At 33.1% G+C, this 71,547-nt stretch overlaps 4 protein-coding genes, 1 long non-coding RNA gene, 8 other non-coding genes and 1 pseudogene across 15 annotated transcripts; 10 read left to right on the top strand and 4 right to left on the bottom strand.

The window, feature by feature from the left end:
* The first annotated feature begins 21,687 nt into the window (after positions 1-21,687).
* LOC107903040 (uncharacterized) lies at positions 21,688-23,130 on the top strand. Its single transcript, XR_001685686.2, has 2 exons — positions 21,688-22,556; positions 22,856-23,130. It is a non-coding gene; the product is annotated as an uncharacterized lncRNA (long non-coding RNA).
* Positions 23,131-27,197: 4,067 nt separating this feature from the next.
* Positions 27,198-33,507, bottom strand: LOC107904362 (serine/threonine-protein kinase CTR1-like; annotated as a pseudogene).
* Positions 33,508-38,449: 4,942 nt separating this feature from the next.
* On the bottom strand, positions 38,450-49,812 carry LOC107904363 (nicastrin). 3 transcript variants are annotated; one of them, XM_016830707.2, is made up of 16 exons: positions 49,553-49,812; positions 49,145-49,258; positions 48,900-49,014; positions 46,942-47,024; positions 46,761-46,837; positions 46,550-46,627; positions 45,645-45,716; positions 45,459-45,532; positions 43,398-43,530; positions 43,238-43,309; positions 43,023-43,142; positions 42,725-42,793; positions 41,800-41,940; positions 40,109-40,193; positions 39,574-40,012; positions 38,450-38,882 (listed from the first exon to the last, which is right to left on the bottom strand). In XM_016830707.2, the coding sequence occupies exons 1-16, from the start codon at positions 49,620-49,622 to the stop codon at positions 38,618-38,620; spliced, it is 2,007 nt and encodes a 668-aa protein (XP_016686196.2). In that variant the 5' UTR covers positions 49,623-49,812; the 3' UTR covers positions 38,450-38,617. The 3 variants fall into 3 exon arrangements, with proteins under 3 accessions (XP_016686196.2, XP_016686195.2, XP_016686197.2); XM_016830706.2 differs by having other exon boundaries at positions 39,574-40,193; positions 49,553-49,809; XM_016830708.2 differs by lacking the exons at positions 46,942-47,024; positions 48,900-49,014; positions 49,145-49,258; positions 49,553-49,812 and having other exon boundaries at positions 39,574-40,193; positions 46,743-46,799.
* Positions 49,813-51,485: 1,673 nt separating this feature from the next.
* Positions 51,486-54,537, top strand: LOC107904364 (50S ribosomal protein L9). The gene is made up of 5 exons (XM_016830710.2): positions 51,486-51,887; positions 51,988-52,122; positions 53,098-53,202; positions 53,741-53,845; positions 54,167-54,537. The coding sequence occupies exons 1-5, from the start codon at positions 51,741-51,743 to the stop codon at positions 54,329-54,331; spliced, it is 657 nt and encodes a 218-aa protein (XP_016686199.2). The 5' UTR covers positions 51,486-51,740; the 3' UTR covers positions 54,332-54,537.
* A 1,116-nt stretch (positions 54,538-55,653) lies between these two features.
* Positions 55,654-60,859, bottom strand: LOC107904365 (ribonuclease H2 subunit A). The gene is made up of 8 exons (XM_016830711.2): positions 60,538-60,859; positions 60,348-60,419; positions 59,698-59,821; positions 59,520-59,607; positions 57,079-57,216; positions 56,908-56,995; positions 56,690-56,810; positions 55,654-56,002 (listed from the first exon to the last, which is right to left on the bottom strand). The coding sequence occupies exons 1-8, from the start codon at positions 60,620-60,622 to the stop codon at positions 55,825-55,827; spliced, it is 894 nt and encodes a 297-aa protein (XP_016686200.2). The 5' UTR covers positions 60,623-60,859; the 3' UTR covers positions 55,654-55,824.
* Positions 60,860-60,883: 24 nt separating this feature from the next.
* TRNAI-AAU (transfer RNA isoleucine (anticodon AAU)) lies at positions 60,884-60,957 on the top strand. The gene has a single exon. It is a non-coding gene; the product is annotated as a tRNA-Ile (tRNA).
* A 90-nt stretch (positions 60,958-61,047) lies between these two features.
* Positions 61,048-61,121, top strand: TRNAI-AAU (transfer RNA isoleucine (anticodon AAU)). The gene has a single exon. It is a non-coding gene; the product is annotated as a tRNA-Ile (tRNA).
* Positions 61,122-61,211: 90 nt separating this feature from the next.
* On the top strand, positions 61,212-61,285 carry TRNAI-AAU (transfer RNA isoleucine (anticodon AAU)). The gene has a single exon. It is a non-coding gene; the product is annotated as a tRNA-Ile (tRNA).
* Positions 61,286-61,375: 90 nt separating this feature from the next.
* TRNAI-AAU (transfer RNA isoleucine (anticodon AAU)) lies at positions 61,376-61,449 on the top strand. Its single transcript has one exon. It is a non-coding gene; the product is annotated as a tRNA-Ile (tRNA).
* A 90-nt stretch (positions 61,450-61,539) lies between these two features.
* Positions 61,540-61,613, top strand: TRNAI-AAU (transfer RNA isoleucine (anticodon AAU)). The gene has a single exon. It is a non-coding gene; the product is annotated as a tRNA-Ile (tRNA).
* Positions 61,614-61,703: 90 nt separating this feature from the next.
* TRNAI-AAU (transfer RNA isoleucine (anticodon AAU)) lies at positions 61,704-61,777 on the top strand. Its single transcript has one exon. It is a non-coding gene; the product is annotated as a tRNA-Ile (tRNA).
* Positions 61,778-61,867: 90 nt separating this feature from the next.
* TRNAI-AAU (transfer RNA isoleucine (anticodon AAU)) lies at positions 61,868-61,941 on the top strand. The gene has a single exon. It is a non-coding gene; the product is annotated as a tRNA-Ile (tRNA).
* A 76-nt stretch (positions 61,942-62,017) lies between these two features.
* On the top strand, positions 62,018-62,091 carry TRNAI-AAU (transfer RNA isoleucine (anticodon AAU)). Its single transcript has one exon. It is a non-coding gene; the product is annotated as a tRNA-Ile (tRNA).
* Positions 62,092-63,013: 922 nt separating this feature from the next.
* Positions 63,014-68,643, bottom strand: LOC107904366 (nifU-like protein 4, mitochondrial). Its single transcript, XM_016830712.2, has 6 exons — positions 68,283-68,643; positions 68,013-68,174; positions 66,137-66,312; positions 64,316-64,419; positions 64,089-64,200; positions 63,014-63,334 (listed from the first exon to the last, which is right to left on the bottom strand). The coding sequence occupies exons 1-6, from the start codon at positions 68,491-68,493 to the stop codon at positions 63,260-63,262; spliced, it is 840 nt and encodes a 279-aa protein (XP_016686201.2). The 5' UTR covers positions 68,494-68,643; the 3' UTR covers positions 63,014-63,259.
* Between the last annotated feature and the right edge of the window lie 2,904 nt (positions 68,644-71,547).

Below are 71,547 nucleotides of genomic sequence, written 5' to 3'. Positions count from 1 at the left end.
AAAAATAAATAAATAAATAATTATATATTTTAAATTAAAACAAAACAAACAAAACAAAATAAAAATATTCCTCCAAAAAGTACATACAAGGAGTCGAACCCAAAACCTAGAGACAAACTAATATACAACAAACCACCAAACCAGCAGGCCTAGTCTATTACTTAAACGCGCAAATAAACACAATAGTACACCTATCTCTCTGACCCTAACCACAAAACCCAAAACTTCTAACCCCAAAATTCAAGGTGTTACAATTTAAGTCGAATTTTAGTTCTAATTTTCTAATTATATAATTAATACTATTATTGTTTATGTGTTTCTTTTATTTATTTATAATCTGTTTATTACTATTTATGTTTGTTTATTTATATCTTATAAAAAAAGAAACATGTTACTTATACAATTAAATGAACACATTTAACCTAAAATAGTAATATCACAAGGAGATATGTAAGATATTATGCTTCAATTCAAATCACTAACATGGATTTATCTCAAAAAAATATTGTATTAAATTAAAACATGTAAGTAATACGAGGTACCTACAAGTACAATTAAGGACAGCTTAAAATGGAGTTGTTTGATTGAGCAATTCAAATGATCCTATCAAAAACTTCTTTTGTAGAGATCCAATTCACTGTTTCAATAAAAAACATAATAACTAAATGATAAGGTAAATTGACATTAATATATATATATATATTAATCATGTTATTTAAATTCATTGAATCACAAACAGTTAGATGCATATGCAAAATTGCAAATTGGTGAATGCATAGTGGAATTAAGTCTTTTATTTTACACCTATAATTTAGATTAAATTATATATTTTTAAAAAATAATAAAATCAATAATTGATCTAACACATTTTTATATATAATAAAAAGATTATTTTGATTTTCAACTAATTAATTTAATGAGTCAAATTATCTAAATTTTAAATAAGACTCATATTATAATGATTTAATTTAATTTAAAAATAAAATAAAAAATTGTTCTCTTTTAAAGAAAAGGTCCCACCAGTATAGTCAAAATTAATTAACATAATTATTTAATTTTGTACTATTTTATCAATAAAAGTTATTTTACTATAGGTCTATTAATTCATCTCACAATTTTATTTTATTTTTTTAAAATTTGAGTAATCATTTTTCAAATATATGGGCAAACATGTTTTTACCAAAAATCTATAATTTACTTGCATTTTTGTTATAAAATTTAATATATTTTAAAAATTTCTCAATTATTGTGTTAACTTAAATATGGGCATCTGAAATAGATTCAAGAGATAGTAAAAATTTAAAAATAGGTAAAATGTGTAAGAGAAATTCACTATTTAAAATGTATTGGAAATATTCAATATTCAGTAAATAAGTTTTTTTATTTTAATTTTATAAATATGATATAAATTTAGATGCTATATTTGAAGAGAAACACCTAACAATCTATTCAATATTGTTTCAATTGTTGACAAATGTGAAATTAAACCATAACTAATTGAAACTTAGATATCTATAAATCTCATTAAATAGATTCACATAACATGGAAAAAGCAACAATTAATTATATATTGTTAAAACTAGTCATTTATTTTAGTCAAAAATCTAATTAAAGAAGTATTACTTGTATTTTCTCTATTCATATTTTATTATTTGATACATTATCATTAAACAAAATATATAATTTGTATTATTTTTCACAACATACTTAAAAAATATAAAATGGAAAATATGAATGAAGGCAGATTTTGCTGTCAGGCTGTACGTTAAAAATGAAAGCAATCTGTTGATTAAAAATGAAGACAAACCCTATTTCAGAATGGTCAGCAATCAGAGAAGGCATCAAAATTCAACGGAAATAGTTACAGCATTAGAAGTAAGAAATGAAGATTGGGCAACATTCAAATAACTCCAGCAACCATTAGTCAGCACTTGTGCCAACTTTATGAAGCTCCAAATGTAATAATAATAATAATAATAAGACAAACTGAACAAAGAAAGACGGAAAGAAAAAGCTTCAATTTTCATTCTTCGAAAGGAACTGTGGTGCATGGAACACCAGCTGAAAAACAGAAGGGCACCAGAGAGCAAGAAAGGGAGATGTATAAAGAATGAAATATTGTCTACACCTGCTCAACTTCAACCTTTTTTTTCATTTTACACTAATTCATGTTGTATATGTATATATAATCTTTCTTTTTAAAGGGTTAACCTTTAATACTACATGTATGGCTCTAAACTTCAACACTTTTCTATCAAAAATATGTCTTAGATAACTAAAAAAACCCGGCATGATTATTAATCACAAAGAAGTACTTATTTTTTAGCTATTTTTTTATTATTACTATTTTAACCTTCAAGTTTTACCTACTATCCCAGATTCAGGCTCCAACACCTTTGCCATGTTGTATATGTATATCAGCTATAGAGATAATTTCAGCTTGAGAAAGTCTAGTTTTTATACAATTAAGACAGTATATCTTTCATTTTAACCATATGGAATAAAATATTGATGAAAACTCTTCCTTTTATTTGAAAACTAAAAACACTTGAATTATGACACAGAAGTTGGCACTTGGCAGAAAACAACCTATGATCTATTTTCTTGCATAGATTCTTGCAATCTTTCATAAATAATATTTATCTTGTATTCTTTAGTACTAATTTGCCAACTAAGAAAACCACAAGATAATTAAGAACAAATTTAGCTAACTTCCATTTCCAAGGCTTAAAATATTCATATATCATATCCAAAATACTGCAGCAAGAACTGTTTACTGTGTTTCAACAATCGATTTTCTTACAATTTCTTTCAATAGATAGTGCACCTAAAGATCAAAGAACATTGCATTCAACAATCACAATAAGAGTTTGAATAAGACCAACAATTCTTAAATGAATAAAACTGTAAAACAGTAGACCACTGCTCTCCCTTCCAAATATTCACTGCCCTTTGTCCTTCTTCTTCACTTTATAGTACTGCATTTTTTTTCTTTTTTCTTTTTTTATTATTAGCTACTACTAATTCCCATTCCAAAATTTCAATTTCATCCTTTATAAATTTGAACCAAAAGAATCCATCAAATGAAAAGCAAAGCTACATGTAAGCTAAAAAGTGTATAATATAAATTTACCATGCATAAATAGGCAATTGATATCTAACAATCATATGACAGTGCATAAAACAATATACTTTTCAATTAATTGTATAAAACAAACAGAAACTAAACTCTTCTTATGATAGTTTACTGCAAATTAATCCATATACCAACCCATGGAATTTGTTTCAAAGTAAAACCCAATATAAGTTGAAATAATTCATTTAGCATGCGGGTTATCAATAGGGTTCAATAATATCATCATTTAATATAACATTATCCGAAATTTAAAAAAAAGTAGATATAAAAAATTAATAGAATGAAATGAAAAATTACCAGATTACTGGGTTTGTCTCCCCTCTCTCTCTCTTTTCTGGGTTACTGTTGCTGTGGGTTAGGATTTGAAACATTAGAAAAAAATTAACAAACAAAAAAAAATACAAACTTACACGGCGATGCAATAGAGGACTATTGACGCCAATAAAGTAGAGGACAGTCGACGGTGATGTAGCAGACGTTGGGGAAAAAAGTTAGGGACTTCAAGGAGGGGAATTGATTTGGGAAAAAAAAAAGAAAGGGTGGGGAAAAAAACTTAGGGATTTCGGGGAGGGAAACTAATTTGGGGAAATAAAATTGGGAAAAAAAAGGGGGTTTGGAAAAAGAATTATGGATTTCGGGGAGGGGAACTATTTTGGGGAAAATCTAAGGGATTTCGGGGCTAACAAATGGTTCTGTTTCACTAAAATTTAATACACATTCACGGAATTTATCAAAAAACTTCGCTATTGCTTACTTTTTGCGGCGTTTATGAGAGAAATGCCACTATTGATTTACCTTTTGCGACATTTTTTTCTCATAAACGCCTCTATTGCTTTACTTATTATGGCATTTTTCGGTTAGCCCCGCTAAAAGCTTAATTTCCTATAGTGATAGCTAAATTTAACTGAAAAAGAATAAAAGTTAAACTAATAGAAAATATAAATATTGAACTAAATTTATCAATATGCCATTATTTAATTATAAAAAAATGCCACATCAACATTATTTGCACAAGGCACACCACGTGTCATTGTCACTAGCCGCGGATCAAAGCCTATGACTATTGCGCACAGAAAATTAAATGGGGCTCATTTGACCCACATGAACTGGCTTGATTCATGGAACCTATGAAGAAGCCCATCTACTTGAATCCTTGTTGAGTTGAAAACACTCCAGTAAATTGTATTTCAGTAGGATAATTATTCTAAAATCCTAAAAGATAAACATGTATAGAATTTAAATCCCTTAGGACGCTCTTATTGTAGATGGGAACTAATCTTAGTCGTTGATGTAAACTGATCTAAATGTTGGATTTGGGGGAGCTTAACTATAAATAGATGCCTCCCCATTCATTTGTAATCACATCACTTCATTCATAGTTTGAATATATTTTAGAACATTACTCAAACACTTGGCGTATTATTTTCCTTTGGCTTTTTTGTAACGCCCCAAATTTGATATTTCTATTTTTGTGAATTATGGACACAACTTTCTATTTGCTTCAGTGGTTAAGTGTTTTGGGTGTATGTGAGAGGTCCCAAGTTCAAGCCTTGCATTTAGCAAATTTTGGTATTTTTCTGACTTAAGCCTTATACTTGTTCAGCAGGCCTATGTTAAATTATCTGTAAATTCAAATTAGAATGAGCTTGCTAGTTCAAGTGGTAAGGGAGTCTGTATGTTAGAGGTCCTGTGATCAAATCCCTACGTGAGCATGGACGTTATATTTTTGCTCTATGAATTGATAAGAGTTTCTGTTGAGTTGGGAATCTGAGTAAGTAGTTGTTAATGGGATTAGTGGAGAGAAATTAGGGATATGTAGGAAATTCTATTTTCTCTCTGTTTTCCCCAAAATTTTCCTCTTCTGACATTTATTTTCCCTCTCTGCTATTCTACTCCCAACTTTCGTTTTTCTTTTTCTTTTTCTAACTTCTATGAAAATCTTTCCTTTTCAAATTGCGATTCGTTGGTGTGTCGATCCTTCGTACTGTTGAATAGGTAAGTGGTTCGTGGTGTCTTGGAATAATTATGTTTATGCATTAGATTTGTTGGTATAATCGTGGAATTTAATTTTTCTACCATTATTTTGGGTAGGAGAAGGCGGTGAACAGTGAACTTCGCACCAATTGCTAAAACGGTTTAGCAGTGATTTTTTGTCGTTGGTAAGTCTTGAGTGTTGTTTTCGGTTTTGAACCAATTCGTAATTTTGGCTGCTCAAACAGCTTTTGGGTGCTTCTTTCTTAGGTTGTAAGGCCTTAGGAATGATTTTGCATCGAAAATGAACCAGATGTGTACCTGAAAACGCAGAAAATAAGATTCGGTGAAAGCCAAAAAACCTCATTGTCAATGCCACACAGGCATGTACTCGCCCTTGTGGTTTGCCGTATGTGACAACATGGCCTTGTGATCAAATAATGCCAGCCGTGTGTAAGACACAGCCATGTGATGGCCGGGGTGTGGCTGTGTAGGGTACACGGGCTAAATCAAACTGGGCGTGTGGGCCCATACGGGTGTGTGAAATTTGGGCCAGTTGTGTGATCCATACGGGCCAAAGCCAATCGGGGTATGTGGGCCATAAAGGCATGTGGGCCAATACGGGCAAATCACATCGGCGTGTGGGCCCATTTAGCAGAACTATTTCCTAAGGTTGTACGGGTCGCCCAAGTCTTCTGTGAATCTACTATAGGGTCAGTAAGCGCTACTTAGACCCTAAATTGTGTGATCTGAACATACAATGTATGTATTGAGCATGTGAAATTTATGCATGTTTACTGATCTGTATGTATGACTGATAATCAAATAATAGCTTGTAAGCATGTATTTCTGTATATCTGCATTGAACATGTTTAGTTGCATCTACATTGGGGTGGGATAATTTATTATTAGAGGAAGTGTACTAAAAGGTTTTTATTCCTATTATTTGGTAGCTCAGCTGCAATACTACTGATATGTGCCGCATTCGGTACGACTTAGTATTCAAGGCTGGGTAGGTGTTTTAAACCCCGCATGGTGTGTAGGGATGGTCGGAGATGGTGTGTAGAAGCTGGTGGGTAGGATACTAATTTCTGTTACTGTATGCATACTGTATCTGAATAAGCTAATGCCCTAATTTGCATCTGAGACTGTATCTGAATGGGCTAAGGCCTAAACTATATCTGAATTGGTAATGGGCTTAGGCCCAGACTGCATTTGACTGTATGTATATTTTTTGCACAGGTAATCCCCGGACCTAGAGGATCGGTGCGGCAGAGGGCTCAACGGTGACCACATGATTATTGAACTATTTTAATTTAAGTTGCGGTATTTATTTCCTATTTATTTTCCGGGGTATTTTGATGTAATTTGGGACTTTTGGATTATTTGTCTTGGTTTTGGATTTTAACTACTTTCATGAACTTTAGAACTGCAACGAAAACTCGATTTTATTAAATACAACGTTGTTTATAAAACGCGAACGATTTTCTTTAAATATCATGGTTTTAAAAGCTTCCACTACAGAATAATTTTTTTTAAATGAATTAAATTAATGAGAAAATATTTTTGAAATTGACGAAAGATAAACAAAAGCTAACAAATGGAAACAGTTTTAACTTGATAAATTCGATTTCAAATTCCATTCTATGTGACATTGTCAGATTTGGCCATAATATCTAGACCGAGTTTGGGGTGTTACATTTAATGGTATCAAAGCCAGGTTACAAACTCGACTTTGGATTTTCAGTTTTTAAACTTAGTTTGTCAGGATTGATTTTCAAATGATTGAAATGATTTGACTGAGAATGTGGTACACAAAGTTTCCGACACTAATCCTGTAAGTATTCTGATAAATTGTTATGGTGTTATAGATAGTCTATTCTGAAAACACTCTAGTTAGTGTATACTGAAACTGTAGTGAAACTGAAATCAATATAGGCTGTACTATCGAAAAACAAACTTTAAATTATGATACTACTTTATATAAAACATCTGTTAATAAATACTGAAACAATAACTGATTCATAAAATTCGTAATATAGATAAATCCGAATAGACATGAGCACACGAGGTATTTGTAAACGTGGTACTAGAGGCTGAGGTAGAGGCCGTTGGGGATTCAAGCTGAATCCTCTTCTTTGGGTAGCATGCCGAACTTGGATATGAGTGAGACGCTGGTGTCACATGCTACTGAGACTAGTTTTCAAGGTCCTGTGGCTGGGGATAACGCATTGTCCCATGCTATGTTAAAAATACTAGAGAGGGTCGTTGGGCCCAACACTGGATCTGGGGGCCGAGGGTTAGTTACAGAATGACTCCGATCTAATGGAGCTGAACTTTTTAGGGGTGTCACTAGAGTCGCCCCTAATGTGGCTGAGCACTAGATGGAGGCTATTGAGAGGATAATGGATGATTTAGATTGTGCCTCTGAGTAGAAATTGAAGGGTGCAGTCCCGTTGCTTCGCGATGAGGCCTATCAGTGGTGGTTGGTTGTTGAGGAGGGCATTCAGCCCGATCGTCTATCTTAGGAATTCTTTAAGTCTACCTTCTGAGGGAAGTATGTTGGAGCAAGTTACATCGATGGTCGTAGGTATGAGTTTCTAAACCTTACTTAGGGAGACCAATTAGTGGCCGAGTATGAGGTCAAATTTTTTAGACTAAGCCGCTATGTGCGAGGTATGGCGGCGTCTGAGTATTAAAAATGTGTCCGTTTAGAGGACGACCTTAAGGATTATCTAAGGGTGCTAATAGCTCCGCAGAGGGAGCGTGAGTTCTCTGTTCTTGTAGGAAAGGCGAAGATCGCCGAAGAGGTTAAGCGTGCTGAGCGCCAAAATAGGGATCGTGAGAAGGGTAAGAACAAGAGAGATTCAGAGCCCTCGAGTTCGGTACTGAGACCTAAGAAAAAGGCTAGGACTGATGGGCCGGTTAGAGCTGGGCCCATTATTGCTCCTACTGGATTGCTACTGTATGGAGATTGTGGTTGACGCTATCAGGACGAGTGTTGGAGGAGGACTGGGGCGAGTTTAAGGTGTTGGTATTTAGAGCACCGTATTTGAGAGTGTTTGGTGAGGGCTGATCAGGTGCAAGCTCCGGGTTCTGGTACTACACAGCCACAAAGGGTAGTTCAGCAACCACATAGGGGCCGTGGTCAGGCTAGGGGTGGTAATGGTATGGGCCGTAGACAGAGAGCACCTGGCAGAGGTGCTGGACAAACTGAGATGAGACAGCCTGCTCTTGTTTATGCTACTGTCGCCGAGAGGATAAAGATGCTCCAGACGTCATTACCAGTACGTTCTTAATTTATGATGTACTTTACTTTGCTTTGATAGACATCGGTTCCACACATTCTTATGTAGCTAGCACTGTGTCGGGAAACTTGGGAATTTTGGTTGAAAATACTTCTACTGAGGTGACTGTACTAAGTCCACTAGGGCAATTGGTTCGGGTTAGCAAACTGTATAGAGATGTTCCGCTAGAGGTTCAAAGGTTGACCTGATTCTGGGTATGGACTGATTAATCAAGTACCATGTCAGTCTGAATTGTGCAACTAAGAGGGTCGTCTTGAGAACCGAGGAGGATAATGAGGTAGTCATGACTGGAGAACGCCAAAATTATTTGGCTAATGTGATCTTTGCACTGGTGGCTGAGAAACTAGTTCGTAAGGGATGTGAGGCGTTCTTGGTCTATATTAGTGTTTCCGTTTCTAGGGCTCTACTGTAAAGGATTTCATAACAGTAATGGATTTTTTAGACGTCTTTCTTGAGGATCTACTGAGTTTACCTCCAAATTGGAAAGTGGAGTTTGGGATTGAACTTCTTCCTGGTATAGCTTCGGTATCTATTGCCCCCTACTGTATAGCACTGAAGGAGCTTACAAAGTTTAAGGCTCAACTGTAGGAACTTTTAGACCGTGGTTTCATTTGTCCCAGTGTGTGTCCATGAAGAGCACCGGTTCTATTTGTTAAGAAGAAGGATGAGACCATGAGGATGTGTATAGATTATCGACAGTTGAACAAGTTGACCATTAAAATCGAGTATCCACTTCCGAGTATCGACAACTTATTTGATCAGTTCTGAAGGGTTTCTGTGTTTTCTAAGATCGATTTTCGTTCAGGATATCACCAGTTGAGGGTTAAGGAGGTAGATGTGCATAAGACGACACTTAGGACTCGTTATGGACATTACGAGTTTTTAGTTATGCATTTTGGGTTAACGAATGTGCTGGCCGCATTTATGTATTTGATGAATTGAGTGTTTCAACCCTATCTGGATCAGTTTGTCGTAGTTTTCATCGACGAAATCTTAGTATAGTCTAAGACTGAAGATGAGCATAATAAGCATCTTAGAGTTGTGTTTCAGATTCTGTGTGAGAAGAAGTTGTACGCTAAATTTAGCAAGTGTTAGTTTTGGCTACATGAAGTGACTTTTTTAGGCCATGTGGTTTCTACTGAGAGGATCCGAGTTGATCCTCGAAAGATCGAGGCTGTACTGGATTGTAAACAGCCTAAGAATATGTCAGAAATATAATTTTATGGGCTTGGCGGGTTATTATCGGTGGTTTGTGGAAGGTTTCTCCCTGATTGCAGCACCAATAACTAAACTGCTACGTAAGGGTATTCTATTTGTCTGGACTGATGTGCAGCAGGAGAGCTTCGAGAAGCTCAAGACTGTTCTGACTGTGGCTCCTGTTCTGATATAGCTTGAACTTGGAAAGGAGTTTGTGGTTTACAGTGATGCGTCACATGTGGGTTTGGGTTGTATTCTGATGCAGGATGGTAAGGTTGTGGCATATGCGTCTCGTCAGCTCAAGACACATGAAGCAAACTATCCGATGCATGATTTGGAATTGGCCGCTGTAGTCTTTACTTTGAAAATATGGAGGCACTATTAGTATAGTGAGAGGTGTATAATCTACATTAATCACAAAAGCCTCAAGTACCTCCTGACTCAGAAGGAGTTGAATTTTAGGCAGCATAGATGGATTGAGCTGCTTAAAGAATATTACTGTACTGTTGAGCACCATCTTTTCAAGGCCAATGTGGTGGTCAATGCGTTGAGTCGTAGGGAAATGATTGATTTGAAAGTAATGTTTGCTCGACTTAGTTTGTTTGACAATGAAAGTTTGTTACCTGAACTGCAGGTTAAACCAACTTGGATAGAACAGACTCGGAATAGATAGTTAGAGGATGAACCGTTGGGTCTTCACTTCTGTCAGGTTGAGAGTGGCAGCACTACGGACTTTGGGCTAACTAATGATGGGGTACTCTGTTTCTGTGGTAAAATTTATGTGTTGAATGATACCGATATGAGGCAGTCTATTCTGAGAGAGGCGCATAGTAGCCCTTATACTACGCATACCGGTGGGAACAAGATGTACCTAGATCTTCAAAAACTGTACTAGTAGTTGGGTTTAAAGCGGCAAGTTACTGATTTTATGGCACGATGTCTGACATGCCAGCAGGTTAAGGCTGATCATCAGTTACCTTCAGGTTTGCTGCAACCGGTTAAGATTCCTTTGTGGAAATGGGAGCGAGTAACGATAGACTTCGTTAGTGGGTTGCCCTTGACTCTCACTAAGAAGGATTCTGTTTGGGTCATCGTGGATCGATTGACCAAGTTTGCGCACTTAATTTCGGTTAGGATCGACTATTCACTACAAAAGTTGGAGAAGCTCTACATTTCTAATATAGTGAGACTGCATGAGGTTCCGGTTTCAATCATTTCTGATAGGGATCCTAGCTTCATGTCTCGGTTCTGGAAAAAGTTACATGAGGCTCTGGATTCAAGATTGGACTTCAGTACTGCGTTCCATCCTCAGATCGATGGGCAATCTTAGAGGGTGATTCAGATACTGAAGGATATGTTGAAGAGTTAGGAGGATTACCTGCCGTTAGCTGGGTTTGCCTACAATAACAGTTTCCAGTTGATATTCAGATGGAACCTTACGAAACTCTGTTCGATCGTGAGTGTCGTACTCCTCTATGTTGGACTGAATTGGGTGAACGACGGGATCTGGGTCCTGAATTGTTTTCTGAGACTAAGGATAAGGTTCGACTGATTCGGGATCGTCTGAAGGCTGCTTCTGATAGACAGAAGTCTTATGCTGATCTGAAGAGACGTGAGATTGAGTATTTTGTGGGGGACTTCGTGCTTCTTAATTTCTCGCCATGGAAAAAGGTTCTGAGGTTCGATCTCAAAAGCAAGTTGAGCCTAGGTTTATTGGGCTTTATCAAATCCTAAATCGAGTGGGACCGGTCGTTTATCAGTTGGAGCTACCTTCAGAGCTAAACCATATTCATGACATATTTCACGTTTAAATGTTGAAGCGTTACCGTTTGGATCCTACTCATATTGTCCCTATTGGGCAGATTGAGGTTAGGCCAGATTTGACCTTCAAGGAGGAGCCGATGCATATTCTGGATCATGATGTGAAGATACTTCGAAAGAAGTATATCCCATTAGTGAAGGTGTTGTGGCCAAATCATAGTATTAAGAAGGCCACGAGAAAACCTAAGGACTAGATGCGTCAGCAATATCCTCATATGTTCTGATCAGGTAAATTTCGAGGTCAAAATTTCTTTTAAGGGGTAGAGTTGTAAAACCTCAAATTTGATATATCTGTTTTTGTGAATATTAGACACAACTGTTTATCTGCTTCAGTGGTTAAGTGTTTTAGGTGTGTGTGTGAGGTCTCAAGTTTAAGCCTTGCATTTGGCAAATTTTATATTTTTCTAACTTAAGCCTTATACTTGTTCAACGGGCCTATGTTAAATTATCTGTAAATTCAAATCAGAATAAGCTTACTGGGTCAAGTGATAAGGGAGTCTGCATGTTGAAAGTCTTGTGATTGAATCCCTGTGTGAGCATGGACGTTATATTTTTGCTCTGTGAACTGATAAGAGTTTCTGTTGAGTTGGGGATCTAAGTAAGTAGTTGTTAGTGGGTCTAGTGGAGTGAAATTAGGGATATGCAGGCACTTCTCTTCTCTCTCTGTTTTTCCCAAAATTTTTCTCTTCTGACGTTTGTTTTCCCTCTTTGCTATTCTACTCCCAACTTTCATTTTTCTTTTTCTTTTTCTGACTTCTATCAAAATCTCCCCTTTTCAAATTGCGATTCGCTGGCGTGTCGATCCTTCGTACTCTTGAATAGGTAAGTGGTTCTTGGTGTCTTGGAATAATTATGTTTATGTGTTAGATTTGTTAGTATAATCGTGGAATTTGATTTTTCTGCCATTATTTTGGGTAGGAGAAAGTTGTAAACAGTGAACTTCGCACCAATTGCTCAAACAGTTTAGCAGTGGTTTTTCGTCGTCGGTAAATCTTAATTTTTATTTTGGGTTTTGAACCAATTCATAATTTTGGCTGCTAAATCGACTTTTAGGTGCTTCTTTCTTAGGTTGTAAGGCTTTGGGAGTAATTTTTCATCGAAAAGAACCAGGTATGTACCCGAAAACGCAGAAAATGAGATTCGATAAAAGCTAAAAAACTCTACAATTGACGCATGGGCGTGTTATTACCCGTGTGGTAGGCCGTATGCGATAACACGGCCGTGTGATTGATGAAGGCTAGGCCGTGTGTAAGACACGGCCATGTGATTGCCAAAGTGTGGTCGTATGGACCACATGGGCTAAATCGAACTGGGCGTGTGGGTCACAGAGGCGTGTGGGCCCACATGGGTAGTCCAAACGGGCGTGTGGAATTTGGGTCAGGCAGTGTGATCTACAAGGGCCAACACCAATTGTAGTATTGGGCTAACACGGGCAAAGCATATGGGCGTGAAGGCCCATTTAGCTAAAATGTTTCTTAGGGTTGCACGGATCGTCCAAGTCGATTGTGAACCCACTCTAGGGTCAGTAAGCACTACTTAGACCTGAAATTGTGTGATTTGAACATACAATGTATGTGTTGAGCTTGTGAAATTTATGCATGTTTACTAATCTGTATGTATGACTAATAACTGAATAATAGCATGTAAGCATGTATTTCTGTATGTTTGCATTGAGCATGTTTAGTTCCATCTACATTGGGGTGGGACAGTTGACTATTGAAGAAAGTGTACTGAAAGGCTTCTATGCCTATTATCTAGCAGCTCAGCTACAATACTACTAATATGTGCCACATTAGGTACGACTTGGTATGTAGGGCTGGGTGGGTATTTTAAACCCCACATGGTGTGTAGGGATGATCGGAGATGGTGTATAGAGGCTAGTGGGTAGGATACTGATTTCTGTTACTGTATACATACTGTATTTGAATGGGTTAAGGCCCTAATTTGTATCTGAGACTGTATCTGAATGGGCTAAGGCCTAAACTGTATCTGAATCGGTAATAGGCTTAGGCCCAGATTGCATTTGACTGTATGTATGTTTTTTTGTAAATATTATACACTGAGTTTATGTAAACTCACCCCTTCCTATTTATCCGCACAGGTAATCCCCAGACTTAGACGGATCGGTGCGGCGGAGGGCTCAATAGTGACCACATGATTATTGAACTGTTTTAATTTCAGTTATAGTATTTATTTCCTATTTGTTTTCCGAGGTATTTTGATGTAATTTGGGACTTTTGGACTGTTTTCCTTGGTTTTGGATTTTAATTGTTTTCATGAATTTTAGAACTGCAATGAAACCTCGGTTTTATTAAATACAAAATTTTTCCTAAAATGCGAACAATTTTCTTTAAATATCACGGTTTTAAAAGCTTCCGCTATAGAATATATTTTTTAAATGAATTAAATTAACGAGAAAATAGTTTTGAAATTGATGAAAGATAAATAAAAGCTAACAAATAAAAACGGTTATAACTTGATAAATTCAATTTCAAATTTCATTCCATGTGACATCGCCAAATTCGGCCATAAAGTCTAAGCCAGGTTTGGGGTGTTACATTTTTTTATCCGTTGCTCTTTCAATTCGAGTTTTCTTCCACTATAATTTGTTGTCCTAGAAAAATTCTATGAGAATTCTCACCCTTGTGAGAGTTAGACTGACTTAGGTAGATTCGAAGCAAAAAATCGCTTAAAGCCGTGCAGTTTGCGAGACTAAAGTCCTAGTCTTGTGACATTTGGTATTAGAACTAAGGTTTGAAGACGTTGAGATGACGAAATGAGGAGACAAGCAGAATGTCTCATTGGAGACTCATAAGAGGTTCAGGAAAAATAACTTATTGAAGGATATATTGTCGGCTTTGGAAAGTTGTGTGGTCTATCTCGAGGAGTGATCTGTTACAATTCGATTTAGCAGATTAAACTATTTTTCATACTTAACAAACTCGTAGGAAAACAATTTAGTTATGTTTTTGTTTAGTTTTTATTTATAGTTCGCAGATAATAAAATAAGCAATTTTGACATTTATATGTTCGTGCGGGCCAAGACGGGCCTAAAGGTAAAGTAACCTATTTAGTGAGTGTGTAGGACACCATACGTAGGCCCAGAGACAATAGACTTCCTGCGATGTTGCAACACGTAGCTTCGATGTCGTAACACTATGAACATAGTACTCAAAATGAGCAAATTGCCTTCGGTGTCATAACACAGCCCTAATGACATGCCCAAGACTAGTAGACTGCCATCATGTCGCGACACAACAACTTTATAGGAAATAGTCAACCAAATTAGGTCAATGACCTAGGACCAACCCTAGGCTTATAAATAGGATTGCTTTGCTTAGTTTATGGACAGTTTTTTACCAATTTTAATTTTCCATTTTCTGCTTAGTTTATTTTCATTCATAATTTAGGTTTCTTTTCAGTCATAATTATAATTTTAGCTTTATTCTATTCTTTATGGAATTCAAATTGTGGATCAATCAAACTCTTCAAAGGATTATGGTTCGCACATTATCAATATATCTATCAGGATTTTTCTAAACTTTTTACTTAATCTATTCTTATTATTTATGTTTTAATCAAGTTTATGATATTTGTTAAATCTATGGGGAACTAATCCGGTAACGGGGGAGTAACAAATGGATGTGGAATTAATTAGCTTCTATATACGGGTTTTTTAGTGGATCAGCTGGTTGGGATAGAAAGAACATAAAACCCTAAACTAGATGACCCTAAGAAGTCATATAGGTGGGAATGAACCCAAAATTGGTATTGCCGATTTGTGAAAACCTTACCCAAATCTGGTCTGGACTATGAGGTCAAGAGATAAGTAGTTTTTGCTGACTTATAAGGTTAGTGGAAGGCCAAGAGGCCTTGCTAGGTTAATGACTAGTTGATTAGATAGAACCCAAAATTTGAGTTAATTATGAACACTGAAACGAGTTAATCTTCTATCATTAAATCTGATAAAATCCACAAATTATTCTCTTTAATTTTTTATGTTCTTTTAGTATTTTAATAAATTATTATTTTCTATCACCTTAAGAGTAATCATAATATAGTTTAATTAAATTACTAATTAGACCTATTAGCATAGAAGTTAGGATTAGTTTAGTCTAGCCTCCATTGGGTATGATTCTTGGAGTACTTCCATACTTCGTTGTAAAACTATATTACAACCTGGCCCGTATACTTGCAAAAATTGCCTAACGTTTATACTTTGGTTACAGCCTTCACACTCTAGACATTAGTACGTTCAGACGCGGTCAAGGAGTCTATAGAGGACATGAGGGAGACGCTCGAGATAGTGGAGTCATACACTGATTAGTTGTACTCGATAAAAGAGCAGTTCAAGGAATATGTGGCGGAGGCCCTTAGTTCCAATATGGATGTAATAGAAACACTCCTCATTACTAATGTGGTTTAGCTGACAAAGAAAAATAATGCTCTTGAAGTTAAGATGACAACTATGAAGAAATAAAATAAAGCCACAATGATGAATTTGAATGCAAAAGTCGAAGAGCTCGAAGGAGAGAATGTTGTTTGTAGAGCTATTATGCGTAAAGGGGTGTTGAGTGTAACACTAAACCGAGACATTAATGTCCTCAAACCAGAGAAGTTAGGGAGCAAGGTCAGCGAGGAAAGTGGATAATTTCTTGTGGGAGATGGAGCAATACTTTCATGTGTTTAGGGATCCAGAGTACTTTGTCGATGCCCCAAGATGTAACATACTTCTTTATTGTTAATTCAGGCATAGCAAAACTGTTGTATGCCCCACTTTGATCCAAATTTGAGCCGCCCTTTTTCAGGTTTTCAACTCGAATCCCATTTGGTCTCGAGGCGTCCCTTGCGGGTTTTCGCCTTGGCCTCTCATTTTTCTTTTCTTTTCTCTTCTCTTTTTTTTAAAGGCCTCAAAGCACCCTTTGCGGGTTTTCGCCTTGGCCTCTTACTTTCTAGGTGAAATACTTCTTGACGAAATCCAAATTCACTGACTTGGGAAAATCTTTGCCATCCATTTCGGTCAATATTAATGCCCTTCCAAAATAGGTCTTCTTTACCAAATAAGGTTCTTTTTAGTTTGACATCCACTTTTCTTAGAAGTTCTTTTGTATAGGAGGGATCTTTTTTAATATCAAGTTCCCCTCGTGGAATTTTCTAGGGTGAACCTCTTCATCGTAAGCTCACATCGTTCATTGGACCATGACAGATAGCTTTCAACCTTCTTTATTCAAATTCAACTAATCATATCAGGATTGGATCCGTTTTGCCATATCCAACTTCAGCTCTGACAAGACTCAGAGACAAGGAATCTCTTCTTCAAAACAGCTTTTTATCCCGTAGACTAATGAAATATGCTACCCCGGCGAAGGTCTTGGCCAACGTTCGATGAGCATAGAGGGTAAATGGTGACTTCTCACACCAATCTTTACAAGTCTCGGTCATCTTCCCCATGATCTTTAATTCGTTTTTTTTAATTTGATAACTGTCGACTTAGTGACATTGGCATATGAAACAACTTTCACCCTTTTCGTGGAGTAATTGACGACCCCAAAGACGAATCAGTATCGGTTAGAAGCTTTCAAAGAGATCGGCCCATAACCTCCATGCCCCACATGGAGAAAATTTGTGAAGAAATTGAGGAGGTATAAAAGTCTTGTCTTCCTCCATTTGGCATTCATGATTTGACTGATACAATCCCCTTCCATGGTGGATCAGCAGTATCCGAACCTCATGATTAGCCTGGCTAACGTAAGACTATAAGTATGTGCTCGTATGGATCCTTTTTTAGCATCCATAGGCCTTAGTAGCCTAGGCATATCTTGATGGATCATGTGAATACATCTTTGAAATCTTGGAACGACTCAATGATTTCTCGCTTTGTCGTTGTTGTGATGCAGACTCCGATGTTTGCCTCTTTCTCTTGTCCTAGGCTTATTGTCCACTGACTTTTTGTAAGGTAAGATCTGTTTTCATCTTACTCTGAGATCTGTTTTCATCTTACTCTACCATCCTTAACAAATCAAGAGATATGTTACAATCTTTGTCATCTTTCAAGTCCTAAGATCCCTCAAGACACATATCTCGCTCAAAAGAAGATTCTGGGTTAGTAGCAACGTCGCTCATGTCGTTGATATCTGGGGAACTATTGAAGGCATATTCCAAATAATAAGTGATTCTAAGGATGGTTTTTCGTATGGTATGATCATGAATGAAGTATAAATGAATATTTGAAAGAAAGTCCAAAGAACAAATGAATCTAAGAATGATTATCTGTACAATATGAAATGAAATAGAAGAATATTTGCTCAAAAAGATACATTTTATTAAAATAAAGACTTAGGACACAAGCCTATTTCACCAAAGGATTCTTATTGCTTCTAGGCTTAAAGCAACAAGCATGTTTTGAATACTACTCTAGATTAGCTCTAAAAATAAAAAAGGATCTCTTCCACAGTCTCATTGCTCAAAACACTCCCAAGTATGTAAGGGCAAATGATCGTAAAATTTTATTCCCGGGTTCCCTCTTCTGATATGTCGTTAATGTTCAGGTTTCCCAATATCAAGTCTTGCACTACTGTCCTTAGCTCGATGTACCCTTGGATCTCATGCCCCTATCCATCATGGAACTCATAATGTTTACCCCTTTTACAGAAAGGTTGGGTAACAAATTTTCTGCACCAGAGGGAGCGTCGAATTTCACGATACCCAAATTGATGAGTCTCTCGATCATCTTTTTAAAAGTGACGCAGTTCTCGACCAATGCCTTGTGATCCCCCCAGGGTATTCACACTGGCCGCTTGCATCGTACCATTTAGGGTATGAGATTGTATCGGTTCTACATAAAAAAAGGATACAACATGTGCATCAAACAAAATTTGGTACAACTCCCTATACGTGATTGGGATGGGCACGAACTGAGGTTTGTCCGAGTTTAGTCTTGGATTGGGTTCTTGCCTCGGGGGGACCTGATGGCTAATAGTTGTTGTCATTGGCTTGCTTACTATAACAAGCTTCGAATAGCCCTTATTATACCCACTCGCATTATTCGCTTCCTTTTCCTTCTTCTCCGGGGCCTTTAAAGTCCACCCTTCTATTTCCTTTGTTTCTACTAGAAAAATCGGCTTGGCTCGATCATCTTTCGGGTTAAAACCTGAACCCATCGAAAAGTTCAACAGTTCCGAGGCATCAGCCTAATATTGGGGTCCGATAATGATGGGTACCCCTTGCATGTCTGGTTGGCTCAGGACGCTTATTGGGGTAAAACATGGGGAATAGACGATGTCTTCATTATCATCCTTACTATTGACCACTAGGCCACTCATTTTTTCAAGTTCTCCGGCCAATAACTGGGTTAACTGGCCCATCATATTTCTTTGGAGTTCTAGCATTTTTTCTCGCATATCTTGTTGAAGTTTGGTCAATTGCTCTTGCATCTATATTTGCATTTGCTCTATTCTCTCCAACCTTTTGTCCATATCCTTTGTTGGTTCTGAAATAATTTTTGAAATAATTTTACCTAATTAGGGTCTTTTAATGAAAGTTTAATGCAAATGATGCAATGCAATGCAAATGCATGGAATGAATACAAAAAAAAGAATGCGTTGATTCTGAATTTAAGTTCATTAGAACAACTTTTCTAGAAAACAAATTCCTTTACATAAAACGGATTACATATACGACCTTTCTCTCATAAGCAAATACACCTATCTTCCTCTTCATATTCGGATGTTATGGTCGAGTCTTACGAATTTTCTAAAAGACGTCCCCATGAACTCTTTTTTGCTTGATCCAGACTGCAACTCGTTGTTCACTTATCCCCTCGATACTCGTCAGCTCCTTTAAGAAAGTCAAGACGTGATGGCTCTCGAATAACCTTTGTCGGTTTTAATCCTCGGGCAATGAAGCAAAGTCATGTATTTCTTCATGGGCTATCAGCCTTTTTTCATTGTGTTTACTTAGACCATATTTAGACAACCGTGTTATAATCCACTTTATCAAGAAATTCGTTTTCTTATGACAAACTGCTCTATTTAGCAATCAAATATGAATCAACATCTCATTTCTATGATGATGTAATGCGATGCATTTAAAAAAAACAAAAATAAAACACGTTAGTACAGGAGAAATAAATAACAAATAAACCACCTATTCGGGTGACCACTAGGGGTTTAACGTGGCTCTACCTAGGGTAGGCTCCTAGGTCTCTCTATATGTGGTTCAGTTCTAGAGTAAGGGTACCTGAACTAGTAGATTCCTCGATCCTCACCCATTATAGGCTCATATGGACCGAGTTCAGTTCAGAAGAATACATTTCCCTATGGCTATACAGAGATGAAAATCTCACGAAGACATAGGTACGGATGTATCCCGAAAGTGATCCACTAGCCCATGCATAGGTGAAAACCTCACGAAGGCATAGCTTCTCACTCTCACTTAAAAGGTGTGACCACGGCGGTCATGCAATGCAATGTGCGATGATATATACATAAGAAAAACCCGAAGCAATAAAGAAAATAGGAAAAATAATGTAAACCGTATGAAAAACGGATTAAATGCAATGAAGGGATCATAAGTTTAAAACGAGTTTTCAATTTTTGGCGAAGGACAAAAACCAATCAATTTATGGCTCGACTCTCAAGTTCCCAGCGGAGTCGCCAAGCTGTCGAAACCATTTTTTGAAAACGGGGATCGACTTTAGTTTTGAAAATGATAAACAAAAATTGGGAGTCGCCACCAATCCCTTTTTTATTGAGGTGTGATCAGGTCACCTCGTAATTTGATTATTTTAATAAAACATTTTGTTTTACTAGAAATTGACTTTGGTCTACGAAATTCGAGAAAACGGGTTCAGGAGTCGGTTACGTACGAGGAAAGATTAGCACCCTCGTAATGCCCAAAATTGGTACCTAATTGATTAATTAATGTCTTGATGTCGAAAGTTAAAATAAATTTTAAAATAAATTTTAAAATAAATTTTAAAATACGATCCCTTTTTATGAATGTTTGGTTAATTTGAAGTGAATATTAAGATTCTCTTGTTTCGAAGAAATAAAATATCACATCCACCACGTAGGACACGACATTTCAAACTTTCGATACCAAAATTATCTTGTGATTTCCAAGACTAATGCATTGAAATTTTAAAAGGTTATTCGGTTATTTGGGTCAAACAAAAAAAATCGAAACCCAACACGTAGGGCACAATCTTCCGAATCTCAAAAAAGGGATATTGCCTTTATTTTGAAGTTTAGAAAACGCGAAAGAAACTTAAAAGGGATATTTGATTATTTGGACAAACGAAAAATCGAAACCCAGCATGTTAGGGCACGATTTCCCGAATTTCTAAAACACAAAATATCACCTTTATTAAAGAATCCCTTTTATGAATTTTGGTGAAAATTAATGTAATATTTAAAGTGATATACATTATGTGATACAATGTTATAATAACAATAATAAAATTCCAAAGGTGGATGCAACATTAGTAAACAAATCTCGATCAATGAGTAAAGCAATAAAACAAGGACACATGACGTAAAAATAAACAAACATAACATAAAAAAGGGATTTAAGAATGGATGAAATAATGAAACCATATGTAAAAGAGAAACAAATAATGAACAAATAAGTGCATTTTTGGTAGTGAGAAATGATGTGAATCAACAAATATTTATGAAGAGAATATTAACTTTGTGAACTTTAATATGTATATATAAAGTATATAGAATAAAATATAAGTAAATAAAGTGTATATATATACACACACACACGTAATATTAAGTGGGAAATCTTTTGAAATATGAAAAATAAAATAGCAAAGATGAGATAAAAATATAACAATAATAATGATGATAATAATAAGAGTAATGAAAAAGAATAAATAAAAAAATAAAAAATAAAATAAATGTGCTAAAAATAATATTAACTCATTTAATATAATAATAATAATAACAACTTATGTATAAATGCAAACAAAGAAAACAATATAATGATAATGATAGTAGTAATACAATAGTAATAATAAAATAATATGGATGGCCAAATCATAATATTAATAAAGTAAATCAGATTGACTAAAAGATGAAATAAAATGGAAGGTGTATAAAAAGTAAACGTATCATGAAATATATAAAATGAATAAAGCAACAATATATGCATAAAACGTATACATGAAAATAATAAATAAGTAAATAATAGAAATATATGTAATATTGATGATACAACAAGAAGGTACAAACATGAATAAATAAATTTTAAAACGAAATAGTAAGAAATAAAAAAAATAGAAAGAAATGAACAAATAAATAAATAAATGAAATTAAATCAATAAAGAACTAAACTGGAATTAGGACGGGACTTCAAGTCTAAATTATAATAAAAATAAGGATCGATTTGAAACTTAAACGAAGTTGAGGGGAATAAACTGCAAAATAATAAAATAACAGGATAAGGGACCGAATTTAAATTAAAATTGAATTAAAAGGAACAAAACGTAATGAAAATAAAATATTGGGCCCCAAATTGTGATACGCGAATGAGATGGGGGACCGAATGGGGCAATATCCCCGTCCCCCAAAACGCATAGCTCCACGAGGACTGAAGTAAAACAGCAATAAAATTAAAGGGACAAATTAAAGAATAAAAAAATAGAATTTAAGATTTCTAAAATGCGGAAGGACCAAAAGGGTAAATAACCCGAAAGTTGGAAACGCGCGGATCCTGAGGAAGCGGGTCGGGTCGCGTCTGGTGAGCCCCAAACGGCACCGTTTAGGCGCTGGTGACCCTGGTGCAAAACGGCACCATTTCACCCCTGTATTTAAACGAATTTTTTTTTCATTTTTGCTTCCTTCTCTTAAAAAAAATCCGAAAACACCCATTCCTTTTCCCATTTATTCTCTACTAGGGTTTCAAAAGAAACCCATCCTCGCCGTCGTCGCACCACCACCGTGACCGGTGACCGGCGTCGCGCAAATGGGCATTTTTAACCCCGTTTTGGACACCCCTTGAAGGCCACACGACCGAAACGCAGAGACGCCGAAGAGAGGAGGCTCTCGGCTCCCTTTTGGGCCCGATTCCGACGATGGAGAAAGGTTCACCGACGTCGCGACCGCGGGAGGCTTCGAGTGAGTTCCCTTTTTTATTATGCTTTTCTTTGTAAAAAGATTTGTAAAACAAATAAAAAAGAAAAAAAAAGGGGAAAACAAAAAAAATAAAATAAAATAAAAGCAAACCTTTTCTACTTGTTTTCTGCTTTTGATTTCTCTAAAATATGTTCCGTGTAATACAATCTTTTTGTATTAAAAAAACCGCTTCCCCTACAATCGGTTCCCTCTTTTCTCTTTTAACCGAAAAAAATGGCCAATACCATATTTTTTGCTTTGCTGTTGTCTGCCTTTTCTTGCTTGTTGCTTTGGTTTTGCAGGTGTCAGAGGGTTTGGTGGTACGGGCGATGGGATGGGGCGCCGAGCCTTGGGCATTGGAGGCGTTGACCAGGCATGTGGGGAGCGGCGCACACTGCTGCTAGGTTTTTTTTTTATTTCTGCTATTCTTTTAGAATTATGGGCTTGTAAAATTTTGGGCTGGGGTAGTGTTTGGTTTGATTTGGGCTTGTGAATTGGTAAGATTTAGGTTTGATTTTAATTTGTTGGACCGGACAAATTTGAGCCTCTACACTTAATTGAATTTTTAAGTTTACCCTTATGCATTTCTTTTTTGCTTGAACATTCTTTCGTGTTAACAAATGAAAGTATCAAATTTTATACTCATAATTTGTTATATAAACTAATACAAGATATGATTACACGAGTTTTTCGTACAAATAATATTAACAATGACAGGTACAATTACTATAAAAAAAATTGTATTCAAACCTTTAATTAACACTCTTATCTCTCATAAAAAAGAATATTGTTCCTGATCCTAAATTTTTAAGACTAAATTCCTGTCTTCTTTATTATGTAAAGATTGAATCAATGTCTAAGTTAGAAAAGCTAACAAATTTCTTTAATTTATGTGACGTTCATATTATAATTTTGTCTTCAGACGGATGTAGATAAATGTTTGGGAATGTAGATGTAGAAGCTTTCTTTTCTCCTCAACTACCATATTTTATTTAGTGTCAACTTACTTGACTTTGAAGATTTTGAGGAGGGGATTGGCTGTGGACGTGATCAAGTCATTAACACAGATATATTAAGGCATTAAAAAGAAAGACAGAAGGTCGGAGAGTTGGGGACTGATAGCGACAGCTGTGAATCTAAACTAAATTATTGTGGTTCGGATGGCGACAATCTACAGATCTTCTACCATCAGGATAGGATACGTTGCGTTTTTCTAGTAATAATTTCAAAGGAGAAGAAGAAAATGCAAATTTATATTACTCATACTGGCTTATATTTCCATTTAAACCATAAAATAAACAAAATGTGGCATATAACCTAAAATATGAAAATTATTAATTCTTATTAGATTATAACACATTCACGATGCAGATGAAAAAAATTATGTAAAAAATATATTCATAAAAAATAAAATGTAAAAATATAATAAAAGACCCTTATAATAATATTTTTACTTTGTAAAAAATAAATTTTTAATCAATTTTTATTTGAGTTGCTGTGCAATAACTTTGTCACACTAACTTTGTTAACCCTTAAATTACTTTTACTAATAAGTAATAACTACACCGCAAGGTATTTTATACAAATAAGCAATAATGGATAAACTATGTTTAATAATAATTAATTTGAATTTAATTTATGCATAAATTGCTGATTGAGTTTTAATTCAATTGGTATCGGCATTGTTGTTAGTGTAGGAGGACATGAATTTAAGTGTGCTGAAACACATTATCCTCCTATTTAAGGGTTAGGAGACTATACGCAATTCTAGACATTATATCAAAAAGAGCGGATATAATAAAAACATATAATGAGTTTAATGTTCAAAAAAAATTTGTACATAAAATCTTTACTTTATTTTTGGTGTTTTGCAAAGCTATTCAATAATTAAATTTAGGTATAAGTGTTTGTAATTATTATTTTGGGTAAAAGTTTCATAGTCCTTGCATTAGGAGTCATATTATTATATTTGGGTAAAGCAAATTTGGCATTATTTTCCTAACTTGAATTTTTTATTTATAAATCCATAAACTTGATAAAGATGTTGGAAAAATTATATTTTATCAAAACTATGAGGCATATTTTCAATAGGTAAAGTTGGAGAGTTGAATAATAAAATTATGGTTTCATATTCTACTCTATAAGAACTTTACAACGGTATATCATATACTTAAAATGGTTGAGTGATAAATAAGAAATTGATGCTCAAAATAAGCTACTTGGAAATATTTGTTGAGGAAAAGAAAAGCTTAAATCCCAAATTGGTTAAATACCAAATGTAAGATGTGTTTATATATGAGAATCATCTTGAAAGATAATTAAATAATTAACTTTAGAACTTTGCCTTGAACACAGGGGTGCAAGTTCAAACTCGTCAAGGTTGGGGTGCACTCACACAACGTGCGCGACTTGAAATGTTTGGTTTGGCCCAAAATTTATTTTAAAAGGACATTTATCTTATTCTATTTGATTCCAATCAATTATCAAATTGATTTATTGGTTCTTTAATGGCAAATTTTGTGAAAATTTCTAAAATTCCATCATACTCAATTCCTATAAAAGGCTATGAATTCTGAAGAATTTTTCCACACTCGTACTCTCTCACACCAAATTTATTTTGCTCTCAAAAAGACAACGTTTGTTCGTTGATTGCTGCAGAGGTGCTACTACTTTGATTTTTGTGTTGTTGTATCCTGGGAAACATTCGACTAACTTTTCTCCAAGTTATGTTAGAGCGACCGAATCTATCTTAAGGAAATTGTGTTAAACAGGCCTCAATGTATTCTTCTTTTCGATTTCAACTTTTTATTATGGTTTTTATTGGTTTACGTATTTGACAATTTAAATATAAATTATTCTATTTATATTTTATTTTGTATATAAATATTTGTTTATTTATATTTATATATTTGATTCACTAATGTGTTTTGTCCAACAAAGGGTTCCATCAAATACTTGAATTATTTTTAACACCATTAAAATGCAATATCATGATACTATGAGATTATACTACGTTATCACATTAATTTTTTAAAAATATATTTAATTTTAAAAAATATAAAAGAAATTATGAAAACTTATAAAAATATAAATAGATATATAAAAATGAGTTGAGGATGTAAGTTATAAAAACCTGCAACGAATTGGAAGGCGAATAATGTTGTTTCCAGGAAGACCCAGTTTTGGAAGTCACGCAATCAGAAATAGGGAAATTGGTTGGCCAGCTCCCTCATTACTATTTTTTGGAAAATGCTGGAATTCTGAGGACTAAAGAGGAATGTTAATTGTTTTGATCCAATTACATGGATATGGGTTCACTTCCAATGTCTGTCTGCCCACTGTTTAGGGAGATTATATGATGCTAAGGGAGAATTATCTTATATAACTTTATTTAATCTATATATAATAAATTTTCATAAATACACTTTTTATTTTAAATGTTGAATTATTTTTATTTTATCTAGCGTATATGTTATTTAAAATTTTATATGAATTTTTTTAAAAAAAAATAAAATTTATATAAAAAAATTTAAAAAAAATCAAATTGAAAGTTGATCCATCACACTTGAGCAATGCGTGCGAGGTTTTTTATGTCACATGCTGCTATGTTATTAAGTCTCATAATACTCATAGTTGGTGTCATGGCTCTGTGACATATCGACTCCATTAATAAATGGATTGTATTAAACACACATAATTTGAATCGTATTAACATATTACATGCTTTATAACTTTATTCATAGATAAATTGAAATTACCCATATTTTAAAGTATATGAAATAAAATATATTAATAATTTTAATAATACAGATGCAGATGATGAACTTGATCAAAGATTAACATTTAATAAAAAAAGGTTATGTAACCCAACAAATATGGAACATTAGAACAATTAAATAAAATTGTATATGATACTTATTTTTCTTATTATTACTACTAATATTATTATCAACTACTTTATTAACTAAGATAATACATATGATAATTGAAAATTGTTTAGAAATTTTCTTTTATCATGCTAATAATTTTTTTATAGTAATTTATACTAGTCATGTTAAACATATTAGAATTACAATTCTTTGTAATTTCAAAATATTATAATTACACTCTCATTCAATTATTATCTGAACAGACTCTAATAGAATAATAATTTTTCTATTAAAAAGAGAAGTTATAGATTAATTAAACAAAAGCGTCCTGACACATAACTTCCCTAATTAGGGGCAAAGCCATGGGTTGACCCTCGAAAATAAAAATTTTAACTTTTTAACTCTTTTATATTTATAAAATTTTAAATTAATATTTAATAAAATTACGTATTGACACCTTAAAAATGATAAAAATTAATTTAAGCTTTAGAAAATTATAAAAATATAAAAATAAAATTATATTTTTACTGCTTTAACAATATACAACTTATTCTATCAAAAAAATTTCTTTACTTCGCTCGTTCCGAGTAACCTTAATAATAAACAATCCGACAGCTATTAGCAAACAATAATTTATATTATAGTAATTCTTTTTAATCAAAATAACATTTAGAAGAATCGCACATTTGCTCCCAAGACTACATGCATTCAACCTTATTTAATGAACTAATCCTATCAAAGATATCTGATAATATTTTAAAATAAAAATTGATAATTAGGAGGATATCACCCATGTTATTTGGATTAGGGTAAGTCTTTAATATGGATATGTGTTAATACAATTATGTTGAATTTTGTCTAAAGTTTTCATATATTTGCATGAAAAATTGGACATACCCATATATGTTGTGGATCAAAGACTTGGTCCATGAAGTTCTTGAGATGCAGTATTTTGGATGACTTGCTGCAAACATTGAATGACATGGGAAAAGGGAGGGCGTTCAGAAGCCTCACTGCAGGTTAACCAAAAAAGATATTAGGACCAAGAAGAGAGGGGGGTCCCAAATAAATAATAATGTTAAACTCAAATGGTTTCACAAGTTTTGAGATTATTGAGATGCAAACATTAGGCCGTAAGAAAGTCTACTTACCGAGCCCAACACTGTTCAATCAAGGAAGCTACAACTCGGTTTACATGGCTTGGGATCTCAAGCCTTTCACCTTTAAAACCTACAGCCGCCACAACCTATAGAAACAAATCAGCAAGATTTATATTTATATATGCTTTGGCCCCTAAATTATATTATATAACATCATCAGCAGCTACCTTGCAGTCATTAATAGGTCCAACCCAAAGTCAGACTAAAATTGGCTTACCGACTTTAATTGATGCTGTTCGAACAGTCAGTTTTAATAGGTTAAGTCAATCGATTATTGGTTCATAAACTGTAAAACCAAACCGACTGAATTAACTGAAGCTATTCTTTAAGAACACAGTAGTAAAGAGCAAAAACTGTTCTTAAGAACACTGTTTCCCACAACTAAGATTTTTTTTCCCTTAAAACCTCCCTTCACATCTCTTTGATGAAGATGCCTTCTATTACTAATCATTTCTTTTCCCTATTTGTGCACACGTGTAAAGCTATGTTACCTGAACTTGGGTGTAAGTGTGGGATACAGACATGTCGTCTAACATGGTTTTCCAAGTTTTTCCTATGTATTTTAGGGATCCTCAGAGATCACATCCCCGTATTTATATGTCAGACATGAGTATTTCAGGAAAAATGAAAAGCAGGAGCAACATAGATGTATGGATCTCTAGATAAATTATTTCTAATGAAATAAAAGATAGATTGACCTGTGGTGGGTTTAAATGTTTCCATGGTTGCTGGAGTGTCATAAGTTCCCACAGAACCACTCCAAAGCTATAAACATCGGATTTCTCATTTGAATTCTCATTGCATAGAACTTCAGGTGCCATCCACTCCGGCTAGACAAAGAATAAGGAAATTTAACTTCTAGTACGTAAATCATCCAAGTGCAAATAATGAATCCAAACAAAACTTACTGTTCCGGCAGCTGTTTTCGATGAAAGAAATGTATTTGCCTTAGAACGTGAAAGACCAAAATCACAGACCTGCATGACCAAAATTGCAGAAAAATATTCAGGTCCTTATCAATGCTGCCCTCTTGCAAAGCATATGAGAAAGGCAGTGTATCACAGTTCCTATCAGTTCTTACAGAATTATCGCATACAGCTGACTATCTATTCTAAAACTATACAACAAAAGAAATTACACCGGTCCTATGCCCTCTAAGGGTGAGCTTTGATGAAGGTTTCAAGAAGACATTTTCAGAAACTATCCAATAAAAGTACCTTGTGTAGAGGTTCTTTTTCAAATAGCATTTCTATTGTAGCTTGAAACATTAAAAGAACAAATGGTAAAATATGATCTTAGTATCTAGATTGTCATATAAAGTTACAAACAGGTATGTAGCATGTAACATGAATTGAATTTTAACACTTACTTTAACTGTATAATTTCTGTCTACCAAAAGATTTGGGGACTTCCAAGTCCCGATGAACAATGGGAGGCTTAAGTTGATGAAGATAATTCATTCCCCTTGCCTGTCACCAGAAAAAAATGCCTCAGCATATGTTGTGGACGCTTTTTTTGGTCGCACATATGAGAGGAAAAAGGCTTTAGTTAAGTCCTTAAAGTAAAACTATTTACTTCGGTTTAGTTTATTTTAAGCTATTTTTAATTATAAAGGTTAAGTTGTTTTATCTCCTAGAAACATCTTTTTATGTAACAAGTCTCTATTTAAGAATCCTATGGTAAAATAAAATAATAAGCAGAATTTCTATCTAATTTTCAACAGGTATTGGTTTCTCTCAAAACAAGTCCTAAAGGTTTCAGTCTCCCTTTGACAAGCTGATCATCAATCACCATAGGTCGTTCTAGGAATAGTGATAAAGGGAAGGCCATTGCTTCCAGCATTCCCGTTAATTGCCTGGTGGCTCAATCCTATTCCCACCTTCTCAACAGCATGCAATGGAAATATGACATAACTTCAAATATCGCAAATTAGAATTCCTGTGAGATTCAATAAAGTTACTTGTTGACAACACATTACCACACCCAATGCCATGTTCAAGCGAAGCTTCTCATTTAAAACCTTCCAAGCATCAGGCATCTGCAAAAGTCGAAAGAGACTCCGTCTAATTCCAAAGAAACATTCTGTGTATCAGAAGGGCCTCAAATTTAAGATGAAATGCAGGGAAAGCACATAAGAATGATATAAGAGGGAAATCTTGGTACCTTGACAAATATTCAGTAACAATGGACAACTTTGGTGGTTGAGTAACAGCACCCATAAACAGAACAATGTTAGGGTGCCGTAAACATTTCATGATGGAAACCTAGCAAGTAGCAATGGAAATGAGAAAATGGTGATTTAAAACATTAAAAGGGACAAACAGATGGAAAACAGTAGCCTCATCATACCTCCCGTAAAAATTCCCTGAAGCGTTCTCTATGAAAATCTTGCTCCATGAGAATTTTGACAGCAACTTCCTGAAGGCACATGTTGTATAAAATAAGTTTTAACAGTTCATACACGATGACAGTGGATTCATAAGTTAATTAGGAGTAGTAATCTGATATAAACAATTGAATTGGGTGCCTTCAAAGACAATCAAATGTGGAACCATGTTTGAGAAGGGAGATTTAGGATTTTCTATTTAATTTCACAAGTTCTGCACCTCCAAGAAAAGCACGAACTAAGGAAAAAACTCAATTTATGAGCTCCCTCATTCATACAACGAAAAAAGGGGGAAGTTACGAAAACAAGAAGAAATCCATACAAACACGAGTAAGATGTGCTTACACAACCACGAAATTCAGCACGATGAACAGTTCCAAAAGAACCTGAAAAGCATTTATTAGCATCCTTAATGTATGATCTTTGAACATACCATAAGATAAAATACAATGCACTTCTTGAATGAGAAATAAGCAGTGTCCAATGTTACTAAATCATGCAGTTTTTATGTTCTTCAGAGTTTAAAACATCATATACCTGCTCCAATTCTCTCTTTTAAAACAAGTTCGCTCCAAGGAATATTCAGATCTTCCTGGTCAAAGCTCATTACTGGATCATCTGATTGCTTGAAGTTAATAGTACATTGCATTGGATCTGAGTATGGAAAAGCTTGATAAACATCTTTGTGCATGTGAGATGTAACAGAACTTGGCAGAGGAGGACATCTGATCAAGTGTGTTGGGTTGATGGCTTTTGGCAACAAATTTGAAGAGTTCAGCATCTGAAGATCTTTATCACAGCCAATATTCCACAAAGTGCTCTGGTGCAGAGGTGAAAGAGAAGATTCTTTGTTGTTGCTTAAGGTGGAAAAGTGGCTGTTCTTGTTAAAGTAGTTTCTATCAAATGCTTTCCTAGGCTGTGGACCAGTTTGCTCATTTTTATTGCTAGCATTGTCTGCAGTAATCAAAGACCAGAAAAATTGTCAAAACCATGTATTGGGCGGTAGTTAATTTCTCAAGCAAGCTCAATTTATCACTTTTTTAGGTCGTATTCGACATGCAATTCTAAGAAACCATTTTGAACATCAAAACTATTGAACTTTAGCAATTGCAACTTCAGGGGGTTAAAGAGTGAATGAGATAGCGAATAATATATATATAGATAGATAGATAGATATTTGACTGAAAAAGCACTTCTTCAATTCAAGTACTTGTCCTCAAATATTTGACTATAAAAAAAAATACATCAAGCACATCGTCTTTTTGTAAGTGCACGAATAACTTAAGAGAATAACCTGAGGAAGCATCAACGCAAGCATGTTTATGGGATTGATCATCAATGAAATAGAGTTTGGCCAATGTCTTGATGTTTGTAGCAATCTCAACCGGTTTAAATCTTGGATGACACAGCGGTGAAGAAACTAAAATTGATGAAGTACCATTGAGTGAGGAATCAGGCTGACTTAAGGCTCCTGGCTCCTCAAACAAATCAACCAAATATTCCCTGGAAATTTGCATGTTAAAGCATGGAATGAGAGGAAAGGGAGCTGGATCTTCTCAATAATAGCTTCATAGAGTTCTAACTTCAAAATAAAATGCCAACAAAAAAGTCTAACTACTTTATAAGGATCAATTTGAGACATTAAAAATTCATCATTCAATAAGCTTTCAATTTGAAAAAATTTGACACATAACCACCTAAATAAAACCTATGTACATTCCAATAAACACTTGTGAAGCGTGAGAGTCAATTCCAATTTACCTGTCAGGACCCAACTGCACAAGACAGGATGAAGCATCTTCCCTCCTGCAATATTTGCAACCCTTTGTGATGCGACATGGTAGATTAACCAAGTCTGCTAATATCTGCAAAAGTTATAATTTGACAACGTTTTCCGTTCTATAAGCATTTTGATTAACAGCCACTCAGAAATAAAACATCGACTGAAATTAACCAATACGTACTCAAATATATGTATGTATACACACATGAAATGATAGCTAGCTTGTATTCAGAGATATACCTTAAACAGTAACACACGATGGACGCAAAGGCCAACAGATAGGCTTCCAATTGGAAATACAATAGAGCCTGAGCAGTTTTTCAGAACTTCGGTGCACTCCTTCCATTGTCTATAAACATCTTCTTCAGAAGAAGCTGCACCCCTGTCGGTAACAACAAAACTTTATTCCTAAGAGATATGACATAAAACCATTGAATCTAAAACTGATGCAAAATGAAGAACATGCATACCCCATTTGGTTACAGACAAGACATGCTAGCCGATTAATTGCATCTTTTGTGCTGATCCAGCTGCTAGATATTTTGAGAACCCAATTTTGAAGTTCCTTCAAACTAGGATCCCTTATTCTATCAATCAGAACAACAGTAATAGACAAATCAGCATGCGGATCAATGGCCCTCAATGACTCGATGGAGGGCATCAGGCCAATCTCTCCTTGATCAGCACTTAAGGTCCATGCATAAGGATCCATCCCATTGACTTGGTAAAATCCATCTGGAAGTCTATCAAAGTAAGACAGAATGCCATTTACCTGAACCAAAGGAAATCAGAGTACCTTAGAAATTCTTCATATGAATCATTAAACTTGTTTTCTGAACTTCTTCAGTCATTGGGATGTAAAATTCATCAACCACCAAGAAAAATAATCCAGAACTACTTTTTCCAACATAAAATACTATTTGCCTGCTTAAACTTGATGAAAAATGTTTTTATTACCATTACCAAAAATATGGTTTCATAGAAATATTCTAAATATAAACACATTGTTCAACCAACAAGAGATAAACATCACAAAAACTATGAAGGACATGGTCACTCAGATTTTTAATTCCAAAAAATTATAAACATGAAAACTTGAACAAAATGGCCAAGTGAAATTGCAGAAACATTATAAATAGAAAATCCAATATTTAATGTATACGACACAGACATTATCCTCATAATCATGGAAAACATAGTAACATAAATTAAATCATCAACCATAAAGCATAAAACCCTTTACTAACCAACAATTCAAGGACAAAAAGAAGTAAACTCAAAGAAACAGAAAAAATGAAGTGATACCCAGAATCGATGAGACACATGCTGAGGTGAAGAAGAAGAAGAAGAAGAAGAAGAAGAAGAAGAGGAAGAGGAGGAGGAAACTCTGTTGGTGTTAGCATCAGAATTGAAATCCAAGAAGTTGGAATCAACAGCAGAAGCAGCCAGCGAAGAAACCCGCAAAGCCAGCGCCAACTGCAATTGGTAACTCTCTTCGGTCTGCTGAGCCCAGCTTCTATTGAAGGAGGCCATCATTTCCGGCTCCAAACCATTCAGTTGGATTTGTAATCTGCAAGTGTTGTCAGATTGATTCCCATACATTGTTTTTTCATTTTCTGAAGAGAATTCACAAAGGAATGGAAATGGAAGTTCGTAAGAAAAGGACAAGTCTGAAACAGGGAATTTTGTGTAAGGTGATTGGAGAGGGCAGTGGGACAAGCAAAAGAATGAAAGGGACGGCCATTTAATATAATGGAAAGTGGGGAGATTCACTGAACTTGGGTTTGTTTTATTACAGGTGGAAACTCTCTCAAAAAGATGATGATTTTGGTTCGTTGAATGTAGATTCCCGGTAATCTGTCCGTATAGTTTGGATTTTTTTTATTTAAAAAAAAAGTCAATTTCCACTCAAATTCAATAAAATTTGTTCAATTTTAATATAAGGTTAAAATTTAGGAAACATTGCTTGCTTGGCATAGTTAGATATATGCCATTTGGCATCTTAATAAATAATATTAATAATCAAAATTAATATCCCATTATTTAATTGATATATTCATAAAGAATCAAAGATTTCATCCCATAAATTAAGTTAAATTTGATGAATTTAAACAAAAGTACGTTCAAATATACTCACTCAAATAAATATATTAAATATTAATACGAATAATTAAAAATCTTTATGCGGTCAATTTGCATTTAAATAATTAAAATAAATATGATTTCTTAATTATACAATCAATCAAAAAAGTGATAGGTACATTGCATTCTCAATTGAGAAAATATAAGATCGAATGTTGAAAATAATATTATTGAGAGAGATAATCATAAATTTCAAATATAATAAAATAAAATAAACTAATTTTATATAATTATAATAAAATATTATATAATTCATATTGAAAAAATATGATGACACAAAAACAATTATGTAAAGCAGTTATGAATGTACTAAAATTAATATTAAAAATCACGTACAAATATTTATTTTAAATTTAATTAGCATGAAAAATTATCGGTAATGACATGATATCAACATAATACATATAATATGCAAAAATATGCTATGAATTGAAACGTAAAAAACAATTACAATACAAAATAAAAATAACATAAATTTATATGAATATATGATTGTTTTTACCCTTTTAAATAATGTGGATCAATATTTTATTTTATAAAATCAATTTTTTAACGTGAATACAATATTAAATTAATCTATACTTATATACGGGTGTTCAAACTTCGGTTAAAATCGAATTAATCGATTGAATCGATCTAATTCGGTTAAAGGATTTTTGGAATTTTAATTAACAGTTAATTCGGGTTGAAATCAGGTAATTAACTGGACTTAATAAATAATATTATATATTTTATGTATTAGGTGATTACTAATTTAGTTAATTCAGTCAAATGAACATTTTTTATTTATTATTTGTTATGTTTTATACTTGTTTTAATAAAAACAAAACAAAATGTATAAATTTCGATTAATTCGATTAACAGGCCAAATTAACGTCCCTAATTAAAGGAATGTTGAAAGGATGTTTCTTCTTAAGACACTTGGCCCATACCATCAGCTCTTTCTTCTTTTGATTTTTCATTTTATAAAAACTAATTAAGTTTTAATTTTGGTCCTTTTAATATGTTTAAATTTGAGATTTAATCATATACTTTAAATTTTAACATAATTTGGTTTGTATATTTTTATAATTCTATTAATTAGTTGAAATAGTTAAAATCGTTAGATTTTCAATTAAAATATTATGTGGTTATATATAATTTAAAAACAGACTTTTAAATCCATAAAGTTGAGAGATTAAATTCTTAAAAGTAAAAATTGGAAGACTACATTCCAAATGTACAAAGTGTAGAGACTTAGAGTTATGGTTTTTGAACCAATTAGACCAACCGGAGTACCAGCTTGAAGAGAGGCATCAAACTAATTGACCTACAAATCGATACATAAAATAGGATATGACAAAACTAAAATATAACACGACACAAAAATAAAACATAAATTCATGAATGTGTTAATTATTAATTCACAAAAATTATATTAAAAGTTACAAAGATATAAATGTTTTTAAAATTAATTTGTATGATAAATAATGATATGGATTAGATAATGACCTCACTATTCTTTTTTATAAATTAAATAACAATAACAAATTATACGTACATAATATGAATTAAAGATAATACGAACATAAAAATAATACATGAGATAAATAAAATTTCAAATAAACAAATATATGGCATAAGCACAATATGCAAAACCAACATAATACAAATAAATATGTCAAAATGTATTTAATTTATTAATACGTAAATATATATATATTTATAATAATAAATCTGCAATATTTTAAACATACAAAAATTTTTATTTTTTATTAAATTGTATATATTATATATATTAGCAAATATATCTTAATTACATTCATATAAATATATTTATATGTAAATATAATTTTTAAATTTATTAATTAGGTTTTATAACTTAATTTAATGATTACATTTTAATTTTAAATGCAATTATAGAAAAATTAAAATAGTTTTTTTTAACTCAAAAGCCTTCCTTTTTTATTGAAGAATAGAACAAAGAAAAACAATAACCAAGGAAAACACTAAAACGAATCATTCAGTCGTGGGATTTTGACTGATAGTTGCTCAAACAAGATCATTAACAATACTGAATAGAGAGCAACCAAACAAGAACTGGAGTCATCAGAACACAAATCCTCACAACCCTTCGAGGAAAACCAATAATTCTATGGAGGTTCATGAAGACGACATTATTAATTTATGAAACGATACATGCCAATCAATATTGTTATCATATTGACTGCCATGATTGAAATTCAATTGATAATGTTGACAAAAGATTTTTGTTAAATTAAATTATATATTATTTTCAAAATAAAAAATACAGAAATTATTAATATTACACACATGAAAAGTAAAACAAAGAAACAAATGTTGAATATAGTAGAGTTGGAAGGTATCCAATATTGATTGGGAGTTTTAAGTTGCTTCAAAGAATGAAAGTGAAAGTCATTTTTGTTCTTAAATTACTTCTACAAGCACTAAATTGGCCTCATCAGCATATTTCTTTTATATATGTTACATAATTCAATTTAATGGAATTCTTTTTATAGAATTATCAACTAAAATTCTATTATTAAACCAAGAATAAAAAGATTAATTTTGAAATTAAAAAGAGAGGGATTAAATTTTAAATGCGTAAAAAATACTAATACCAATAACACAATTAAACATTTCCTTTACATTCCTTCCTTTCTTCCTTAAAAGTAATTATTTACATAATCTTTATCCTATATTTGATTTCTTTTAGAATTATTAAAGTTATGTTAAATTAAATGGGTCTCACCAATGATTATATTCAAATTAATGATGACACAATGGTAGAATAACAACTCATTTGAAATTGAAAATTACAAAAAAATAAAAAAAATGCAAGTGTTCCTTATTTATATATATACATAAGTGATTAGTATGTTTCTTAGTACGCATTTCGTATTGAATTGATTATTTACTTATTTTAAATTATAGAGTAAAATTTAAAGGTTAAAATATGATTTAATTATTTGTATACTTCGTATGTTTGAAATTTAATTCATCTACTTTTATTTTTAGAAATATAGTCTACTTTTGAAATTTAAAAAATTTAAGTCTAGTTGTTATCATCATTGAAATTCTTCTATTAATTTCTTTGGTGTGACATTTTAATTTTTTTTTTAAGTTTCTTGGTAATCATGTAACAATGAAACTAACATTAAAAAGACTTATTATGATATTTTATTAAAACACATTTGAAACGTCACGATAAAAAAATTCCATTGAAATTATACTGCTTTTAAGAAAAAATTGATGTCAGTATTGAAATAGTTAACTATATTAACTATTTATAATAATTAATTATATTATAAAAGTAGATAGACTAAACTATGTCAAAAATTAAAGTACATAGATTAAATGTCAAGTTTCAACATAGTCTAAAGGCCAAAATTGAAATTTGACCATTGTCTTGTGACGTAAAAAAATAACGCAAATCTAAAAAAAAAAGAAAATCATGTGTCAAACTATAAGACTATTAAAGTATTCAAATTATATATAGTCACGGATAATTTGGACAAATTAATAATATGATAAAAATATAAAAATTAAATTATATTAAAATTTAAAATATATAAATTAAATCTTAAATTTAGATATATTAAAGAGACCATTGCTGAAGTTTAACCATTTTGATGAAATTCCCCCCCCCCCAAAAAAAAAGTTGGACTTGCCACGCCTATGTGTAAGAAGGAAGGTTTTTTACCTTCTTTTATATATATATATACGTGCGCTCTTTTATCTATTTTACTGTCTAGCCAAGTCTTATATGGGTTGAGGTTGCCATACAGGGAATATCCTCTGAACAATGTCGACTTCATGATTAGAACTAGATTTAAATGCTTTAAGAAATTCATTTTCACTTCTCCCAACCACTAGTTGATTAGTTTTGGATATTTATATGTAAGGTTTTATTATTGAGAAATGGACTCTTGATCAATATTGTTTGAACTGAACCAAACAAGTTAAGCACTATTATAGAGAATTGACTTTGAATAGATTAAAGTGAAAACCAATATAAAACCAGCTGAATCGATTTAATTTTTAAATCGACAATTGAACAAATTTTATTTTATTACTTAATTTTAAATTTTTTATATTTTTTAATCAAATCAGTTAAACCAATTAAACTGATGTATTGATAACTTGACAAATTCAACTACAAGTCCAATTTAAAAAACATTGCTCTCGATAAAAAAACTAAAAGTGTTTTATGGATGAGTGTGCAACACAGTTAATTCAACTCAAAATAGGTGCGTTAAGCTTTGTTTAAATCCATCCATATTTTCAAATGAGAAAACCAAATTCATTTAAACTCATCCATATTTTCTAATTTTTAAAAATACAAACTTTTTATTTAAAATTTATAATTATATATCTTTTACTCGATTTTATATAAATATATACTTTTATTAAATTTCTAAGCATAAAACTTTTTTTCTCCCAAAACGGTTTTTACATCCATAATTCAGAAAATTTTAAATCTAAAATTTTGAAATCCAAATTCAAATCCATCTTAAAAAGCTTTAATCTTATAGAATCCAATGGCTTTTACCCTCTAAAGAACAGCCCACAGGGCAACTAGAATTTATGCAATTCTGATATAGGTTCAAAGTAAAACTAATTTATGCAATGCCATCCTTAATTATCATACTTGACATTTGGTACTATCAATTTCTGGATGTTTTTCAAAAAAATTTGTAAGACATGAATTCTAATTTCATCTGTCAATCTTGCTTCAAGGCCTTTGTTATGTAGGCTCTTATTAGTACTATTGCTAAATAAGCCAAGACTGTGACACTTATACCTCCAAGCAGAACCACTCGGTCATATGCAGCTTCCTGGACGGTGTATACCCGGAGACCAATCGTATTCCAATTGCTCTCCGTCCAGACAGGGTCCAGCATCCCCATAGGATCTGAGGAGTTCGGAGGCAGCACTTTCCATGTTCCAGAGTCCAACTTCAAGCGAGTTGAATATGCCGGGACGTACCTATGATGAGGAATAACATCCGTTTACAATTCTAGAAATATAACAATCGCATTGTCCAATTTTAATTAAGGATACTAATCAATCATTTTCCAAGCCGTATAGCTAATTCTCACACAATCATACTTAATAATACGAACTGCTTCAATTTGTACAGACAATGTACTGATAATATGGTAGTGATATACAGTTAGTGCAGAGCTTTGTATCAACCAGACAAATCATACTCTAGCATTAGAGAACACCGAACCATGTATATATATGCATTTTCTACTTCGGTAAAAGCAAATGAAGCAGATTTAATCATCTAAGGCATCAGAGATTATAATACATTTTTAATTATTGATCGTCCCTTTGACAGAATGGCAATAAATTCACTTGCCAAAACAAACACACTTGCTCTAAAGTGGGTAACGGAATGTAACTGAAAAAGAAAATGAAGGAAACAATGCTTGGAGGAATGATTGCAGCAATGACAACTTAAGTTGAAATTATCCAACATAAGTTGAATTTAAAACATGCTTGAACAAAATGGAATGTTCATGGGCTGCAAATCCAGAGCATGGAAGAACGGACGAGGTAAGACAAGCAACAAGCCATAACACGCACTGCTTCTCAAAATGCTGGCTCAAGACTATCCGTTCAGGTCTTACTAAGACAAAATGCTTTTAGAAACTTTAAGCAGCAAAGTTACCTGGTTGTGGAGTTAACACAAATGCCTTTCCCATCGGTTTCTGCTCTAATGCACACTCCACCATTGTTGCTACAATCCTTTGAGCAAACAGTTGTAGTGCCCTTTGGAGTTGATGTTCTATCTGCCAGAAAGTTCCACACGAACCTGGAAATGTCATCCACCTGATTGGGAGAAGGTGTTGAGGAAGGTTCTCCAAGAACAACACCAACATAATGGCTTGGGCATGTATCAACACTTATAATATAGCTGCTAACCAACTCACATGACAGACCAGGATCACAGTCCAACAAGCAACTAATTAGTTCTTCTACTAGAGAGGCATTCACATTAATTGAACTTAGGGCTGAACTGGTGGAATCCTTTTTATCACTCGCAAGAACATAGAGAGTCCGAGCAACAAGAGAAGCAGCCGCAACTATCGCTGAAGAGTTTATATTTGCTGCAACATAGATGATGCCCAGAGTATTTGCAAGTTTGAGTAACATAATGAAAAATGAAGAGCAGAGAAAAACAAACAAGAATGAAATGAACTCACCTGAATCATCAAGATGACTATGGTAGAACTTGTTGGCAAAAACGGTATCAAAATCCTCTAACACAATCCCAGAAGTTGAAGAGTTCTACTAAGAGATCAAAAGCAGATAATAAATATGGTTTTACTTTGTGATGTATTTAAATAAACAAATAAAAACAAAAATTCCCTGCATAAAGTGAAAAGCTTGGCAGTGCATAGTGGAAGATCTTCTAACAACAATGATTAATGTGAAAAGCAAAGTTAGGCAACAAGAATGGCAAGTGGAACCAAAAATATTTCTTAGTCTTAATGGGTTAATAATAAAGGTACAGTTTGTTAATCCTGAAATTTACATATACAGATTAAAAGGTCTGTATTTTCAGGAGTGCATGTGAGAAAATCCTAGAGGGAAAGTAACAAACTTAAGACCTTACCATGCCTAAATAGAAAATCAAAAAGTTTTCCACCAAAATAAATCAAATGTTTCTATAAAAGTAATGTTGCATGGCCCCAAGCAAATTCCCAACAGTTAAAAATTCCACCTTAGAGGTTTTGGGCTCAAATACTGAAATGTTAGGTAATGGAGGTGGGTTTAACGGATGGAGGTTGCCTCTCAAATGTATGTACCAAAAAATTAAAAAGTTTTAATTACCTTTTATCAAATAATAGTAAGCATTACTCTCAATTACTAGTTTAAGGTTTGGGCTAACATTGCCCATAAAAATAATAAGCTGTAATTTTAATTCATAAATCCATAAGAATATATGGTATTACTTTCATGGCAAAAGGGTAACCTCTCAGAAAACCTATTTATATGTACAAGAAGTAATAGGTAAGGTGAAGAACAGAATACAATTGAAGTCGTAGAATATACTAATATATCATATATTTTAATAAGGTAAAATAAAAGTAAGCCTATTAAGTGAATCTCATCTTTACTCCTACCCTAGGAATAGCCATGGAAATGAACGACTAGAGAGTGAAGAACAAGAGGAATTTACTTTTCCAGGGAAATTGACTACCGTGGGAAACGACTCAAATAAAAGTAGGAAAGGAAATCAAGAGGGGCAAGAATTTTTCAATATTAAGGATCCAGGATATGTAACCTCATGTCTCAAGCCCTCCAAGATGTTTTAGCAAAAGAGAATCTCCAGGGAAACGACTGATCTAAATTAATCAAAAAGAGAAAATTTCAGGATTTCTCGTTCCAAGAACTCCCAATCCCTCTCCAGGGGAGGCTTTCGTTTTAGGGCAAAATGCAGTCAAATGAATTGACAAGATTAGCGTTGTTTATGACTTGATTTGTTTCTCCTCAAAAGGAAGGAGTGATAAGCATGCTACATTCCTACCATATCATATCATAATGTCATACTGCTGTTAAGTTATTATCGACTCTAAAAGGCAAGGTATTTCCTGCAAGAAAAGTCTTTGAAAAGAACATGGGTTTTCCTTTAAGAGGGAAGGCCTAAAAGGCAAGATTTTTTTTTAACAAGAAAAATCAGTTGAGAAAAGGGAAAAAATCATGTGGTCATGCAGACTACGAATCAATATATTTCTGACAAGGAACAGCTCCAATGAGAATAAACTAAAATTTTAAGGTTTCTTAAAATTAAAATGATTTGCAGCTCTAGTTGGAAAAAAGCAGTACGCTCTGCATCATGTATATGCTTGACCATACACAAATGTAAGAGTCAAAGTTTACTCCCCAAAACCTTTCTCAGAAATGCCATCAAGGATGATGGAGGAATTCCAGGATTAGAAGAGCTGGCATTTGAAACTGTAACACCTTCAGATTTAAGGGACTCTTGAGCAAGTTTCAAGGCATCCAAAGCTTCATTTGTGTCAGATGAAACCTACAGCAATAATCAGCAAACTTAAGTGAGAGTGGAATATCAATTAGTTACCGAAGGATAATAAATATTAATTAGTGGCATAGTATCGGGCGCCTAAGAATGCTAGCATAATAACTATCTCAATCAAGGGAAACAGGTGGATCTCACAAATTAAGAGCAATTATCATGGAAACTGTTCTTCTTCTGATCATTATTATAGTGTTAATTTAAAGCAGCACAAACCAGGATAAAAGGAAAGTGGTTAACACATGTCCATGGTTAATTGCTTATCAAAAAGAAGATTCAGACATTCTTCAATAAATTCTATGTCTATCTTGGTTTCACTCAATTTTAAAAATGTTTTAAAAGTAAAACTTTTCAATTTGCTCAACGACAATTTTGTAACCAACATGGGTGGCTAGCTGCATTTACATTTTAAACAATGCTAACTTTCAACAGGAATACTAAAAGGGGCCCCAACAATGCAAAATGTTTTCATTGCTACCCCCATTGTAAATGATCCGCCATTAAACAGATTAATGCAGCAGCCATATATTAAAGCGAATAGCATTAATGCCTCAACACAAGCTGCAATAATAAGTCAAATCAACAATTCCTTCTATCATCTCCACCTTTCTAACCTATGGCACTATGTTGTATTGCAAAGAACAAACACCTGCATAGAATGTTTAAAAATAAAAGAACACAAGCAATCATGTGTAGAATGTCTAAGGAAATTTTTAGGTGTTACTGTACACTTCCGATACATTATTAATATTAATGAAATAAACAAGCCATTCACTACCTGTGTGTGAGCAAAGAAGGTTTTGTTCCCTTGACTGAAGCCCTTTCCAGTGGATCCAATTTCCATGACCTTTTCCAAGCAATCAAATAAAAAATTGATATTTATATCTATGAAAGAGCAAACTTGACATGATCACAGGGCAACTACATAACACAGAAGAAGCAAAAAAGGACCGATTACTTCACAACATACACATCCACACAGGTAATCTTAATTAATCAAAGTAAGAGAGCAATAGCCAAAGAAACCCCCTCCAATGACATAGTGAAAAACAAGTTTAACCAAAGGAGAAGAATACCAACTGAATCAGTGAGCTATTGAGACCACGAACAGCATCTGACTGCTGATCAAGTTCAACTAAAAATCTTCTGCTACCAAGGTAACCCCAGGCCTCACCAGTGAAAACAAGAAAGACAAGCTGCATTAAATTTATAGAAACATTAACAAACAAAAAACTTATCTTGGAGATTGACACCTTCCAAAAATGTAGCTAGGGAGAACACCATAGAAAACCTGTTTATTAAGGTTGTCTAAACCATCTACATGAGAAAGGGCATCAACTGCTGCCAACAATGATATCACTCCCTGAAAAGTATTGTGAACCGAAGTTTGTATTTATTTGGCAGAAAAGACATAAATGAAGTAATTATTACCATGAAATGTACAAACTTACAGATAGAGGGGAATCTGCACCAAGGCTTTTGTCACGAAAAAATGATGCAGCATCCATAGAAGCCACTGTTAGTATAATGGGCTTGGACTGATTTGAAGATGAGTTGTTAATGGGTGGGACTGCTGACCAAACACTGCCCTTCATTATTAAGATGAATAAAATTAGACACTTATGTAAAATTTCAGAAAACATAATAACCCTTGCACCTCAATAACGTCATACAGCAGTTTTAGGTCATCAGAAAACATGTTTTACCATTTCCCTTTTTTTAATTTCATTTTGTAGGGTGTTTGTTTAATCACATTTTTTGTAATATACATTCCTGGAAAAAAAATGACATGATTTCTGCACATTACCCATCCCTTTAAGAACATAAGCTGTAAAATTATCAGATACTACTACAACATGGATAAGTGCTCTAAATTTCATCAAAATCCAGTATCAAAGAACTAACCACAGTTCAACTATCTACACTAAGAAAAGGTTAAGTGCCGGTGCCGGCTAACTAAAAGAAGCTCAATAAATAGTTATTTTGAAATTCCAAGGAGAGATGCCATGTAAGGAGATTATACGCAGAGGAGGGTGAATGAAGCAAACAAATATATTAAGAGGTGAAGAAATTGTGGAGCTTATAAAGCAGGATGGTAGCCTAACTTGATGGGCGTGTCTATTGAGTTGACAGCATCCTCTGATAATATGGTACCAGATTGACTCATCATGGAAAATAAATCTGGCAGAATTGACTCGAGCTGTACAAAAGGGAAGGGAAAGTTTGGTGTGAGACACAAATTCTAATTTGGATACTGAAGATTAGAGCTGACATGGGATATAGTAATTTTACTCCAGGTTGAGTTTAGTTTAGTGTATTTTGAAAGGATTTTCAAGTTAATTTTATAGCAGTGTTGCATTTTCACTTACAGTTTTCATCTAGTCAAGCATCTTATGTGACTTCCAGCTTGGCTACCAACAAGTTCTACTTCTGTGTCATGGTTATCAAGTCAGTCTAATAATATTGTGGCACCTTAATGGTAGCCCAAGATCATGTTAAGAATATATCTTGTGACACAACTCTACTTATCTGTTTTTTTACTCTCCTTATTCCAACAGACGTAGCAACAGCTTTCTCCCACATTAGTCATTACTTATAACAGGGTGATTGCCAAATCTGTAGATGTCCTAAAATCCCCTTCACATCTGTTGTTTTGCATCTCTATATCCTAAGTGAAGGCAGAATAGCCCAACTACTAACAAGGTTCTCAGATGTTAAGTGGGAGAGAATGCTCAAACCAAGCACTAAAAGGAGATGCATCAGTTCCACACTAGGCACGAAGGAAAATCAAGGAGCTAATGAAGTGATATTTTCCTCACCCAGCAGGCTGTTCGTTTTTATTATAGCCCATCACATGACAAGGGCTAATGGAATTTTGGCTATAGATGTTTTCCTCACCTAGCAGGCTAGTCTTTTTCTATTATGGCCTGTCTAATGACAAGGGCTAGTTAAATTTTGGCTAAACGAAAGGGTTATAATGCCAAAACTAACACTGCAAACATTTGCCAGATGTGACTCCATAGACTAGAATTCACAAATTGAAGCATAGAAGTCTAATGCAGCATAAGACTCACCCGTCTGATCAAGCCACCTATCAGTAGAAACATTATGTCACCAAAAGAATAAACATCACTTCATCTTGTATATTCAAAGCTTAATTTTTTTGTACCAGTCAAATTGAGAACACCGGTAAAACAAAATTAAATAAGGAAGCAATTGTTAATTAGGAAAATAGCCAATCAAACGGTGCAGCAAACTCATTTCTTATATTATTCCTGAATATATTAATCAGATTTTTCCTTCTTTTTTTTTTGCTAAAGTGGTCCAACTCTTCCTTCGCAAAGTTAACAATTCTGTAAGGACAGGAACAAAGAAGTAACCAATTGATGAACTTCATACTTTGAATAGATACCAAAGAAAGAAGTTTATATTTATTTAGAACCCAAATAGATTAAAACCAAACTAACAGATTGCACTATGAAGTGGTAACTCCACAGGAAAGGAAACTTTACCTGTATCCTCCTAATGGAAGACAAGTCTCTTCTTTCAAACATGATTCTGACTCATGGGTCCCAACCTTAGTTGTCTAATACAAAGCAAATGCATCAAAAACTAGAATGTAAGTCATAACTGGTGCAAGAAGTTACATCATCAACAAAATCTTGCAAGACCACAGTTAAACTAGTAGTAAAATATACCTGCATCACCACGTCAAATTCTGCAACATTTGTAGTATAAGCTTGCTCTGTTTTCTCATTCTTCATTGCAATCTGCATGGTAAGGGAACTCATTAGGATATTTGCATCTAAAAAAGGACTAATCTAACTAAACAAGCAAACTATCAGTCATGATACTTCTGTGGCCTAAAATATTACATACCAGGACATCTTTGCTTCTGATCTTAAAATTGTACTAACTATGCCTTATACACAATTAATTTGGGCATAATTTGAGATGTAGGAGCATCTAAGCACCAATCTAGGGCCAAAAGGGCAGCTTTATTTCTTAGCCTCTTCATACTTCCTTCTAATACTGTTGTTTGATTAAAGATTCATGTACATATAAGTTGTAATGAGTTTGGACGTCCTAAAATTAGTAGTGAGATCAAATGCCATTGTGTTATAGTTTTAGACACATTTTTTATCCGGTTGGCCTTTGGTTTTGGGCACATTCAACTGCTTGTTTTCTCTGTTTTCATGTGTCCCACTCATATTCTGTTCAATTCTTCCAGCATGACTCAATGTTGCTTGAATAACGGCATCATAAATTGGTTTTTATTTGAAATAAACCATGCCCAGCAAATCAAAACTAGAAATGAACCAAAAAGATATAAATGTTGTATCAAAATCAGAAAACTAGCTGTCCAAGAAATCTAAGACAGTCTCTTAATCTATTTTCATCAAACAACTGCAATTAGACTTGACAAATCAAGAGGATAATTAACTGTAACCATTGAATCGAGCTGACAAAAAAAATCTAAGACTCTTCTTTCATTTCTTGCATGCAAGAGACATGATCACTAGATTAGACTTAATTTCATGTTATAAATCAGAGCAATAACATCATACTAAAAGATATTGGAATTGGAAGCTGCAAGATTTACCTCTTGCAAGGTTGATGTGCTACTTTCAGAAAGTAAAAACACAGGAAAATTATACGATTTCCACATGATTCCAGATCCCTGAAAAAAAGTATGAAGGCACATCATAACAGATATTGATGACAAAAACTGAGCGTATGTACAATACGAACTAGCTAACAAAGAAACTTCAAAACTCAAAGGATCTTTATCCTACTATAGACTAATGGCATACAATTGGGTTCCACTCATAATTAGTGTTATGATAGGGTGCAAATTCAGCTTGTGGAAACTTTCGAGCAGGAGAGAATCCTGCAAGAAAAAGATTAAATTGTTAGTAAAATGAGCATATTTCCTTGACCCAGCCTAGCTCCATAAAGAGAAGACTAAAAGCAATAAGTAAAAGACAGGGTTACCTTTTAGCTTATGTTGGATTTCAACCCTTGATTCAACCAAAACACCAGCAACATTACTATCAAAGCTTGAATCATTTGATATTCTGAAATACAAGAAGGTATTTGACAATAAGATTATTGAAGAGAATTATCACTTCAACAAACAAAATCATCAGAAAGCCACCAATTACAACATTCATCCCAAAGTTTGCCATCTTCATAACTTATTGAAAGTTAAAAGTAAGCACTTAAGCTATAAATTGCAAGGAAGGGCTAGCACCTCTCTAATAGCAATCTTCAGAAATTTTCAACTTGGAAACATCTAAACTGTGAATATTTACCAACAATCGAGCATATGATAGATACTTTTGGCCCCAAGAACCAATATTATAACACTGATATTGCAAACTTTCTCTATATTTATTCCATAGTGGTCAAACTCAGAGTTGAGAAACAGGTTCTTACATCCATTGTTAAATGAATTTGACCTTTGAATATGATCCTTCACATTGAGATGTTTCCTCAGAACCAATTCAGTATTGCTGCAAGACTTCCCCAGTTCTCATAGCTACCCAAATGTACAGAGATTACCTCAAAATATAACAATGCTACACTAGCCTTCCTTCTCCATATACTATTCTAAAACATAGAAACAACACATTATTATCCTCCTTTTGGTGCTCTAAATTAATACATGGAATAGAATAGTGATCTCAAATAGCTTTCTACAACTTCAAGAAAATTAATTCCACATTCACAAACAAGTCCAATCCTCGCTCATAATAACCCTAATTTCATCCATATACTATATAGCAATCTTCTTACATTTAAAACCGAAAAAGTATACATATTAAATCATTTTTTCTTAAAAAAAAAAAGGAAATTGCAAGTCTCTACACTGTCAGCAGCCTGCAATGATGTTTAAGAGCCATGCTAAGGCTGGTTGGAACGACCAAGCCTAATGCATAAGGCCATGATGAGAAGCTGAGCTGGGACTAATTGCTTGGGCAGACTTTACTGGTTGCTTCTGAATTTAGTTTTACATTTCTTTATGTTAAAGTCAAAGGTTCTCATTTCATTTTCTGTGTTCTGAATGTTAAAGTGCAACAGTATTTTCTTAATTTTCTGGTTTGCTGGAAATTTCTGATTTGACTCTAGAATCTTACTGTGGGTAATTTTATTAATTTTCAATTTGGAGTCTTAAAGTATTTGTTGATGTCATAATAGGAATAAGAATTTTATTTCTTTTAGGATTTTCAGCATCACTGCTTGGTCTTTAGGGATTGATTTCTTCTCTGTTTTCTTTATTTATTTTTTCCTGTTCTCCTCAACTTTTTAAAATTAGAAAACTTTCAAAAATCCTAACTGCCTAGCATCTCTATCTCTATCTTGTCTGTTGCCTTGTTTGCAACATTTTTTTTTCTTTTGGTTCTGGTACATCTTAGTCAAAAGATACCAGTCCTTGCCAAAATGACAATATTTTAAGCTTTTATCAGAAGTTATTGCCAGCTGTACAGAAACCAAAATTAGACACAAATTTGAAGTATCACAGTTAGGACTTAGGACCTTTTCAAAAGTCTAATCAATCTATTACTTAACGAATCAAAAAGGGAAATTCAGTTTAGAAGGCATTGTTTCAATATACTATATAATTACCTTTTTATGGAATATTTAATACATAAGAGAGTTCTATGGCAGGTTTATTCAAAGAATGTATAACATAAATAACCCAAAAGATGATATAAGAAATTAAAATGCATACATATACACCTAAAGAAAACAAATTTGAAATGAACCTTTTGGTAAACAATTCCAGTTAATGAGGGAAACAAATCTATATGGTATGGCAAATATACATATATATATATTCCCTCAACTAGAAAAGTACAAAGACCCAGGAAGAGGAAAAGAAATTTACATGAATACCAAGGAGACACTCCCAAGGAGGCCTCAAAAACATACTGATGGGCAGAACATACCTAAGAAAGAAACCTTGCACATCATCCATTGACAACAAAATTGCAGATGGCTGACCCAACTCCTTGTTGTTCTTGTATTTTATAATTGGAGCAACAACCTTGTCTCGACCAGGATCTGAAGAACAAAACATTAGCAGGAAAAGCACAAGTTAACAAACAGCAACTGAAAGAACTACTCTATGGAAACATTTAGGTACAACGATTCCACCATCATTGGGGTACAGTGAGGTGGGGGGAGGTCTTACTTGAGCAACCAATCTCTCCAGAAAGATTGACTAGTCGTACACAAGGGTATCCATCAACAACCATGTACATTGACTTCTGAAGATCAGGAACTGATTCCATGGAGGTCGTTTGCCCTAAAATTTCCAAAATAAAGAGAAATGCTAAACTCAATACAGAAACGCCAAATCAACAATGTTAAAGAATAACAGCAAAAATGAAAATTGAAGTAAACGAAAAGATATCAAAGTAGTTATTGCAAATAATAATAATAATAAATACTGAAATAATCATAAAACGGAAGTCACAAAAGACAATAGTGTTCAACAAATTTGACTATATTTCCCTTTTTGTAAGAATCAAATCAAAAAAGCATATTCGAATTTAAGAAATTAAGAGTTAGAAATCGCATGTGCAAAAGAAAAGCTTACCATTACCAGACAGAGAGAGACGAAACCGGAAACTAAAGAGCAAAATGAGAAAAACGATTTTTAAAGCCATGACGGCGAATTGGACGGAAATCAGAAACCCTAGGTCATTCTGTATACAATCTTCAATGGACTAAGCTGAAAAAGATAAAAGAAATGGTAAAAGTTCATCGGTGAGAGAAAAAGGAAGGAGGGAGTGGAATCGATCGGTAGGAGAGCAATAATAATAATAATAACAATTGAAAAGGACAAATTTTGCATATTCGGTACTAAAAATTGTAAGTGTTTTCCTTATTTTAATTAATAATTCAATTTTTTATATAATTTTTATTCAATTTCAATTTTATTTCCACTTTCAAGTTCCAAACAAATGTTTAAATCCTATTATATATGTTGTCAATTTTTTTTAGTTTAATCATATATATCATTTTCAAATAAATATATTATTTTGCATTTTGCATATAAAAGAAATAATTGATATTATTTTTTTAAAAAAAATTGGGTATCTATAATAAAATAATATTTTTATAATAAATATATTTCAAGAATATTAAAATTTGATGAAGGTAATCTTGAAATTTACTATTATATATATTTTTAATGTTTTCCAACATAATTTTTCAAAATTTTATTCGATACTTTTCCGATGTATATCAAATTTTTTAATATTAAGAATTATTGTAAAATGATTAAATTGATTCCTATTTTCTATAAACACATCAAATTGTTTTGTTATAATGACTAAAAGTATTAATTTATTCAATGAACCCTTGGTATTATTGACTCTTGTGATGTGTAATATTATTAAATTTTTTTAAATTAAAATTTATGTATTTTTTCTTAAATTTAAATTTATTACGATATAATTTTTTTTGTTATATGTATGGGCTAATATTTTAATGATTTAACAATTAAATTTTAAATTTAAAAAGTATAAAGATTTCTTGAAAATAAAAGTATGATACTAAATTTTAAATGTGTGAAAAATATAATGACTTGAACATATTTTATTCTTCATATTTTTACTAATTTGGTCCAAAGGGAGAATTAACCAGGGGTGAGCAAAATTCGATTCGATTCAAAAACTCGATAAAAAAATCAAACTTTGAATTAAATAATTCAAGTTATTTGAATCAACTCGAATAAAAAATTAATTTTTTTGTTTAACTCAAATATGAATGGCACAATTTGAGTTATTCAAAAATCCAAATAAGAAAACGCAAAACTACATCGTTTTAATAAATGTTTATCTTTTTCAAAGTTAAAAGTCAAAACTATTAAGTTAAAATGCAAAACTACATCATTTTGATAAATGTTTACTCATTAAGTTAAAAGGCAAAATCATTATATTGTTTATGTAGTTAAATAATCTTATACTTTATCTACTAGTTAAATAATCGGTCAATGTGAACACAATATTGAGTATAAATAATAAGATTCGTTAACTCGACTTGACTTGACTCAAAATTTTTTTACTTGATTTGATTAAAAAAACTTCAAATTGAGTTCGGTTGCTAAAATAGGATTCGTCAACTTGACTAACTTGAAATTTTTTTACTCAATTTGACTTAACTCAATCGAATAGTCATCCCTAGAATTAACCCATCGGAATCACCTCAACCAAAATTATTGCAGAGAAACTAAATTAAATTTTGGTTAGAGTATAGGAACCAAATGCAGAATTTACCCAAAAGACAAGAATTTGAGATGTTAGTAACTCTAAACAACGTCGTTTCAAATAGGGTGATTTAAAACAAAAAAGAAAAAAAAGCTTAACTATTAAAAAAACCCTCAAACAATAGTAACTTATTTAAATAAGCCCTAATAGTATTTTTGTACCTAAATAAGCCCCTTTTCTGTAATCTATACTCATAAAAGCCTTTGAAATTTATTAATATATAAGGGCTTATTTAGGCACAAAAATACTACAAGCCCTTATTTCAATAAGTCATTATAATTTGAGGGTTTTTAAATATATAAGCCCAAAGGAGTACGAGAAGAACAGATGCAGTAGTTTTAGCCTTTTAGGCTTTTAGCTTTTTCAGTCCACTTGAAAAACCCTAAACCCATTTGAGTTTCCCACCACGCCGTGCGATCCATTTTCCCGCTCGCCGAGTTTCCCACTCGCCGTTAACCGGCGATCCATTTCCCCGCCCCTCCGCCAAATCAGGTACTTGAAGTTAGGAAATTAATGGCTTATATCCAGAATGGAAGACATGCCCTTCGGCAAATTATCAAAGAAACGAATGTCCAGCAAAGCCATGATCGTTTGATGCAACCTCTGTTCTATGCTTGTCAAGGAATTAGATACAGAAAGTTGGATGTGATTCTTACGACGGTGAGTCATTTCGATCCAATAATTTTTTTCTTTTCTCAATTTTTTGTTGTTTCAGATTGCAAAATATTATTCACGTTTGCTTTTGCTTCCATGTTTTTAGAGCATTGAGAAACTTGGCAAAGCTGGTGAGACTGTCAAAGTCGCTCCTGGTTATTTTCGCAATCATCTGATGCCGAAATTGCTTGCTGTTCCTAATATTGATAAGTTCGCTTATCTCATTAAGGAGCAGCGTAAGGTCGCTTTCTTCTTTCTTTTAGTTTGTGTTTGATGCTTGAAACATGTGTTCTTGCAATGCTGTTTGTTTATAAAAAGAAGTTTTTCAGTTGATATTAATCATAATCGTATTGTTAATTTACAAACAATTATGCATCAATTTGTTTTCCATTAAACACACACATCTGTATGCATTACCTAAGTCTCTCATGAACCTTTTGTCATAAAGGTAGAACGTTTTCAGTTTGTTGCTCGGGTTATGGGGCAAGCCATGTTGGCTGGACTTGGGAGTGGATTTGGATATGTGAATGTGACCGATATGAGTATATGTTGCTTCTAAGGTTTTTTTTCTTGTATTTGGAGGAGTATATCTCTATACTATGTCTGTATATGTATCAGACAAAAATATATTAGGGAAATGAATAGTCCATCTAACATAGGGGGTGAGTGCTAGATACAAGTAAGTGTTCAACACAAGTATACTTGTTTTTTCTAAGTTTTTCTGTATATTTAGAAGATCATATACATATATTTATATCCGAATGTGTCTGACACAGGTTTTTTAGGAAAATGAAGAGTCTGAGTAACAGTGTTTTCATATTGCTGTTGGTTTTTGGTTAGATTTTGCTGGTCATGGTATAAGTAGTTTCTTTTCTTAGACATGTATTATCTGCTATTTCAGCCTTAAGGAGGAAACATGTCTCTGACTGCAATTATATTAAATCTTGCGTTCGCTCTCACTCTCTCACTCTCTCACTCTCTCACTCTCTCACTCTCTCACTCTTTTTGAGGATTCATATGTTGCATATGGATATTAGATATTGATGAAGTAAAAATCCGTTCCTTATTTCAGATGCACATTCTGCTTTTGTAGTTTTGTCAAATTAAGTTACTGTTTTGAAGTCTTTATTTAGTGGAGTCACTTCTGATATGTGGGATATTGTGCTTTTCATTTTCAGTTAAATGATAACTTACCAGTGGTATACTTCCTCATCAGATTTATCAACCCAAGGAAGAAGAGGTTCAAGTAGTTACAAAGAATGTGGAAGATAAGAGCAAAGTATATGAAAAGGCTGCATATCGTCTACTTAATGGCCGGCTGGTTAGTTCCCATCTATGAAGCCCTTAATTTCGTAAATGTTTTTTTCTGGTTTAAATGTCTGATACTTTGTCTGCCTTCCTCCCAACACATGGAAATACACAAAAAACAGCCTCTCAACAATGTGTGTATGTGTGTGTTTTTAAAGTGTTTGGGGAAACAAGGTCAAGGTTTGTGGGACTGAAACATTGGACCTGCCTTCTCTTCTATGGTTAGGCTAACAATAGTGGAACTAGGCATATGTGGGATAACAATGGTGTTAAAATTTTAAATTAAGACTTGTTTAAATTCTTTTTTGGTACAAGCAAAGCTTACATTACATTCTAAGTGGGAGGAGGATGGGGTTTCACAAGGTTCAAACCCTAGATAGCATGCCAACACTTGAAGCTACATACAACAAGTTGCCACTAGACTAGTCATAATTGATACAACTTGTTATTGGTGAATCTTTTTCAAAAGTTTGTTGAAGCTTGAAAACTGTAATTGTATTTATGTCAGGCTCTTTGTGGTACGAGTGTGTAACTTGTATTGCATTTTATAGGTATTAAGGAGATCTATCAATGTTGAAAAGTTTCGTGCCCGATCGACCAAAGATGACCCAATTGAATTGCGCTCACCTGTGACAAAAGATGAAATTGTTGCTGAGGTATGGCCATGATATTTATTGATAGTAATAGTTTCTCTCACGTCACTGCAATAGACAATCTCCTTGTGTATGCTATGTTATTCGGACTCTTATTTTTCTGAAGTATTCATGTTCGACACTTATTTAGATATGTGCATGCTTATATCCTCCAAATATATGAGTAAACTTGGAGCAAGTTGAATAAACCCATGTCAAACACTCGCTTCAAGTCCAAGTGGCATAGCTTAATCATAAAACGTTTAAGATGTGGATTTGGAATATTATGATTTTGTTATTTCCATGTACGCACTCGATTAATCTCCTCCTTTTATTCCATTTCAGGTTGCAAGGCAGCTTTGCGTTCAAATTGATCCTGAAAATCTGCACCTTCCAACACCTTTGGAAACATTTGGACTGTTTGATGTGCAATTGCGGATGCCAAAATCCATACCGCTCCCAGAAGGAAGGTATAATTGGACGCTTAAAGTTAAAATCCGAGGTAAATAAACAGAGAAGAGGAAATAGGAGGTTTGACTGAATAAGAGCTTTCAAGCTTGAGGAACCGTCTTCTTTTTGAATTAGCTTGAGAATGGAATGATAGGAATCAAATGTTGGATGATTATTGACCTTTGTTGTCTGATTATGCTATTTACCATCTGTTCCAACTCTTTGTTTTACCAAAAAAGAATAATAATTTCAATTTTTTTCCGAAATAAACGGGCGCGCGAGACGAATATTTAACAAGTGTCTCCAAATTTATCAAAATAACTACTTCTATATCTGCACTTTTTAAGTAGACATCCTTAAAAAGATTAATTGTTAGAATCAATTTTTGGGTAAAATCATTTTGAATTCAAGCTGACCTAATTTGGATCACCTTTGATTTTAAGCTAGTTTAGCTGTCGCTTATTGTTATCGGGATTTATTCGATTCAACAAAATTACGCGTATAAAACTTGTACAATCACTCGTACACTTACAGTCCAATTTCGCAAACAAAGCTATATCGATTTTTTTTTATTTTTAAAAAATATGAATTAAGAAAACTTAATGATTTATTAACCCCAGTATGAAATTAAAAAAACTTCACCATTAATACACCAAATAAATAGTCATGCATAAAACATTACGTTACATCTGTTTCTAAACTTGTATAATTATATAATGTGAAAATCTATTATATAAAGGGATAAATCTCAAAATTATATAAAAACTTTGATTTTGTGTAATTTTATACATGAAATTTTGATTTAATCAAATTCTTACAAATTATTAATACAATTATTGATGTAATATTATTTTATGTTTATATATTACATTCAAAAATAATTGTATTTATCCAATATAAAAATAAATTGAAATATTTATTTATTTAAGTGTGTATGATTGAATCAAAATTAAAGTTTCATTTATACATTTGAGCCACAATCAAAGTTTCATGTACACAATTGTACTTTAAACCAAAGATTATATAGAATTTTAAGATTTATCTCTATAGAGAGAGGTAGAAAGTAAAAAGAAACTTCGAATGTATTTGATAGAAAAAAATAAAATACAAATTATTATTTTCACTTTTATTTGCAAAAAGAAAATCTAGATAACAAAAAAGAGAGTATGAGCAACTATTATATACTTACAAAATTAAACATGTTAAAGTTTTATTTTTCTTTTTTATTTTTAACTTATGATGCTTGAAACATATATACTTTTTTTTCTTTTAATTTTACTCTCTCTCTCTCTCTCTCTCTATATATATATATATATATTCTATTTCCACCTTTTTCACTTTTTGTATCCAGCACACTATAATAATAACAAAAGAAACAATACTGTACGGCAAAGTTAAATATTCTACCATCTAAATTAGGAATATACATTGCATAATCAAAAGAATAAGATGTATGGCCAAGGAGTTCTATCTAGAAATTCATATATAATAAATCACAAAGTAAATCAAAGGGATTCAACCAAGAAACCAAGTTATGGAATCAAAGTGCATTCCTAGAAATGAGTGAGTTGCTCAAGCTTACGAGAATGGAAGAACTTACATCTCCCTTTACCACTTGATTCTATTTCTTCAATTTTCCGCTTCGACGCCTTGCCGAAACCAATATTACTTAGTTTCAATTGCTTCCCACTGCTGCCATAACCAACATCTTCATCCACCTTATCAGATTCCCTAACATATAGAATAGGATGCAATTCAAGCCTTCTTAATTTTATATTAAAGACCATACCATTAAGCCAAATATGTATTTTTATCAATGATTTAATATATCTAGCACTTATTTAAAAATAAAGTTATTTACTTACTAGTAGAATTTTTTAAATTAAACCGGCTGGTTCATATGGTTGAACCAATTAGACTGATGATCGAGGTCTTACCAGAATGACCTCCAGTCAGGTTTTTTTAAACCTTGTATAAAGCAAACCAAATTCATTTCTACATCTCTGGTAAATGATCAACTTTTACGATAGCTAAAGCTTAATGCAATATGAAAAAAAATTAATTCAGCTTAGCAGCTAAGGTAAAACCGTCTTTGCAGAATTCAACCAAACTCAAATAAAGATCAACCATCTATTCTAAGCATTACACCAGTCAGTTCAGCCCATTTGTAGACCTATCCCTAAACATAGAGAATACATAATTCTAAAGGCATATCAAGTTAATAATGTCTTTACTTTTATACTAACCAGAGGATTGTAATTTATGCTTTTTCTTCTTTCTACAGAACAATAAATCATGGAATTTCCTTGATTAAAGCACAAGAACACTTAAACTTCATAAACATTGTGAAGAAAGGGCCATGCACAATTATGTGGAAGTGTTAAAAAGTAAATAGAATTTGAGTGTTTGAGCAAATACCATAACACTTCAACCATATCCTTGTAATATGAAGTGCATGTACCCCAACTGAAGCGGACTAGTGTTGGGAATCCAAATATTGAGTGTTTATGATGTGCCAGCCAAGCCTTTGTTTCAGGATCTAGCCGAATCAAAGATGACAAGATTCCTTGTTTAGTTAACCTTTTCTAATAGGAAAAAGAAAAAGATGAAATAAGATAATGTCAAGCACTTTCGACCTCCTGGATATCCAGAACCAAAACTCCTATGCATGTTTTCAGAAGTTTCCTCCAGCACCCATTCTCGCAAGGCTCTGTCTCTGGTTACCTGCATGGTTAAATAAAAAATAAAATAAAAATGAAAGCAGTTCAAGATGAGCTGAAGGTGACGCCATGGAAAAGGGAACTGACCTTAGCCACTATGCTTGCCCCACTCACAACTGGATAAAGACTATCAGCCTTCTTTGCAACAACAAATTTGATGGATGGAAATCTTTCAGACAGTTTGATTCTATACTTGTCAGCATCTCCAACTGTATCAAGGTAAGCCTGAAACAGGGACATTAAAATGTTCCCTTTTTTAGGATTCCCCAAAAAACCTTTAAACAAAACAGTGTAGCTAGATCTTCAAATCTTGCCTAACATTAATTTTAAAAGGATACTTTGGAAGAACATCCGATAATGTCTTTTGCCTTTGCTACCTAAGCAAGGGTTTTCCATCCTCTCCTAGACATAGGTGTCATAACAATATTTCCACTTCACTTAACACATGATGACTGAAAATAAGTTGAAAATAAGTTTGTGATTAATAGACTTTAACGGTAATCTCCAAATTTCTCCAAATCGCAATGACAGCAGCTGAAATGGAGAGAAAATAAGGGATGCACACCTCTTGTGCAGCTGAGAGTATCAGAAATCTGGAAGATTCTTTTATTTCGCTTTAGTTAGACAAGTAGCTAATTCTACTTAACAATCCTTGGGTTTTATTAATACCTGCCTTCATTCCAATTCAAGCTTAGACACCCTTTGTTCTAATTAGATTTCACTGTATCTAATAATGGCAGTCATTGTGAATTCTAGGCGATATTTGATTCAACATTTATTTTTGAATTTTGCTTGACATTATTACACTGTTTAATTTGATTTTGCGGAAGAGACTGCCATTATTAAGCATGTTTCCAGCGCAAAAAGCATGTTTCCAGCATTCAAACATCTCAACCTATAGCCGATCATGGAAGCTAGTATGTTCCTCAATCTAATGTTAATTGGCTATAATAGCTTAATTTAGTACGTCAGATTTTTCTAGACAATTTTGTTGAGATTTCCTGATTTCTATCAAATTAGTGCAGAATCTCATCATTCTACAATATGTTTGACAGGAGCTTTGACCCATCCAGTTCACTTCTGGGGACTTTAGAAAATGGTGTTTTGAGTTTGAGCAACTAATAGTCCCTTATTATAGGAGTTTGACCAGTTTATATGCATCCACGTGAGTTTAAGTTCCACTATGTTACTTTGAAGAGAAATAATGAATGTTTAGATCTTTTGACTAGCTAGATCATTATATGACATCCAAAACAGGATTCAAAACAATTTGCTTCGAAAATATCCATCTCTGTTCTTATTTATAAGAATGTTATGCTAATTCTATTTTAATACATTTTCAGTGTTGTAAACTCTACAATTGTCATTGTGTACTTTCAGTATCTGAATCATTAATTTTGACATCTGTTCTTAACTGCCTGAAACGATATTCTTAAAGCTCTTTTGTTTGTCTTGTTAGTGTGCTGAAAATACCTTAGTTTGGCTTGCTTCCATTCATGCTTATCTGGGCATATTTAATTAAATATTATCACTAGCTTCCTTATTGATCTTTATAGCTTACTAAATTGTTTCTCTTTCAATATTGCAGCTTAGATAGCTAGGTTGCAATTGTTCCCTTTTTCATATCCATGCTTGTATGTTATACCAAGTTCATGAATATAAATTTACTGTTGACACGGTAATGGTGCCAAGTTTGCATTTTGTAAAATTTCTTGTACATTTTAGGTATGACCTAATCTGAAACAACTTATTTTTGTTGTAACTTACTGAAATTTGAAATTGCGTTACAAGGCTTTTCAGCAAATAAAATAGCTAGGCATGTTTAAAACACGTCAATATTCTTTCCAAAATGGTTGCAGTTCTAGCTTTATACAGTAATGTTCTGCTTCTATCTTTTATATCTCCAAATGTTTGACGAATTAGGTCAATGATTGTTTTGAATCTTGGATGAGAAGCTTGCATCCATTGCTTGAGGTATGGCTTATGCAATACTTGGATGCATGAAAGAACAAAGGTTTAAAGATGTTGATTATTGCATGGTAAACTAACTATTTTTAACTGCTTGTGCACTGACAATCTAGGAGTAAATCAGAATATTCAAGCAATATTTACCACTTGAGCATTCAAACCCTAGGAATAAAATCCTATTACCAGTCCCCATTTTCTTTCATTAACCTCGTTATACCTTTAGATTGATCAGAATATTCAAGCAATATCTGCCACAACTAAAAACAATTAGAGTTTTATGACTTGTTACGCAGTAGAGTCCGTATTTCTGCCAAACTTTCCTTGTATCTAATCATCCAAGGATATTCGGGCATCTATTCCAACTGAAAATTGATATTACCTTACAGCATTGAAAAGCAAACAACTATTCGAACAATGTAATATCTCATAACAATAACAACATGCCATTTACTTTATTTTGTTTTGCTTGTGAAGCACCAAAAATACATGTAAAATTCATATTAAACTAACAGATGCAATCAACAGCCAGCTCATTTTAGAAAGGTTAAAAGAAGTTGTACCTCAGTTAGAAGAACTCCCATGCTCAATACCCTATTGATGAGACCGATTGCAGAATCATGTGATATCTCATTCAGGTTCACCTTATTCCTATTGATGATCAAACGTGTGAAATCTTGTAAGAGAAAAGAAAAATACAGAGAGGAAAAGCTAAAAGATATTACAATTTGAATAACTGACTTCTTTAGCATTTTAGCTGAGAGCTCCCTTGGATCTATAACATCAACAGACCACCCTATCGATTCATCAGCTTTTAAATTCTCAAACAATTCTTCCCTCTTCTCTTCCTTTAGAGTCTTTGAATCTATAAACACAAAAGGATGCCATAAAACTCATGAAACTATACAACTTCTTTTAAATTGACAAGTAACTTTTCCATGAAGTTACCAAAGTAGACGCTTTATAGCATGAGATGAAGAAAGGAGGACAATCCTTTTATCAAAACCACAACTTCTTTTCAAATTGCAATTTTTTTACATGAAATTAACAAATTAGATGCTTTATAGCTTGAAACGAAGAAACAAAGACAATCCTTTCATCAAAACCACCAATCAATTAAATTAGGATTTTTTTTACCGCGAAAAAAGATTTTGAAAGAAAATCAGACCAAAATTTCCATACTCAAGTGCTAATTTCCTCAAAGAAGCTCTTATCTTCACTAAATTTTATATGCTTACACCAACCAAAACAATTGAATTTCACATTCTACAGTATGCATTTCAAGTGCCTAGCCGCATAATATATCATCATATAAAGGTTTAAATTTTGAGACAAAATTAATATAAAAAAGGGATTAAAAAGGAAAAAAAAAAAGAAAATATATTCTGAACCAGCAAAATTCAAGGAAGCAAGAGTTTTCTGATAAGAGCGAGCACAGTAAAGGCAACCATACACCATGGGTCCTGAAACAAACAAAACCAAAAGAAAATTGATGGACGAAACATGGGTAACGTGAGATAGTAAAAACTGGGGAAAATCAAATGAAATCGAAGAAAAGGAAGAAAAGGGAGAGAAGAAAACCTAAAACAGGGCCACGCCCGGCTTCATCAATGCCCATAATGCAAGGAGTAGATGCCCATTTGGGGAGAGGAGCTTCCGATCCCATTTCTCTATTTGTATTCTACAAAAAAAAAACTGAATCACTCAAACGCCATGGCTGCTTTAGCTATTACTGAAATTTAAAGACTTCCTCATTTTTTTTGTTCCTATAATAATTTTCACAATTTTCCCGCCAGAAATCATAGGGTTCTGGTTTGCTTCTCTGCGCTGTCACAGAATTGTTTCCATTCGTAAAACAAATCGTGGAGGGAACTTTTTTAGTAAGAAATCATAATCAAAATATAAGACAAACTTATACGTACATAAAGGTCTATTAACTCAGCTGGTTAGAGCGTCGTGCTAATAACGCGAAGGTCGCAGGTTCGAGACCTGCATGGGCCATTAAGTGCTTTTTACTTTCGTTTTTGTTTTCTAGAAAACGGCACCGTTTTACAATATTTCATAGAACAGAATTTGGGCGTGAACACCAATGGCCTATTAGCTCAGATGGTTAGAGCGTCGTGCTAATAACGCGAAGGTCGCAGGTTCGAGACCTGCATGGGCCATTAAGTGCTTTTTTCTTTCGTTTTTGTTTTCTGGGAAACGGCAACGTTTTACAGTATTTAGTAAAACTGAATTTGGGCGTGAACACCAATGGCCTATTAGCTCAGCTGGTTAGAGCGTCGTGCTAATAACGCGAAGGTCGCAGGTTCGAGACCTGCATGGGCCATTAAGTGCTTTTTACTTTCGTTTTTGTTTTCTGGAAAACGGCACCGTTTTACACTATTTATTAGAACAGAATTTGGGCGTGAACAACAATGGCCTATTAGCTCAGCTGGTTAGAGCGTCGTGCTAATAACGCGAAGGTCGCAGGTTCGAGACCTGCATGGGCCATTAAGTGCTTTTTACTTTCGTTTTTGTTTTCTAGAAAACGGCAGCGTTTTACAATATTTCATAGAACAGAATTTGGGCGTGAACACCAATGGCCTATTAGCTCAGATGGTTAGAGCGTCGTGCTAATAACGCGAAGGTCGCAGGTTCGAGACCTGCATGGGCCATTAAGTGCTTTTTTCTTTCGTTTTTGTTTTCTGGGAAACGGCAACGTTTTACAGTATTTAGTAAAACTGAATTTGGGCGTGAACACCAATGGCCTATTAGCTCAGCTGGTTAGAGCGTCGTGCTAATAACGCGAAGGTCGCAGGTTCGAGACCTGCATGGGCCATTTAGTGCTTTTTACTTTCGTTTTTGTTTTCTGGAAAACGGCACCGTTTTACACTATTTATTAGAACAGAATTTGGGCGTGAACACCAATGGCCTATTAGCTCAGCTGGTTAGAGCGTCGTGCTAATAACGCGAAGGTCGCAGGTTCGAGACCTGCATGGGCCATTAAGTGCTTTTTTGTTTCGTTTTTGTTTTTGTTTTACAGTATTTAGTAAAACAGAATTTGGTCGTGAACACCAACGGTCTATTAGCTCAGCTGGTTAGAGCGTCGTGCTAATAACGCGAAGGTCGCAGGTTCGAGACCTGCGTGGGCCATTATGCGCTATTTTCTTTTCTTTTGGTTTTTTGGAAAACGGCAGCGTTTTATATTAGTTAATAAAATAGAATTTAGACAACAACATAACGGCTTATTAGGTCTGCTGGTTAGATCGTCGTGCTAATAACGCGAAGGCCAGTTTCGAGTCCTGCAAGATTCAAATGTACTTCAGTTTTTTCCGAGGTCTCAGACCTCTTTTATTTCCCCTCTTATCCTTTAACGCAAACGATGTCGTTTGCCCCACTTAAAGATGCCTGGGTCACGCAAATCCTGTTTAATTTTAACATTCCATTTTGGTTATTTCCAGTTTTAATATTTACCATTTTGGAAATACAAAGCACGAAAATCTTTCTGGACAACAAAAAGATTGAAAATTATTAATAAATTTCTATTTATAGCATTTATATTATCTCTTGCTAGTTAAGAGTCACAAAAATGAAATATCTAAATAGGAGAGTATAAATTATTTTTCATTAAGAAAAAGAGTACGAATTTGTTTAATTTTTTCCTCTTAAATTTTCTATTAATTAACTTTATTCTGAGTACCTACTATACTATTCATTTCAAGTGATCGGTATTATAAAATCGATAGCCTGTTAAACATTTAATTTTCTTTCTAATAATGTTAATATCACTCTCTAAATTTTGGATAAAGTTTTTATAAATTCAGTTAAACTCAAATTATTATTTAATAAAAAAAATATTTTAATATTTCATTATATTTCGTCATGGTTGGAACTTGTTATTTTTTATTTCCAACACAACCGTCCATGTTTTCTGGCAAAATGAAGTCAGAAAAAGACTTGAACTACAAATTTATTGGACATTATCCTTTAAGGGTAACTATATGAACTAACAGGATTAAATTCGTGTTCTAGGATCAACTTAATGATCATCTCAACCGGGAACAAAATCCCGAAATTCACGAGAAAAGATCATTTAAATCATTTCATATATTCTCAAGTAGTATAATGCATGTATGGTTATTAGCTTCGGCCTTGCTCTCGAATACATGTTACAGCAACTAAATCAAGGAATGGACATGATTCTCTACCAACATATAATAGTTTGTTAACCCTACACAGGAGAGCCGCTGGTAGTCCTTGAACTCGTTATTTCATCCGATTACTCTATGGGCAGAGTGAAAGGAGATGATTAAGCTTTGAACTATTCCAACTTACCAGCTAATGCAGCATCCTCATCCTCATCTTCAGCATCAAATTCTTGCTCGACGCCCTTTACCTGTATCAGGATAGTCCGTAAGGAAACCAGTTAGAAAGGATGCTGAGTTCTAGATCTACTCGATAATTCCCTGACAAATTAACAAGCAAGCTACATGTGGCTATCTTTGGGGAAATGACTTGCTCGAAATCAATAGAATAAGCTAGTAAAGCAATAACATACACTTTTACGTCCTAGAACAGTGTATGCTTCGAAATTCAAGAATGGAATGAGAGACAAAGTCAATTGTCTGCGCGATTATTTAAGTCAAAATAGAGCATACGCATACTTGTTAACAGATTGTGACGATTGAATCCCTCAGAACAAATTTTCACTAACTAAAAGATAACAGAATATCAGATACACGACAAAGATGCTGCCATGATATGCATAGACATCAGCGAAACCGTCATTATTCAAATCTTGATCACAACCAAAAACAGTAGACCCGCTATTCACCATCATTATGGCTGCATTCTGATAGGAATCTGCTTACAACAGATACAGCTAGACAGTGATATGGCACAAACAAGGGTAATTTGACCTATAAAACTTATTATCCAATCATTTTTAAAATTTTGATCATATTAACATTAGCATGCACTACCCGAATATTTATCCTTTTCTATTTCCATGATTCAGTGTGTATTAAACACAAACAAATTCAAACCAATCACTCCCCTTTTCAAATATGGGTGAATTATGCTATTCTCTGCATCCATATTCATACCAAATAAATTCTGAATAAAGTATAAGGACGGTCATTAGATATTACCTCAGGAACATAATGCATTAGCATATTTTCAATGCCGGATTTCAAAGTGACGGATGAGCTGGGGCAGCCACTGCATGCTCCTTGCATTTTCAATTTCACTATTCCTGTGTCTCTACAAATGTGAACAGGACACGTTCAATCAATGATAGTACAAAAAAGCGAAAAAACAAAGTATGTGTAGATATCAGAAAATAATTTAAACCAAATAAGGATAAAAGGAAGTTTACGGATCAAATCTCCGATATTCAATATCCCCACCATCATCTTGCACTGCTGGTCGAATTCGAGTCTCCAACAACTCTTTGATCATTGCAACTGTTTCAGAGTCATCCTGCATCATGCAGTAGCATTTACATGATTGATTCACAGACCTTCATAATTATGAGGTAGTGTTTCTGATAAATAAAGATACTGATGAAGCAAGTAAGGAGTGATATTCTCCACAAGTAGAGAAGATAAGCACATCTATTATATCTCCCAGTCAACAATGTTCGATAACTGATATTACTCTTCCATATTTTTGCCTTCCACACTAGTACATTTTCACTTCCTTTCATCTTCAAATATAATTCTTCTTTTGTTCTCCCACTAGCTTATTCTAAGATTAAAGATACATATGAGAATAAAACATCAAATAGGGGAGAGTATCTGGACATTTTAGTTTATTTGGTTTAAAAAAATATGCAAAACCGAACGAAATGAGCAAATATTCATGAGTAACCAAACTGACCGAAATCAATCTAAGGAACGAAATAACCAAACCAAAATCAAATGGTTTGATCTGTTCAGTTTTGTCTATTTGCAACTTTGAGAGAGCTGCTAGAAAATCTTTGGGAGTACACAATGAGAGACAGAACAAGGGCAACAGAAACTAACCAAGCAACATGACCAAGAAAGACTTGTCTAGGTTTCTTTTTTTCTTTTTCTTTTTTTAAATCAGGAACATGAAAGCTCTTTATTGCTGTCTTTTGTAATTTTACAAGTAGCTATAACTTGACAGTCTTAAGCCAAGTAGGAATATCCAGATTCCAGAGAACACAGATACAAATAATTGCCATTAATAAGACAATGAACATTTAGAAATGCAGAGGCATATAAAGTATAGCAATATGAGAAGCAGGCCAGTGGGCAAATGAGGCAGAAGGCATGAAGGAATGAGTGAGGTTGAGGCTGTGAAGTCGATGCACTGGCCAAAGAGGGACTGAGGGTGAGGCATGAAGAGGCAAAGACAGCTAGGCAGAGTTTGGAAAAGAAAGAAGATAGAAGGGACTATAGACGGGTTCTTTTCTGTTTTAGGTACTAATTAGGTTTGGGTTGAATACGGTGTAGCAGTTGTATGATTATGGATTGGTCCGGTGGGATATGGGTAGCACAACAATTCCATTAATGGGTTGGGTTTAAGAATATAAATACAATATACAATTTTTTTTTTTTAATAGGTGGTGGTTTGTTTGGTCAGTTTGGTTTAAAAAATAGAAAAGAAAAATAATCAAATAAACCTATTTAACCCGACTTAACAAACCAACCTCTACCCAAAACGACCAAACCAAAGCAAATGAGCCAACTAGGGTCTGTTTCAGTGTTTTATTTGGTCATTTTGTGTTTTCTATTTTTTAAACCAAACTGAAGAAAATGAAGCAACTAGGCTCCAGTTCAGTGTTTTAGTCAATCCAACTGACTATTTGCTCAATCCTACAAAAACCTATAAAATATATGAAAGGAGAGAGAATGGTTTTGCAGCAATTGCAGAAGGATCATGCCTAAATAGTGCAATTTGAAACTTCTTTCATTGGCTATGACATAAATTTTAGACACAAGATAAGCTCAAGCTGAAAAGCAAATGCCTATTTCATTCAATCTGTGCCTTCTTCAAAGCTTTGAAAACATGATAGCACAGTACAAAGTTTCAAAGAAAACACCCATCTTAAAATAATCAGATAGAAGGTGAGAAAAGCAAGAAGTTATGGCAGACCACGTCAAACAGTCACAGCCAACAAATAGATTTAAACTCTTCAAAACATAAGAAAAACTGAAATTAGAAAAAGTACCTCATGGATAGCAGTGTCCATGGATGATGCAGTTTTTGAGTCTAGAAATAATGGTTGTCCAGAGGAATAAAAGTCCATAATAGCAGCAAAAATTTCTGGCTTGAGGAGATCCCAAGAAGCATCATCAGACTTTGTTACAGTGATAAAATCAGATCCAAAGAAAACTCGAGTGATACCTGCATTTCAAGGAAACGAGATTAAATTCATCCATTCACCAATCAAAATATAATTGAATATTCAATTCAAGTAATTGCAAAAACACTTTGATAAAGTTTGAAAAATGACAGACAAAAAATAGTAGCATCTTCATCCAACTTTTAACTTCTAATTTCATTTCAAGTAATACCTTAATCAATTAATTAATCAAAAGAAATGGCTCAGAAATTTTGTTGTGATGGAAGCCAACAGAAATGAATCAATGTTGTTTCTATTAAGATACCCCCACTTTCCTGCAATACACCATTATATGATACTCCTTTAAAATATTTTACAATGGTTGGGCAACAAAAAAGAATCATGCTGCTATTCAAAACATCTTTTAAAGAAGACTAGCATTCTTCTTCACAACTTTTCTAATCACATGCTCTATCATAAATCAAACCTAAGTGACCTATAAATTATAGTTATTACTCACAAAGCCTGCGACTTTTCCTGTGGTTCTTTCTACACCGACGACAACCTCCAAAATGGTTAAAGAAAACATCAAAAGAACAGAACTAAAGTATTATATGTGGAAGAGGAAAAATAGGCACAACAGGATTAAACCAGATTCATAGCAACCTGAAAATCCCAATAAACATGAACAAACTCGATCAAAATCTTCAACTCAAGACTAGAGTACAATTCAACTAAAGACAGGGAACACCAAAAAGCCAAATGTTTCTAAAAGCTCTCTTTCCACAAACAGGCAAATCCCTCTATACGATGCTTAGTAACTCATTCTTTTCTTTTTCGAAGCCCAGTAATGGAACTAAATTCAGAAGAAAATAGCCAGGTCATTCCTTTTCCAAATAATTTATAATATATTTACTTTTGATTGGAAAATTAAGCATTCACAATATGTATGTTCTTGCCATTCGTCCCCCTCCAATCTTAAAACATTCATTTACGTTTCAGTTTGAACCTTAGAGTTAAACATTAAGAAAGGAAGAATAAACATATGAAATGCAAGCTAATGAAGCATAAGCTAGAAATTCTACGCTCAAAACCATCAGGAGAACAACTATCATTTTTACCCTTAAAACTTCATCTTGGTATAATCACTTGAAAGTTAGTCTAGATTATAAAGGTGTAAGCTAGTCACTCTTACTAACGACATGCAACATTCAAATTCGACTCAACAACCATCAAGTCAAACTGAAGATCACATAGCTTAGTATTCTAGAGAGCTGATTTTGAGCAATTTAATCTAGTTTAAAAGCAGCTAGCAATCCTAAATCCATCATGCATTTCTATTTAATATGATTCTTACAAATAATCCAATAAACAGATGAATAAGAGAAATAGAGCTTCAAATCCCAAAATAAAAACCAACCCAGTTTTTACTTTCAAGATAATCAAGCTTAACCAAATGATCTCGGGAAGCTTTATTAGTTCACCAACTGGGACATCGTTGTAAGATTTAAAACCTGATTGACCAGAAGCCAGTTCACCTTGGCCCTTTCCATTCCTTAACGATATTTTGGTATTATATGAAATTGCGTCACACAATGAGAGGTAGCCCTCTCTCATCCCATATTCCGTAATATAATAGCCATAGTTTCATTTCTACACAGACAACATGACATATATAGCGGTACAATAGATTAGTTCTTGCAGTCTAAGATCCTCACTCTCCCTCTCATTCAACTGCAACTTGACAGGGTAAGCTTCTTACCGTCAATTCCATACAAGGCCTTGGCCAATGGTGAAGTCATTGCAGAACGGGCATTTGGGAAATCAGCACTCCCGACTTCCATCACCGCTTTCCCTGGATAAAACATCAAAGACGAAGGATTGGGTGTTGATTGAGTTTGAATAAACATGCTTCTCCTTTGGCCTGCAACCCGAAAATAAAAAAGTGAAAAACCCATCAGATAACTGAGAAACAAATTCGACCCCAAAGGCAAAAAGGACAATCAGCAAAGACAAAACCAAACAGATGAACCTATAAAATGGTTCCACTTGAGAGATGGCAAAGATGCTAAAGACTCAGAATTGGAGGAAAGGACGGAGCTTGGGTTTCCGACAGCCAGCAAGGACGGCGTTCTTGAGGAAGAGAACATGAGGCGACGAGAAATTAACTCGGAAGGGGCGACCGATCGGCATGTTTGCCGCTGAGATACAGCTCGACTAATCAATCTCCCAACTCCTTTCATGGAAACTACCCTCGTTCTCAAGTAAAATTCAAAAGGCGTCTTCGGCTATCAAGTTGAGAATTCGAGACCTGATAATGGCCGGGTCGGGTTCAAAAGTATTCTAATTTTAATTCTAATAACCAAGTTTAGTTGGCCGAGTATAAAATTACGGTCTTGTATTCCATTTCAGATTTTGGATTTTAACATTCTCATCATTTTTTATCTTATATTATAATTAAATATAAATTTTAAGATAAAATTATTTTATATTTTTTATTATATTTTAACACAAAAATCAAATATATTTTTTTTCTTCTCCTTTTTCCTCTCATAAATTTGAAAAATCAAAATTCATAACCTCTCTTCCCAATTTTAACTTTAAGCCTCTCATGTATATTCATTTTCCTCTCGAGTTAGATTTTCAACTTCTCCTATATATCGTCTACTTATATTATAAATGTTCTTTCGATTGTTATAAATCTTTATTTAATTAATTAAGGAGAATATAGAGAGAGATAAGTAGAAATTAGAGATCTTGTATAATAGCCATCATTGTCATCCCTTCCTTGTGTTGCATTGTTCATAAGTTCAATTAACTTTTAAATCCCAAATTTCTTTTTGTTATGAGTTTAATTTATTTAATCAAGAACAATTACTAATGCTTATCTGATTAATCTAATATTATTGCTATAGATTGAAGTTTGAAGCTTGTTTACTTTATTGTTTGTGATTTAAATTATTGTTTCCATAAAAAATTTCACTAAAATCAAAGCTTTCAACTAAATTCATTTTTTTCTTTATAGGATTTTAGGTTATTCTTTTTCAGTTACCAGGATTATATTAATTTGGTGAACTAAATTGTTCTCTTAGTAGCTAATTTAATTATTCGATTAATGGGTCCATATTTCATAACAAAGACATTATAGTAAAATTTGCTTTTAGGTTTTTTTATATTCAGTTAACTAAATATCTGAATCTTACATTTTAACCAAATGAACTAAACAAGGTAATCTCACATATCACTTGCAATCTTGCATTCCCGTAATCCTATTGCGGAATGTAATCTAAGATTCAGCAAACCAAACGTTCCATAGTGTATTCAAATGGGCATTGTAGGGGTGCTAGGATCTTCCTACATATAATCGTACTCCAGAATCTATATTTGATAATGAGACCAAGCCATAGTTTTAAGGTTTATTCATAATTACACTAGTCCTTATTCTTTTTTTTTTGAACAATTTAAATTTTTCTAGTGAGGTAAGCTTGTGGACTAGTTTTAACAAATAGAAAGTATGGAAAAACTACGTTAAAAGAAATGAAGAAGGGAGAAAAACGAAGGGAGAAACATAAGAGAAAAGAAAAAAATGAAAGTTAAAAGAACATGAAAGAAAAAAATTAAATTGCTCAAAATTAAAAATTATAGGGACCAATTGTAGAATTTAACCTAAAATTTTCGTTTGAAATGATAATTTAACGTGCCAAGTTAGCTTATCGTTACACGGTTAACGGCAATTAAAAACTCAGTTACTCAAATGTTACAACACGATAACATAAGTGACTAAAATATAATATTTCAAACATAAGTGACTAAAATGTAACCTAAGACAAATAAAAGTAACTATTTTGATAGTTTATCCATTTTGAAATTTTGGGAAAAGCTAACCCTAAAGAAGAGGAAGTTTAAATCAATCTTGAATTTTAGCAATTAAGGTGAGTTTTGGTTTAGATTTTTTGAAATCTTTATGTTTTAATCTATTTTTCTTAAAACCCATCTATTTTGTTTGGGTTAGTTTTATAATTTGTCAAATTTCAACCATTTTTGATGAGACTCTGGTGACATAGTTTGTCAAATTTCAACAACTTTTGATGAGATTCTGGTGACATTGCTCACAAATATTATGTCCAGGAACATGTTCATGAATAAATAATGTTCATGGATAATAAACAAGCAAATAAAACATAAATATATATCTTAGGGTTTATTTGATTACATGTAAAAAGTTTAACAGTAAATAATTTACAGGTCAATGTAAAATAAGTCTTTTTTCCTGTAAAATGACTTATCCTCTTGAAAAAAATAAGTCATTTTTCTAAAAAGAGTTCATTATAAGTAATTTTATTTTTATATAAAAATTAACTTAATTCAAGCTTAATATTATTATATTGATAATAAATTTTAATTTTATTTTTAAAAATATTTAAAATTATTAAAATATTATATTTTCAATATTATTAAACATACCTATTTAATTTAATTATTTATATTTAGTCATATAATACATTATTAATATAATAAATATAATTTATTATAATAAATTATTTAATATTTCAATTTTATTTTAATAATAAATTTAAAAAATAACAATTTTAAATAATATTATTCACGTATTATAGAAAATATTCAATATTAATATTTTAATAATAAATAGTTATTACAATTATAAATATATTAATAATAAATATTTTATAATATAAAGTTTAAAATATGTCATAAGTCTATGTACACTTCACAGATTTACAATTTAGTCATTGTACTTTTATTTTCAAGAATTTAGTCCCTTTACTTTTTAAATTTGAAAATCAAGTCCAATTATTGACATGTTAAATTTTTTTTGTCAATTTTTTTGATATCACATTTTTAAATAAAAATACTCACTTGGTAGTCATATAATTAAAAAATGACGTAGTAATGAACCTGAATTTAGCATAATATTTTTAATATATGTAAAAACAATGTAAAATATGAAATTATAGATAAAAATAAATTCAATTAAACAATAAAAAAATAAAATCTCAAATGTATGTTTGATTTATTGAAAACAACTTTTATGGACTATTTTTAAGAAATCTACCAAATAACAGAAAATATTTTACACAAATTCATCCAAACACCAGAAAATATTAGATTTTTCATAAAAAAATAAAATTTCAGAAATTATTTTCCGGAGTGAAATAAATGGAGCCTAAATTTTTAGATATAAAAATAATCAAATACAATGATTAATAATTATATTATAAATAAAATAAGCACACAAACAATAAAAATTCATTAATATATAAGAATCGAAAAACAAA

This window comes from Gossypium hirsutum, chromosome A05, assembly GCF_007990345.1.
Source record: "Gossypium hirsutum isolate 1008001.06 chromosome A05, Gossypium_hirsutum_v2.1, whole genome shotgun sequence".
In the NCBI taxonomy this organism is placed as follows: domain Eukaryota; kingdom Viridiplantae; phylum Streptophyta; class Magnoliopsida; order Malvales; family Malvaceae; genus Gossypium; species Gossypium hirsutum.
Note: the sequence above shows the minus strand (reverse complement) of the source record. Positions and strands in the feature narration are given on the sequence as shown.

Coding starts and splice junctions, on each gene's coding strand:
- LOC107904363 (XM_016830706.2), bottom strand. CDS start 49,622: ATGGCTTTAAAAATCGTTTTTCTCATTTTGCTCTTTAGTTTCCGGTTT. Junction 46,838..46,941: donor AATCCAACATAAGCTAAAAG/GTAACCCTGTCT, acceptor TTTTTCTTGCAG/GATTCTCTCCTGCTCGAAAG. Junction 45,533..45,644: donor AATTTGACGTGGTGATGCAG/GTATATTTTACT, acceptor GCTTTGTATTAG/ACAACTAAGGTTGGGACCCA.
- LOC107904364 (XM_016830710.2), top strand. CDS start 51,741: ATGGCTTATATCCAGAATGGAAGACATGCCCTTCGGCAAATTATCAAA. Junction 53,203..53,740: donor GTCTACTTAATGGCCGGCTG/GTTAGTTCCCAT, acceptor TGCATTTTATAG/GTATTAAGGAGATCTATCAA. Junction 53,846..54,166: donor AAGATGAAATTGTTGCTGAG/GTATGGCCATGA, acceptor ATTCCATTTCAG/GTTGCAAGGCAGCTTTGCGT.
- LOC107904365 (XM_016830711.2), bottom strand. CDS start 60,622: ATGGGATCGGAAGCTCCTCTCCCCAAATGGGCATCTACTCCTTGCATT. Junction 59,608..59,697: donor TCAGCTAAAATGCTAAAGAA/GTCAGTTATTCA, acceptor GATCATCAATAG/GAATAAGGTGAACCTGAATG. Junction 56,003..56,689: donor GATATGGTTGAAGTGTTATG/GTATTTGCTCAA, acceptor TCTATATGTTAG/GGAATCTGATAAGGTGGATG.
- LOC107904366 (XM_016830712.2), bottom strand. CDS start 68,493: ATGAAAGGAGTTGGGAGATTGATTAGTCGAGCTGTATCTCAGCGGCAA. Junction 64,420..66,136: donor TGGACACTGCTATCCATGAG/GTACTTTTTCTA, acceptor TGCATGATGCAG/GATGACTCTGAAACAGTTGC. Junction 63,335..64,088: donor TAATGCATTATGTTCCTGAG/GTAATATCTAAT, acceptor ATCCTGATACAG/GTAAAGGGCGTCGAGCAAGA.